The sequence below is a fragment of the Anomaloglossus baeobatrachus genome, chromosome 4, assembly GCF_048569485.1.
Source record: "Anomaloglossus baeobatrachus isolate aAnoBae1 chromosome 4, aAnoBae1.hap1, whole genome shotgun sequence".
NCBI classification, from domain to species: domain Eukaryota; kingdom Metazoa; phylum Chordata; class Amphibia; order Anura; family Aromobatidae; genus Anomaloglossus; species Anomaloglossus baeobatrachus.
This window is the reverse complement of record NC_134356.1, coordinates 464,348,317-464,417,664: the sequence shown is the minus strand read 5'-3', so window position 1 is coordinate 464,417,664 and position 69,348 is coordinate 464,348,317. Positions and strand designations below refer to the sequence as shown.

The window sequence follows — 69,348 nt, the reverse complement described above, 5'->3', positions numbered from 1 at the left end:
AAATCTGGTGACCAATCTGCTTTATGTATGCCCTAGTCTATGAAAACCAGTGAGGACAAAAAAGAGAATTTTGTTTACTTACCGTAAATTCTTTTTCTTATAGTTCCGACATGGGAGACCCAGACCATGGGTGTATAGCTTCTGCCTCCGGAGGACACACAAAGTACTACACTAAAAAGTGTAGCTCCTCCCTCCGAGCATATACACCCCCTGGATGACCACATCTAGCCAGTTTAGTGCAAAAGCTGAAGGAGGACATCCACCCACAAGTAGAGATAGAGTAAAACCCGGAATAACCGGAACCTCTGTCTACAACAACAGCCGGTGAAAACACACGGAACAAGAACTGCCAACAGGCAACAGGGAGGGTGCTGGGTCTCCCATGTCGGAACTATAAGAAAAAGAATTTACGGTAAGTAAACAAAATTCTCTTTTTCTTTATCGTTCCTTATGGGAGACTCAGACCATGGGACATCTCAAAGCAGTCCATGGGTGGGAAATAAACAGAAAACTGAGAAGTAGGCAAAACCTAACTTCACAAATGGGCGACAGCCGCCTGAAGGATGCGTCTGCCCAAGCTCGCATCTGCCGAAGCATGAGCATGCACTTGGTAGTGCTTCGAAAAGGTGTGCAGACTAGACCAAGTGGCAGCCTGACAGACCTGCTGAGCCGTAGCCTGGTGCCTGAAAGCCCAAGAGGCACCGACAGCTCTGGTCGAGTGCGCCTTAATCCCCGGCGGGGGAGGCACCTGAGAACATTGGTAGGCATCGGATATGGCCGACCTAATCCAACGAGCTAGGGTCGGTTTAGAAGCCGAGAGATCCTTGCGCTGACCTGTGGTCAGCACAAAAAGAGAGGTGCACCGCCTAAGAGCAGCGGTGCGTGACACATAGATCCGGAGCGCCCGCACCAAATCTAAAGTATGCAACGCTTTCTCAAAGCGATGCACAGGGGCCGGACAAAGGGAAGGCAATGAAATGTCCTGGTTAAGGTGGAAAGGAGACACCACCTTAGGGAGAAAGTCCGGAGTCGGACGGAGAACCACCTTGTCTTGGTGAAAAACCAAAAAGGGTGACTCCGAAGAGAGCGCAGCCAAATCAGAGACTCTCCTGAGAGAAGTTATGGCCACCAGAAAGACCACTTTCTGTGAAAGTTTTGTGATTGCTTCTAATCCGCTTTTTTTTTTAGGCAGAATCAAGAAGAAACAGCAATTCAGGCACTGTCCCTAACTGTGACACCTGGAGTTCATCTACAAGTTACGCCTAGCTCCAGATAGGAATTGTTCATGCAAAGTCACTGTGCCCACATGATCGCAATGATGTAAATTTACTAGAACCCCTTCCCGACCATGATGTAAACTTACGTCAAAGGTTATGAAGGAGTTAAAGAGAATCTGTCACCAGATTTTTTCCACTTAATTTAAGATAAGCAGAGACAGAGACCCTGATTCCAGTGATGTTTCACTTAAGGCCACGTCTCACTAGGCGACATCGCTAGCAACATTGCTGCTGAGTCACGGTTTTTGTGACGCAACAGCGATCTTGCTAGTGATGTCGCTGTGTGTGACATCCAGCAGCGACAGGCCCCTGCTGTGAGGTCGCCGGTTGTTGCTGAATGTCCTGGACCATTTTTTGGTTGTTGCTCTCCCGCTGTGAAGCACACATCGATGTGTTTGACAGCGAGACAGCAACGATCTGAATGTGCAGGGAGCCGGCTTCTGCGGACGCTGGTAACCAAGGTACACCTCGGGTAACCAAGCAAAGGCTTTGCTTGGTTACCCGATATTTACCTTGGATACCACCGTCCGCAGTTTCTAGAAGCCGGCTCCCTGCACACGTAGCCAAGGTACACATTGGGTAACTATAAGCAAAGCGCTTTGCTTAGTAACCCGATATGTACCATGGTTATGAAGCACAGCGTCGTTACACTGGTGGCTGATCGCTGTGGAGATCTGCCTGTTTGACAGCTCACCAGTGACCATGTAGCGACACTCCAGCGATCTCTGCCAGGTCAGATCGCTGGAGCGTCGCTAAGTGTGACGGTACCTTTACTGGGCTGCTTGCTGTAGTTTAGATAGAAACACTGTATTATCAGCATGAGATTATCACTAGACGACTAGTAAACCTGCTGTCATATACTGATCCATATTAATGAATTCTATATAACCCTGCCTTCCACCATTAATTGGCAGCTTTCTGCCTATGCATCGTATATTCAGCTATCAAATCAGTGGTATGGGTGGGGTCAGCTTTCAGAGAACTAATAGATCAGCAGCAGATAAAACAGAGATTTTATAAAAAAAATAAAACAAAAAAAAAAAGCATGCAACCCAGTAAATGAGACATTGCTGAAGTCAGGGTCTTAGCCCCAACATCAGAGGTCTCAAACACGCGGCGCCTCAGGCTGCTTCATGTGGCCCACAGGCCCGTGCCCCTGTTGACTATCGCGGCCGGTAAAGGGGCCGCAACCACTGTCTGCGCTTTATGTCAGATGGATGTTTTGCCGCCGCTGCGCGCTCAAGAGTCCAGCACTCTGTGCACAACTATTCTTCCAATGGAAACTGCCTGACCTCAGCTGCTTAGCTCTGATTGGTGGACGGCTATGGCTGCATTGGAAACATTGTGCACAGAGAGCTCGATTCTGCGCAGCGCTGGCAAAACAATCTGACAAAGCGCTGACGGGCTGCGGCCCCTGCACCGGCCGTGATAGTCAATGGGGGCACGGGCCAGCAGACAGCAAGAAGCAGAGATGCGGCAGCTGAGAGAACGCGGGACAGGTGAGAAGTATGGTGTGTGTGTGTGTGTGTGTGTGTGTGAAGGACGGCACATTAACCCCTTGGCGACATATGATGTACTGGGTATGTCATGGCTCCCTGGTACTTAAGGACCCATGCGGCCCCGGAGCCTGCGATTGCTTTGCAAATACTGTACCTTAGATTCGGGGAGGAGGGAACCTCTGCCTGACCTCAGGAGGGGTGGTGTCTCCTCCCTGAACTTACGGAGGCCGTGTTTGGCTGACGAACGCCGCTCAGACAATCCAGCCATGATCAGTGCAGCTATAGCACCGATCATTGGCTGGAGCTGGGTGACTTCTGCTTCACCCGCCCCCAGCTCTGATTGGAGAGACCGGCCTTGTGACCGATCTCTCCAATCACTGTGGATCTGGGGCCGGAGACCGCTCCCCTCAGCTTCACTCCGGCGTCTGTGGAAGCTGAGGAGAGCGATCGGTAAGTTATAGCCACTGCCCCCATTTAGCCGCCGCCACATTACTATAGGATGGGGACAAGGTGGGCACATTACTATGGGATGGGGATAAGGCTGAGGACATTACTATTGGATTGGGACATTAGGATGGGGACATTACAAGGATGGGCACAATACCATTGGATGGGGACAAGGTTGGCACATTACTATAGGATGGGCACATTACTATAGGACGGGACAGTACTATAGGATAGGGACATTGCTACAAGGGGACAAGGATGGGGAACATTACTATAAGATAGGGACCAGAATGAACACATTATTACAGGATGGCCACGATAAGATGGGGACAAGGATGAGCACATTAATGTGGGATGGGGGCTAGGATGGGGCTCAATACTACAAGGGGACAAGGAAGGGCACGTTACAACAATATGGGGAACATTACTAAAAGATGTTGGTCAAAAATTCTATATAGTGCCAATTGTAAGACTATTAGTTACAAGAAAGGAGTAAAATGTAAAAAAAACCCCTCAAAATAAGGTATGACTTTATCAAATTTTTTTTTTTATATTTAAACAAAGAATGTGCAAATTTGCTATAATAAACAAGTAAAAAATGTGTGTGTGTATATATATATATATATAAATATATATATACTAGAAGGTGGCCCGATTCTACGCATCGGGTATTCTAGAATTTACGTATTGTGTAGTTAATGTATGATTTTTGTTTATATATATATATATATATATATATATATATAGATGTTGTTGTGTGTAGTTACCAAGTGTTTGTGTAGGGCGCTGTACATGTTCTGGGTGTTGTCTGGGTGTGGCGGGGGGTGAGAGCGGTGTTGTTTGTGTGTTGCGTTGTGTGTGTTGCGTGTGTTGCATTGTTTGTGGAGCGCTGTGTCTGTAGCATTGTGTGTGTGTTGCGTGGTTTGTGTGTGTTTTGGGGGGAGGTATGTTTTGTGCAGTGTGTGTTGCGCGGTATGTGCGTATATTTATGTATGCCGCGGTGTTTGTGTGTTGGGTGTTGTGTGTGTGCAGCGTTGTCTGTGTGTGTGGGTGTCTGTGTAGGGCGGTGTTTGTGTTTCCCAGTGTGTGTGTGTTGTGCAGTGCGCGTGTGTGTGTGTTGGGGGGAGGTGTGCACCTCCCATCGTGCTCCATCCCCCATGCTGCGCACCCCCCATCGTGCTCCATCCCCCATGCTGCGCACCCCCCATCGTGCTCCATCCCCCAAGCTGCGCACCCCCCATCGTGCTCCATCCCCTAAGCTGCGCACCCCCCATCGTGCTCCATCCCCCATGCTGCGCACCCCCCATCGTGCTCCATCCCCCATCATGCTCCATCCCCCATGCTGCGCATTCCCCATCGTGCTCCATCCCCTATGCTGCGCATTCCCCATCGTGCTCCATCTCCCATGCTGCGCACTCCCAAACGTGCTCCATCCGCCATGCTGCGCACTCCCAAACGTGGTCCATCCGCCATGCTGCGCACTCCCAAACGTGCTCCATCCGCCATGCTGCGCACTCCCCATCGTGCTCCATCCCCCATGCTGCGCACCCCCCATAGTGCTCCATCCCCCATGCTGGCCGCAGCATCAGCCTCTGTGCCCGCAGCATCAGCCTCTCTGCCCGCAGCATCAGCCTCTGTGCCCGCAGCATCAGCCTCTCTGCCCGCAGCATCAGCCTCTCTGCCCGCAGCATCAACCTCTCTCCTCCCAGCCTACCCCAGCCTCAGCCTCCCCCAACATCAGCCTCTCTTTTCTCAGCCTCCCCCCTCCCAGCCTTCCCCAGGATCAGCCTCTCTCCTCCCAGCCTCCTCCAGCACGCCGTGCTCCTCTGCCGACACTCACAGATCCGATCGTATACACTCACACCCACCCACCCGATCGCATACACTCACACCCACCCACCCGATCGCATACACTCACACCCACCCGATCGCATACACTCACGCACACACACATTGACGATATTACACATAGGCGCTCATACTCACAACATCCGGAGACACCACATGCTTCCGGCCATGTGATCCTCCGGCAGGTCCTGAAAGCTCACAGCACAGTATCGCCGCCGAGAAGCAAGCGATATCCCAGGATGTTGTGAGTGTGTGGATGTGATGTGTGTGTGAGGTGTGTGTGAGAGTGAGTGTGATCTGATGTGTGTGTGTGTGTGTGTACTCACCTGGGGCTCCGTGTCAGTTGGTGGAATGCGTGCGGGGGGCGGGGCCAGAGCGAGCGTGCATTGCGTGAGGGGGGCGGGGCCTGCAGAGAGCCGGGGCGAGAGGCCAATCCGTGTGGGGGGGCGGGGCCATGGCGAGCCCAGCGGCCAATCAGCTTTGTGTCACCGTAAGGACACAATTTTGGAGCATGACAGACAGACAGACAGAATAAGGCAATTATATATATAGATATATATATATATATATATATATATATATTATATAAAAAATATGGTACCAATAAAAATGTCACTTTGTCCTGCAAAGAATGCGGCCCCCAAATTGTTTTTTTTTCCTCTGTGCGTCCCATACACCCAGCCGAGTTTGAGACCCCCGTCCTACATCATGCTGCTCTCAGATTACATAGCAATAATTTGGTGACATTCATTTTAAAGGGAACCTGATAAGATTCCTGCAGCAGCAATCTGACACCATCTGCACTATTGTAGCCATTTAGGATTTGTTATGAAAAAAAAATCCTTTTAAAACTAGCTTGTTATCAGTCTGGCTAGAGATATGGCTGCAAAAGTCTTATTTTAAGAAAACTTTCAAGAAGGATTGTTTAGCAATTAAGTAATGGAATTTTAATGTACACCAGTCTCATCTGTACTAAGATCTATTATATTGTATTAGTTTTGTCCTGTGAAATCTGGTGACCAATCTGCTTTATGTATGCCCTAGTCTATGAAAACCAGTGAGGACAAAAAAGAGAATTTTGTTTACTTACCGTAAATTCTTTTTCTTATAGTTCCGACATGGGAGACCCAGACCATGGGTGTATAGCTTCTGCCTCCGGAGGACACACAAAGTACTACACTAAAAAGTGTAGCTCCTCCCTCCGAGCATATACACCCCCTGGATGACCACATCTAGCCAGTTTAGTGCAAAAGCTGAAGGAGGACATCCACCCACAAGTAGAGATAGAGTAAAACCCGGAATAACCGGAACCTCTGTCTACAACAACAGCCGGTGAAAACACACGGAACAAGAACTGCCAACAGGCAACAGGGAGGGTGCTGGGTCTCCCATGTCGGAACTATAAGAAAAAGAATTTACGGTAAGTAAACAAAATTCTCTTTTTCTTTATCGTTCCTTATGGGAGACTCAAACCATGGGACATCTCAAAGCAGTCCATGGGTGGGAAATAAACAGAAAACTGAGAAGTAGGCAAAACCTAACTTCACAAATGGGCGACAGCCGCCTGAAGGATGCGTCTGCCCAAGCTCGCATCTGCCGAAGCATGAGCATGCACTTGGTAGTGCTTCGAAAAGGTGTGCAGACTAGACCAAGTGGCAGCCTGACAGACCTGCTGAGCCGTAGCCTGGTGCCTGAAAGCCCAAGAGGCACCGACAGCTCTGGTCGAGTGCGCCTTAATCCCCGGCGGGGGAGGCACCTGAGAACATTGGTAGGCATCGGATATGGCCGACCTAATCCAACGAGCTAGGGTCGGTTTAGAAGCCGAGAGACCCTTGCGCTGACCTGTGGTCAGCACAAAAAGAGAGGTGCACCGCCTAAGAGCAGCGGTGCGTGACACATAGATCCGGAGCGCCCGCACCAAATCTAAAGTATGCAACGCTTTCTCAAAGCGATGCACAGGGGCCGGACAAAGGGAAGGCAATGAAATGTCCTGGTTAAGGTGGAAAGGAGACACCACCTTAGGGAGAAAGTCCGGAGTCGGACGGAGAACCACCTTGTCTTGGTGAAAAACCAAAAAGGGTGACTCCGAAGAGAGCGCAGCCAAATCAGAGACTCTCCTGAGAGAAGTTATGGCCACCAGAAAGACCACTTTCTGTGAAAGTCGAAACAAAGAAACCTCCCTAAGAGGCTCAAAGGGGGGTTTCTGTAGGCCGTGAGGACCAGATTAAGGTCCCAGGGATCCAGAGGCCGCCGGTAAGGCGGAATGATGTGAGATGCGCCCTGCATGAAGGTGCGCACCTGAGCCAGTCGGGCGATACGCCGCTGGAACAACACTGACAGAGCCGAGACCTGTCCCTTGAGGGAATTGAGGGATAGTCCTAGCTGCAGACCGGACTGTAGAAAGGACAGGATGGTCGGCAAGGAAAACGGCCAAGGAGCATGGCCGGAAGAGCGACACCAGGACAGGAAAATTCTCCAAGTCCTGTGGTAAATCCTGGCCGAGGAAGACTTCCGAGCCTGAGTCATAGTGGAGATGACCTCGGAAGGAATGCCTGAAGCCGTCAGGATCCAGGACTCAAGAGCCACGCCGTCAATCTGAGAGCCGCAGAATTCTGGCGGAAAAACGGACCTTGTGAGAGAAGGTCTGGGCGGTCCGGGAGATGCCACGGCACCTCTACGGACAGACGGAGCAGGTCTGGGTACCAAGCTCGCCTGGGCCAGTCTGGAGCAATGATTATGACCCGACGGCCCTCCATTTTGATCTTGCGCAGGACTCTGGGCAAGAGAGCTAGAGGGGGAAACACGTAGGCCAGACGGAACTGGGACCAATCCTGAACCAGCGCGTCCGCTGCCAAGGCCTGAGGATCGTGGGAGCGAGCCACGTAAACCGGGACCTTGTTGTTGTGCCGGGATGCCATTAGATCCACTTCCGGAGTGCCCCACTTGCGGCAGATTGACCGGAACACTGCCGGATGCAGGGCCCACTCGCCGCTGTCCACGGTTTGACGGCTGAGATAATCTGCCTCCCAGTTTTCTACGCCTGGGATGTGGACCACGGATATGGTGGACTTGGAGTCCTCCATCCACTGAAGGATACGTTGAACTTCCAACATTGCTAGGCGGCTGCGAGTCCCGCCCTGGTGATTGATGTAGGCAACCGCTGTCGCGTTGTCTGACTGGACTCGAATGTGCTTGCCCGCCAACAGGTGGTGAAAGGCTACGAGAGCTAGGAGCACAGCTCTGATTTCCAGCACATTGATCGAGAGGGCTGATTCGGACGGAGTCCAAGTGCCCTGTGCTCGGTGGTGGAGAAACACTGCTCCCCAGCCGGATAGACTGGCATCCGTGGTGAGAATCACCCAGGACGGGGCCAGAAAGGAGCGTCCCTGGGACAGAGAGAGGGGCCGAAGCCACCACTGAAGAGAGCTCCTGGTCTGTGGCGACAGAGCCACTAGCCTGTGCAAGGAAGAAGTCCGCTTGTCCCAACAGCGGAGAATGTCCAGCTGCAGAGGACGCAGATGGAACTGGGCAAAGGGAACCGCTTCCATTGACGCCACCATCTGACCCAGCACCTGCATGAGGTGCCTGATGGAATGACGGCGGGGCTTCAACAGAGAGCGCACCGCCAGATGAAGGGACTGCTGTTTGACTAAGGGCAGCTTCACAAGTGCCGGCAGAGTCTCGAATTGCATCCCTAGGTACGTAAGTTTCTGGGTCGGAGTCAGAGTGGACTTGGGCAGATTGACAAGCCACCCGAATTGAACAAGCGTGGCGAGAGTGAGCGAGACACTCCGCTGACAGTCTGCACTGGATGAAGCCTTGACTAGAAGGTCGTCCAGGTAAGGAATCACTGCCAACCCCTGGAGGTGCAGAACCGCAACCACTGCTGCCATGACCTTGGTGAATACACGAGGGGCCGTGGCTAACCCGAAGGGGAGAGCCACGAATTGGAAATGTTCCTCTCCGATTGCAAAACGTAGCCAAAGCTGGTGTGAAACTGCAATTGGCACATGCAGATAGGCATCTCTGATGTCGACGGATGCTAGAAAATCTCCTTGGGTCATTGAGGCAATGACCGATCGCAGAGATTCCATGCGAAAATGCCGCACCTGAACATGCTTGTTGAGAAGCTTGAGATCCAGGATGGGCCGGAAGGAACCGTCCTTCTTGGGGACTAGGAAGAGGTTTGAGTAGAAACCTCTGAACCGTTCCCGGGCGGGAACCGGTACAATTACTCCGTTGGCCTGCAAGGATGCCACGGCCTGAGAGAAGGCGGCGGCTTTGGAGCAGGGGGGAGTGGACAGAAAAAATCTGTTTGGCGGGCTGGAAGAAAATTCTATCCTGTAGCCGTGGGAGATGATATCCCGCACCCACTGATCGGAGACGTGTTGAAACCACACGTCGCCAAAGTGGGAGAGCCTGCCACCGACCAAGGACGTTGCTGGCGCAGCCAGATAGTCAAGAGGAGGCTGCCTTAGTGGCAGCGGCTCCTCCGCTCTTCTGAGGACGCGGCTTCGTGCGCCAGCTGGGTTTTCGATCCTTGGCTGAGTTAGTGGACGATGCTGAGGGCTTAGAGGATGACCAGTTAGAGGAACGAAAGGAACGAAACCTCGACTGGTTCCTGCCCTGGACAGGTTTCCTGGTTTTAGTTTGTGGCAAGGAAGTACTCTTCCCGCCAGTAGCTTCCTTAATAATTTCATCCAGTTGTTCACCGAACAGCCGGGACCCAGCAAAGGGGAGCCCAGCAAGGTACTTCTTGGAAGAAGCGTCTGCTTTCCACTCTCGAAGCCACAAGATCCTGCGGATCGCGAGGGAATTAGCGGAAGCCACCGCCGTGCAGTGAGAAGCCTCCAGAATGGCAGACATGGCATAGGATGAAAAAGCCGAAGCCTGGGAAGTTAAGGCAACCATTTCGGGCATAGAGTCCCTGGTGAGGGAATGTATCTCCGCCAGAGAAGCAGAGACGGTCTTAAGAGCCCACACTGCTGCAAAAGACGGGGAGAATGAGGCCCCTGCCGCCTCATATACAGATTTGGCCAGAAGGTCAACCTGGCGGTCAGTGGGATCCTTAAGTGAGGTGCCATCGGCCACAGATACAACTGTCCAGGCTGAGATTCTAGACACCGGAGGATCTACCTTTGGTGAATGAGCCCACTCCTTGACCACCTCTGGTGGAAAGGGAAAACGGTCATCAGAACTACGCTTTGGGAAGCGTTTGTCAGGACAGGCCCTGGGCTTGGTCACAGTGGCCTGAAAACTGGAGTGGTTAAAAAAAAACATACTCCTTGCTCTCTTAGGTGAGGTAAACTGGTGTTTTTATACCAGAGAGGCTTGTTCCTCTGACACTGGTGGATTGAGGTCCAGTACGGAATTAATGGACGCAATCAAGTCACTAACATCCGCATCACCTTCAGTTAGATCAATGGGGTACATAGAGGTAGCGTCCGAGCCCACAGTAAAGGCATCCTCCTCGCCCTGCAATTCAGCTCGTGAATCAGAGCCGTGGGACGAGGAAGGAGAAGAGTCCCTGCGTCTCCGTTTAGGAGGACGGGGTCCGGGAACAGATGAAAAATCCTCTGTGAGCTCTGCAGAGCGAGTCGGAGCAGCAGAGGCGCCCTGAGAAGGGGGCTGATGCATGGTCAGCAGAGTCCGGGACAGCTGTCCCATGGAGTCGGCAAAGGACTGGGAGATAGCTTTAGAAAACGATGCTACCCAAGCCGGGGGTTCAGCCACCGGGGCTGGAGCAGCCGGAGGGACCCCTGGGGAGACTCCAGGCTGAGGCACCACCATGTTAGAGCAGGCATCACAATGTGGATATGTGCTCGGTTCAGGCAGTATGAGCTTACATGCAGTGCATATAGAGTAATGCCTTGCAGCCTTGCTCCTAGTGAGAGACATGCTGCTGAGGTGGGGGCTCTGCAGTAAAGAACACACTCCTTCAGAATGACTCCCAGAGAGTGTACAAGAAAATCCACAACCAGAGGTTGTGGCTTACCAGACCGTTTTGTGTGCCCTCCGGATTCCACAGCTTGGACCCCCAGACAGATGTAGAGCTGCAGCAGCCAGCGCCGATCAGTGTGTAAATGCTGATAAAATGGCGCCGGAGTGAGGAGGGGGGGCGGGGTTTAGTCCAAGAGCGGGAACCGGAGGGCCAAGGAGAAATACAGGGGAGGGAAACATCTCCTCAGAGAGGAGTGTCCTCCCCTGAGCTGAACGGCCGGTGGGCGGCGCCGCACTGTCCCTCTGCATGACTGACATGCAGGGGCAGTGAAAACGAAACTAGGCCGCAGCCGAAGCCGGGGCCTAAATTTTCTCATGCGGCCGACGAGCAGGCACCCTCGGCGCGGTTCTCAGGAGAAAACCAGAGAACCGGCCGGAAATTACAGCACAGTGAAATAACACACTCTCCCCACAATAAATGCACAAGGGACCCTTCAATAACGTCTCAATACTTAGCTTATGAGACGCAGGGCCAGGTCCCTGAGGGGTGAGCGCTCCGTCCGGCAGGGTCCTGAAAGGGCTGCGGATGGAGACCGGTCTCCTGCAAAGCAGAGAGAACCGTGATGGCTCCCACTTCAAGCCAGAGCCCGAGGGATGGTGAAGGAGCGCGGCATGTAAGGCTCCAGCCTTGTAAAATCAACCTTAACAGCACCGCCGACACAGTGGGGTGAGAAGGGACATGCCGGGAGTCCAGCTTGGACCCGCTTTTCTTCCAACTCTTTGAAATCAAAAATCAGATGAGAATGCATGTGTGTGTGACCTCCTGAACACAAAGCATTGAACTGGCTAGATGTGGTCATCCAGGGGGTGTATATGCTCGGAGGGAGGAGCTACACTTTTTAGTGTAGTACTTTGTGTGTCCTCCGGAGGCAGAAGCTATACACCCATGGTCTGGGTCTCCCATAAGGAACGATGAAGAAAAAAAACCTGACGATTTTTTTTTTTTTTTTTTATGTTCATAGTGCAGATACAAATTTGATAATATAAAGGAGTTGTACCATTTTCAATTATCCTATATGCTCAGCAACATAAACTTGTATTCATCCTCACTGGGTCCTAAGCCGACTCTCTGTCTATTGATTGCCTGCAGCAGTGAAGTCACACAAACAGAGCTGTTAAAGGGGTGGTTCATCCATATATTGTCTAGTTCGATATTATATTGAGAAACTATGTTTCTCTCAAATACCTTGTGTTGGCAATAGTGCCTGTGAGAGGCGCTATTGCAGACCGCTGTTCCCCGCTCCGGTGACGTCACGTCAAGTTCCGCACACGTCACATCCGTGTGGCCAGCTGCACAGCGCGTCTCCTGCTTGCAGCGTTCTGCTGCGAGGGAGGAGGGAGCAGATGGGCTGTGACGAGCGGTGAAACGCCACCCACAACTCAGTGAGTCAGGAAGACTGCAGCCGGCTGCACGGATGTGATGTGTGCGGAACTTGACGTGACGCCACCGGAGCAGGGAACAGCGGTCTGCAATAGCTTCTCTCACAGGCACTATTGCCAACATAAGGTATTTGAGAGAAACATTGTTTCTCAATATAATATCGAACTAGATAATAAAAAATATGGGTGAACCACCCCTTTAAGCTCAGTGATTGGTTGCAGCACTGTTGATGTGATGTCAACAAAGCATGGAACAGAAGCGAAGAGGCAGTGCTGGACACAGGACTCGTAAGAGCTTAGATGCTTTTTTTTTTATACCCCTGAAACCATAAGCTAATAAATATTTGATATGGGATGACCAGTTTACTACCTCTTGGTCTAGACAAACTCTTGATGCTGCAGGATCCGTGCTGGCTGTGGATTGCAGTCCTGCTGCTCAGGATGGGCAGTGCCAGTACAGTAACAGTCCTGCCAGTGCCACACGATTCCATCATTGCTCCTACATTGGAAAATACTGGAATTTCGTTTATATGCTACACTTTGTGCTCCTTTACCTACTAAAGCCAGTTCTAGGCTTCTCCAGCTGTGTAAACACATTAATATATGCCCCTTTTTCATACACATTTATTAAATAAAAGTTTATTAGACATACTTCCAAAAATGAAAACAAAAAGGCAACTTCACATTTGTATTAAAAAAATGTTTGTATAGCAACTTCTGAGTACTAGAAGGTGAGACTACCAACATCTCTGCACTCCTGTATGAATGTGACAGCTCCTGGGCGTGATCATTGTCATAAATAAACAGTCTTGTCAATGGCTTCTTAGGAAGGCCACAAATCCACAGAAACCGGAGAGTCGTCCTGCGCCGCTCACTCTGCGGTGTTTGAGCCGGTATCTACAGGGGAGAAACATTGCAATGGTTACTCGGCCGGAGAGATCAGCTTCATTAATACGGATGATATGCACAGACATGAAACATAAACCAAGTGTTGGAATCAATGATATTCACCATCAACATGTTTTAACCTCGATCCATTAGGTCATAACTATTATCATTGAGGGCGTAGGTAATCTATTGTCCTGTTTAACCCCTTCAGCCCCCGGGCACTTTCTGTTTTTGTTTTTTGCTCCCCTTCTTCCAAGAACCGTAATTTTTTTATTTTTCCGTCAATCTTGCCATATGAGGGCTTGTTTTTTGCGGGACGAGTTGTACTTTTAAATTAAATCATAAGTTTTACCATATAGTGTACTGGAAAATGGCAAAAAAATTCCAAGTGCGGAAAAATTGCAAAAAAAAAAAAGTGTGATCGTACAATAGTTTTTGGGATATTTTATTCACAGTGTTCACTATATGGTAAAACTGATCTTTGTGATGCCTGAGGTCAGTGCGAGTTTGTAGACACCAAACATGAATAGGTTTACTTGTATTTAAGGGGTTAAAAAAATTCACAAGCTTGTCCAAAAAAATTGGCGCACGTTTTGCGCCATTTTCCAAAACCCGTAGTGTTCTCATTTTTCAGGATCTATGGTTCAGTGACTGCTTATTTGTTGCATCTCGAGCTGACGTTTCTAATGGTACCATTTTTGCGCAGATGCTACGTTTTGATCGCCTGTTATTGCATTTTGCGTAAAACTTGCGGCGACCAAAAAACGTAATTTTGGCGTTTGGAATTTTTGTTGCCACTACGCAGTTTACTGATCAAATTAATTGATTTTATATTTTGATAGATCGGGCATTTCTGAACGCGGCGATACCAAATATGTGTATTTATTTATTTTTTTTAACCCTTCAATTTTCAATGGGGTGAAAGGGGGGTGATTTGAACTTTTAGGTTTGGTTTTTTTTAATTTTTTAAAACTTTTTTTTACTTTTTTTTTATTTTACTAGTCCTGTTAGGGAGCTATAGCGATCAGCAATCCAATCGCTCTGATCTATCTGCTGATCACAGCTATACAGCTGTAAACAGCAGATACGGTCACTTCCTGCTTCACTGGCCTCCCGGCGGAGTTTCACGAAAGTGAAACGTCATAACTGCAGGCGTCATCACATGACCCTGTGCTACCATGGCAACCACCAAAAGTCACGTGATCACTCACGTGACTTCCGGTGGGGGCGGCGGTAGGTGAAAATCTTCACCGCGCATATATACATCTCGCTGCCAGACTTTGGCAGCGAGATGTAAGGGGTTAATGTTACGGGTGGAATGCGATTCCACTCGTAACATGCAGGCACACATGTCAGCTGTTGAAAACAGTTGATATGTGCGCCGATCGCCGCACCCTGCCCGCGGCAGGGCTTAACGGCACACGATCCATGACGGATAGATCCGTCAAAGGTTGTGAAGGGGTTAATTAGTAACTCTGGTTACTGATTTATTCCTGCCCCATGCTTTACACTGCAGCTCAATCTGTCAGAGAAACACTCAAGGAATTGTAATGGTGTTTTGTTCCAACAGTAAGATATCTTGTGAATAGTACATAGGGCCCTCGGATCTTTTACCAGTGCTCTATTCCGGATTTATGAGCCTTCTTTTGTTGCCCAGCCATTACAGTAAAGTTAAGTTCCCACAATGAGGTTTTGATGCTACATAAAGATCGCAGCATTTAACAGCTCCAGCAAAGTGGATGGGATTTATAGAAATCTGCGCACACTGTGCTTTTTTTTCCCCTTATGCTATGTAACCTGCGGTTATGGTTTGAAACCCACCACATCTACATTTCTCTTGGAGGTATACTGAGTTTTAGGCCTCATTCACACATCAGTATTTTCCAGCAGTGTTTGTATGCCAAAGCCAGGAGTGGAACTTAGAGAAAAAGACTATAATTGAAAGATTAATACTTGTGTTTTGGAGACACTCTTGATTTTGGCATAGAAATACGGATCAAAAATACTGATGTATGAATTAGGCCTCACGTACAGATTTTCTCCATAGAACTGCATTAAATGCGGAAAAGAAGGGAATTTTGTTTACTTACCGTAAATTCCTTTTCTTCTAGCTCCAATTGGGAGACCCAGACAATTGGGTGTATAGCTACTGCCTCCGGAGGCCACACAAAGCACTACACTTAAAAGTGTAAGGCCCCTCCCCTTCTGCCTATACACCCCCCGTGGGATCACGGGCTCCTCAGTTTTAGTGCAAAAGCAAGAAGGAGGAAAGCCAATAACTGGTTTAAAAACAAATTCAATCCGAAGAAACATCGGAGAACTGAACCATTCAACATGAACAACATGTGTACCCGAAAAAACAAAAATCCCTAAGAAAACAGGGCGGGTGCTGGGTCTCCCAATTGGAGCTAGAAGAAAAGGAATTTACGGTAAGTAAACAAAATTCCCTTCTTCTTTGTCGCTCCTAATTGGGAGACCCAGACAATTGGGACGTCCAAAAGCAGTCCCTGGGTGGGTAAAATAACACCTCGTGACAGGACCGTAAAATAGTCCTTTCCTACAGGTGGGCAACCGCCGCCTGAAGGACTTGTCTACCTAGGCTGGCGTCCGCCGAAGCGTAGTTATGCACCTGATAATGCTTGGTGAAAGTGTGCAGACTCGACCAGGTAGCCGCCTGGCACACCTGCTGAGCCGTAGCCTGGTGCCGTAATGCCCAGGACGCACCCACGGCTCTGGTAGAATGGGCCTTCAGCCCTGAGGGAACCGGAAGCCCAGCAGAACGGTAGGCTTCAAGAATTGGTTCCTTGATCCACCGAGCCAAGGTGGATTTGGAAGCTTGCAACCCTTTACGCTGACCAGCGACAAGGACAAAGAGTGCATCCGAGCGGCGCAGGGGCGCCGTGCGGGAAATGTAGATTCTGAGTGCTCTCACCAGATCCAACAAATGCAAATCCTTCTCACATTGATGAACTGGATGAGGACACAAAGAAGGTAAGGAGATATCCTGATTGAGATGAAAGGGGGATACCACCTTAGGGAGAAACTCCGGAATCGGGCGCAGAACCACCTTGTCCTGGTGAATCACCAGGAAGGGAGATTTGCATGAGAGCGCTGCTAGCTCGGACACTCTCCGAAGAGAGGTGACCGCTACTAGAAAAGTCACTTTCTGTGAAAGTCGAGAAAGGGAAACATCCCTCATAGGCTCGAAAGGCGGCTTCTGGAGAGCAACTAGAACCCTGTTCAGATCCCAGGGCTCTAACGGCCGCTTGTAAGGAGGGACGATATGACAAACCCCTTGCAGGAACGTGCGTACCTGAGGAAGCCGTGCTAGTCGCTTCTGAAAAAATACAGATAGCGCTGAGACTTGTCCTTTAAGGGAGCCGAGCGACAAACCTTTTTCCAAACCGGATTGTAGAAAGGAAAGAAAAGTAGGCAATGCAAATGGCCAGGGAGAAACTCCCTGAGCAGAACACCAAGATAAGAATATCTTCCACGTCCTGTGGTAGATCTTGGCGGAGGTTGGTTTTCTAGCTTGTCTCATGGTGGCAATGACCTCTTGAGATAATCCTGAATACGCTAGGATCCAGGACTCAATGGCCACACAGTCAGGTTCAGGGCAGCAGAATTCCGATGGAAAAACGGCCCTTGAGACAGCAAGTCTGGTCGGTCTGGTAGCGCCCACGGTTGGCCTACCGTGAGATGCCACAGATCCGGGTACCACGACCTCCTCGGCCAGTCTGGAGCGACGAGGATGGCGCGGCGGCAGTCGGACCTGATCTTGCGCAGCACTCTGGGCAACAGTGCCAGAGGTGGGAACACATAAGGGAGCCGGAACTGCGACCAATTTTGAACTAAGGCGTCTGCCGCCAGAGCTCGGTGATCGTGAGACCGCGCCATGAAAACTGGGACCTTGTTGTTGTGTCGGGACGCCATTAGGTCGACGTCCGGCATCCCCCAGCGGCGACAGATCTCCTGAAACACGTCCGGGTGAAGAGACCATTCCCCTGCGTCCATACCCTGGCGACTGAGAAAATCTGCTTCCCAGTTGTCCACGCCTGGGATGTGAACTGCGGATATGGTGGATGCCGTGTCTTCCACCCACGTCAGAATCCGCCGGACTTCCTGGAAGGCTTGCCGACTGCGTGTTCCTCCTTGGTGGTTGATGTATGCCACCGCTGTGGAGTTGTCCGACTGAATTCGGATCTGCTTCCCTTCCAGCCACTGCTGGAAGGCTTGTAGGGCAAGATACACTGCTCTGATTTCCAGAACATTGATCTGAAGGGTGGACTCTTGCTGAGTCCACGTACCCTGAGCCCTGTGGTGGAGAAAAACCGCTCCCCACCCTGACAGACTCGCGTCCGTCGTGACCACCGCCCAGGATGGGGGTAGGAAGGACTTTCCCTTTGACAATGAGGTGGGAAGAAGCCACCACTGAAGAGATTCCTTGGCCGCCTGAGAAAGGGAGACGTTCCTGTCGAGGGACGTCGACTTTCCGTCCCATTGGCGTAGAATGTCCCACTGTAGTGGACGCAGATGAAACTGCGCGAAAGGGACTGCCTCCATTGCTGCTACCATCTTCCCTAGGAAGTGCATGAGGCGTCTCAAGGGGTGTGACTGGTCTTGAAGGAGGGATCGCACCCCTGTCTGTAGTGAACGCTGTTTGTCCAGCGGAAGCTTCACTATCGCTGAGAGAGTATGAAACTCCATGCCAAGATATGTTAGCGATTGGGTCGGGGTCAGATTTGACTTGGAAAAGTTGATGATCCACCCGAAACTCTGGAGAGTCTCCAGTGCAACGTTCAGGCTGTGTTGGCATGCCTCTTGAGAGGGAGCCTTGACAAGCAGATCGTCTAAGTAAGGGATCACAGAGTGTCCCTGAGAGTGCAGGACTGCTACTACTGCTGCCATGACCTTGGTGAAGGCCCGTGGGGCTGTCGCCAGACCGAAAGGCAGAGCTACGAACTGAAGGTGTTCGTCTCCTATAACGAACCGTAGAAAACGCTGTTGCTCTGGAGCAATCGGCACGTGGAGATAAGCATCCTTGATGTCTATTGATGCTAGGAAATCTCCTTGAGACATTGAGGCGATGACGGAGCGGAGGGATTCCATCCGGAACCGTCTGGTTTTTACGTACTTGTTGAGAAGTTTTAGGTCCAGAACGGGACGGAAGGATCCGTCCTTTTTTGGCACCACAAACAAATTGGAGTAAAAACCGTGACCTTGCTCCTGAAGAGGAACAGGGATCACCACACCTTCTGCCTTTAGAGTGCACACCGCCTGCAGAAGAGCATCGGCTCGGTCGGGAGGCGGAGACGTTCTGAAGAATCGAGTTGGAGGACGAGAACTGAACTCTATCCTGTACCCGTGAGACAGAATGTCTCTCACCCAACGGTCTTGGACCTGTGGCAGCCAAATGTCGCCAAAGCGGGAGAGCCTGCCACCGACCGAGGATGCGGAGAGAGGAGGCCGAAAGTCATGAGGAAGCCGCCTTGGTAGCGGGTCTTCCGGCTGTCTTTTTAGGGCGTGACTGAGCCCGCCAAGAATCTGAGTTCCTCTGATCCTTTTGAGTCCTTTTGGACGAGGAGAATTGGGACCTGCCCGAGCCTCGAAAGGACCGAAACCCCGACTGTCCCCTCCTCTGCTGGGGTTTGGTTTGTCTGGGCTGAGGTAAGGATGAATCCTTACCCTTGGACTGTTTAATGATCTCATCCAACCGCTCACCAAATAGTCGGTCACCAGAGAATGGCAAACTGGTTAAGCACTTTTTGGAAGCAGAATCTGCCTTCCATTCCCTTAACCACAAGGCTCTGCGTAAAACCACGGAGTTGGCGGACGCCACTGCCGTACGGCTCGTAGAGTCCAGAACAGCATTAATCGCGTAAGACGCAAATGCAGACATTTGAGAGGTTAAGGATGCCACCTGCGGCACAGATGTACGTGTGACCGTGTCAACCTGTGTAAGACCAGCTGAAATAGCTTGGAGTGCCCATACGGCAGCGAATGCTGGAGCAAACGACGCGCCGATAGCTTCATAGATGGATTTCAACCAGAGCTCCATCTGTCTGTCAGTGGCATCTTTAAGTGCAGCCCCATCCTCCACTGCAACTATGGATCTAGCCGCAAGCCTGGAGATTGGGGGATCCACCTTGGGACACTGGGTCCAGCCTTTGACCACGTCAGGAGGAAAGGGATAACGTGTGTCCTTAAGCCGTTTGGAGAAACGCTTGTCTGGATAAGCGTGGTGTTTCTGGACTGCCTCTCTAAAGTCAGAGTGGTCCAGAAAAGAACTCAATTTACGCTTGGGATATCTGAAATGGAATTTCTCCTGCTGTGAAGCTGATTCCTCCACCGGAGGAGCTGGGGGAGAAATATCCAACATTCTATTGATGGACGCTATCAGATCATTCACTATGGCGTCCCCATCAGGTGTATCCAAGTTGAGAGCGGTCTCAGGATCAGAATCCTGATCAGCTACCTCTGCCTCATCACACAGAGAGCCTTCCTGCTGGGACCCTGACCAGTGTGATGAAGTCGAGGGCCGCTCATAGCGAGCTCGCTTAGGCTGTCTGGGACTGTCGTCCGTGTCCGAGCCGTCACCCTGGGATGCATGGGACACCCCCGGAGCCCGGAGCTGTTCCAACTGAGGGGGACCAGGGAGCAATGATTGAACAGTGCCCATGGTCTGAGTTACTGGTCTAGACTGCAACGTTTCTAGAATTCTAGTCATAGTCACAGACAATCTATCAGCGAAAACTGCAAACTCTGTCCCCGTCACCTGGACAGTATTCACAGGTTATTCTTCCTGGGTCACCTCTAGCAGAGGCCCCGGCCGAGCAGTTGCCACAGGGGCCGAGCACTGCACACAGTGGGGGTCAGTGGAACCTGCCGGTAGAGAAGCCTCACATGCGGTGCAAGCAGCATAGAAAGCCTGTGCCTTGGCACCCTTGCTTTTTGCGGATGACATGCTGTTGTCTCCTCTGAGCAATCTAGGAGGGTATATAGCCAAGAATCACCAGCGACCGTACAGTGCAATGTATAGTATGCAAGCATAAAAATACAAATGTACACTTCGGCACTAGTGGGTTCAGCACCAGAGGTGCCGCTTACCGCCCGCTCAAACGCGGGTGTGTGGTCGCCAGAATCCCGTGTCTGGGTCTCCCAGAACTTGTCTCCCCTCTCCAGCTCAGACTGCACACAGGAATGGCTGCCGGCGTTCTGCGAAGAGGGGCGGACCGTGGGCGTGCCTCAGACAAAGTGCGGGAAACTGGCGTCCCACTGTGCCCAGTGTGAGGGCTGGAGTATGTAAAATAGACTCCAGCCCTCTGCGCTGACATTCTGTACAGCGTCCCGCCCTTCCCCTGACTGGCAGGCCTGGGGGCGGGAACGAAACGAAACTAGGCCGCAAAAGCCGGGGACTCGAGTAATAAGCGCGGCCGTCATACATGCACGGCCAGCGCGGAAGTCCCCGGCGCACCACAAGTCCCAGCCGCGCCGCAGCAAACTGACAGCAGCGGCCGGCGCGGCAGTTCCCAATACATATACTCACTCAGCAGAGCTGTAGTGAACAGTGGCACAAGCGTGCGCGCTGTTGTCCCCGGCGCACTAACACACCCAGCAATGCTGCAGTGTGTCTGCGTCTGTATGGGGACACAGAGTACCTTGATGAAGCAGGGTCCTGTCCCTGACGATACTCAGCTCCATATCCAGCAGATTCCTTTCAGGGGCTGTGGATGGAGCACGGTCTCAGTGCCTGGAGACCGGTAAAATCCCACTTCACCCAGAGCCCTAAGGGGGATGGGGAAGGATGCAGCATGTGGGCTCCAGCCTCCGTACCCGCAATGGGTACCTCAACCTTAACAAACACCGCCGACAAAAGTGGGGTGAGAAGGGAGCATGCTGGGGGCCCTATATGGGCCCTCTTTTCTTCCATCCGACATAGTCAGCAGCTGCTGCTGACTAAACAGTGGAGCTATGCGTGGATGTCTGACCTCCTTCGCACAAAGCATGAAAACTGAGGAGCCCGTGATCCCACGGGGGGTGTATAGGCAGAAGGGGAGGGGCCTTACACTTTTAAGTGTAGTGCTTTGTGTGGCCTCCGGAGGCAGTAGCTATACACCCAATTGTCTGGGTCTCCCAATTAGGAGCGACAAAGAAAATGAAGGTAGAGAATGCATGTAATCTGCACATGACTGTACCAAAGTTTTGGTAATGGGAATCTGAGAAGGTTTTTGTCATCTCATCTGAGAGCAGCATAATGTAGGAAAAGAGACCCTGATTCCAGCGATGTATCACTTCGTTTACTGGCTGCAGTGGTTGTGACATAATCTGAGTTTTTAGATGTTGTACCTAGGAGAGTGCAGAAATCTAACCCAGATCACACCACAGCTCTCTGTATACACTGTCTATCGACAATGATCTACTTATTGGAGAAGGAAGCATGGCCGGACAACTGCTCAGAGCCCTATAGTTAAGGTATTGATAATCACTTGGTGATAAAACCTTTACTGTAAGTAAACAGCACACAGTCTAATAAGCCACATTCTAACATTCTAAAATTCATTGTTTTAACCTCTACATGATGCGGTCCTCAGATTACATTAAAAAGAATCTGTCAGCAGGTTTTTGTTAAGTCAAATACCAAGAGGTATCAAAAAGAAAGTTTTACTTAAAACATGCCATACCAAACTGCAGGCCCAAAAACATTTAAAAAAAAACAAGTGTCCTAATTTTGTTAGTATGTGCAAAAATGCAGCAGAAAATCTGTAATATCAAAAACACATTGTGGGAATGTAGCCTAAGGCCCCATTCATATATTGCGTTTTTGCAGCGTTTTTTTATGCAAATTAAAAGCTCCTTGTTACAGTACTAACAAAGTCTGTGAGCTCGGAAATCTCCTGCACACACTTCTCAATTGAACTGGAAAATTTCAGTTTTTTTTCAGCGTCTTCTGATAGCGGCTGCAGCCGGGCAGTGCACATCCACCCCTATTAATTTGAATGGGAGGCGGATGTGCAGTACCCGGTAGTGGCCACTATTATTGGACGGGCAGCTCCAGAACTGAGCATTTCCATCCGCCTGCTGCCACTGAGTACAGCTGATCGGTGGGGATGCATGTTGTCATTCCCCGGTGGATCAGACATTGATGACCTATCCTAAAGGGGGCTTTACACACTGCGATATCGTTAGTGAATTATCGTCGGGGTCACTGTGTTTGTGACGCACATCCGGCGTCATTAACGAAATCGCAGTGTGTGACAAGTACGAGCGACCTTAAACAATCGCAAAAGCAGTCAAAATCGTTTGCCGCGGAGAAGTCGTCCTGAAACCAAAAATCATTCTCTGCTTATTAGCGATGTTGTTCGTCGCTCCTGCGGCAGCACACATCGCTATGTGTGACACCGCAGGAGCGACGAACATCTCCTTACCTGCCTCCACCGGCAATGCGGAAGGAAGGAGGTGGGTGGGATGTTACGTCACACTCATCTCCGCCCCTCCGCTTCTATTGGACGCCTGCCGTGTGACGTTGCACAAACCACCCCCTTAGAAAGGAGGCGGCTCGCCGGCCAGAGCGACGTCGCAGGGCAGGTAAGTCCGTGTGACGGGTTTAAGCGAGGTTGTGCGCCACAAGCAACGATTTGCCCGTGTCGCACAACCGACGGCGACGAGTACGATCGCTTGCGATCTCGCTAGCGAGCTCGCAGCGTGTAAAGTACCCTTAAGGATACCCCATCAATATTAAAGTTGTGGACAAGCTCTTAAGTTTTTGGGTGTAGCGTGAAATGGTGTGGGAAAAGTTCACCTTACTATCAAACCAGAAAGTAAAAAATGACCCGGATGCATCTTTACGGCTATCGCCCATCTACACCACTAGGCCCCCATCGGTCCTTAGAACGAGGCTCTGAAGTGTGCATCTCTAGTCACTGGTTAGACCAGTGGTTCCCAAACTCCGGTCCTCATGGCCCCCAACAGGTCATGTTTTCAAGATTTCCTTAGTATTGCACAGGAGATGCCTTGATAATGATTAAATCACCCTTTCAATGTTAATGAAACCCTGAAAACATGACCTATTGGAGGCCATGAGGACTGGAGTTTGGGAACCAATGGGTTAGAAGGATGGAGGTACAAGAAAAGCAAATGACTATCTTTAGCAATGTCACAATAATGAATGGAGCCCCATTTCTGGGATCAGTGGGGGTCCCAGTTATGGAAACATCAGCAATCAACATGTGATCACCTATCCTGTGGTAAGTAATAACTTGCTAACTTGGAACAATATCTGCTGGATCCATAGCTGCTAACATGACAAGTTCAGCAGAAAGTCAGAATATGGAGAACTAATTCTATTACCATACAAATAGACATCAATTAGAAAAATTCACAAGGATTAGAAAAACATTGCTGCTTTCGCTCAGAAACAGTGCCACCCCTGATCACAGGTGGTGTCCAGTACTGTAACCCCATTGTAGTGACTGAAGCTGAGCGGCTATAGCTCATAACCGATGGTCAACGTGGTATGCAGTTTCTGAAAGAAAGCAGCAATGTTTTCCTAATCCTGGAAAACTGCTTAAGGCTATGTGCGCACTTACCGGATTTTGCCGCGGATTTTTTGCGGATTTGCTGCATGTTTCGCTGCAGAAAATGTTCATAACATCTCTGCAGTGAATCACCAGCAAAACCTATGAGCAAAAAAAAATGCTGTGCGCACTGGGCGGAATTTGACAGCTGTATGTTTTGCTGCGGGATTCCCGCAGCAAAAACAATTGCATGTCAATTCTTTTCCGCACATCGCTGCGGGATTTCACTACATTGACTCCAATGTAATCGTGAAATCCCGCAGGGAATAACGCAGGCAGCAAATTCTGTGCGGTTTACTGCGTTTTCCTGCGTTATTCCCTGCGGTATTTCGCAGTTTACCTCCGGTAATGTACATCGCTTGCTTGCGGTTTTGCAGGGAAGTGATGTCATTACAGGAAGAGGAAGCCGTGCAGAGAGTAAACACACACAGATCACACACACATCACAGACATAGAACACAGACACATAGACAGCAGAGGTAATTACCGGTCATTTCCCACGACGGTAATGTGAACTCACTGTCGACCATGGGAAATGTAGCGATCTGTCCTCTATCTATCCCTCTGTCTGTCTATCTATCCCTCTATCTATTCTTCTATCTATCTACTATCTCAGAATTAAATTACCGTATTTTTCGCTTTATAAGACGCACTTTTCCTCCCCAAATTTTGTAGCGGGGGGGGGGGGGGGGGTCCTGTCTGAGGCGATCGGGCGGGTGCCTGTGGCTGCATGCAAGCGACCGGGTACCTGTACTTGCATGCAGCGGCAGCCGGGTACCCGTGGCTGTGTGCGGGCGGCAGCGGGTGCTGTGTGGGGTCGGCAGCCAGGTACCTGTGCTTGCATGCGGTGGCAGACGGGTACCCATGGCTGTGTGCGGGCGGCAGCCGGGTGCTGTGTGCGAGCGGCAGTCGGGTGCCCGTGCAGGTACCCGGCTGCCGCCCTCACACAGTCACTCATCTGCCGCCCGCACACAGCCATGGGTACCCGGCTGCCACCGCACGCAAGCACAGGTACCCGGCGGCTTGTACGCAGAGTGGGCGGGCAGCCTGCTGGCTGCCACTCTGTGCATGCGGGGCGGGCGGCTGTGCAGCTTACCAGTTGTCCGCGGTCCCACTTTCAAATGATGGCGCCGGTGGAGCTCTTGGATGAGAGCTCCATCTGCGCACGCGCTGCTCCGGGAGTCAGCGCGTGCACAGATGGAGCCCTTGGATGAGAGCTCCATCTGCACATGCGTCGCTCCGGGCGCCATTACTTGAATCGGGATCGCGGACACACTCCACCACTGAGCCGTCGCCGCCGCTCCCACCACTGAGCCGCCGCCGCTGCCACCACTGAACCGGGACCGCGGACACACGCCACCACTGAGCAGTCCCTGCCGCTGCCACCACTGAGCAGTTGCCGCCGCTGCCACCACTGAGCCGCCGCCGCTGCCACCACTGAACCGGGACCGCGGACACACGCCACCACTGAGCAGTACCTGCCGCTGCCACCACTGAGCCGCCGCCGCCACCACTGAACCGGGACCGCGGACACACGCCACCACTGAGCAGTCCCTGCCGCTGCCACCACTGAGCAGTTACCGCCGCTCCCACCACTGAGCCGTCGCCGCCACTCCCACCACTGAGCAGTCGCCGCCGCCACCACTGAACCGGGACCGCTGACACTCACTGCACCGGCCTGCTGCACGGCTCACACGCCACGGCTGCTGCCGCCACCACGGACCCCACGGATCCTGCCACCGCGGACGCCACCGCGCCTGCAACCACGGACGCCACAGCACCTGCAACCACGGACCCCGCTGCCACTGACCTGCCGCGCCTGCCAGCACAACCTGTGCCTCCTGTGACCCCGCTTCACCACCACTGCTGCCCCCCTCCGGTAAGAGAACACCGGAGTATAAGACGGACCCCATTTTTCTTTTTTTTACCTTTTTTTATGTCTAAGTTTGGGGTGCGTCTTATATTCCGGTGCGTCTTATAAAGCGAAAAATACGGTACTTATTTTTTTTTTTTTCAATGTGCTTTATTGCATTGAATGCAATAAAGCACATCCCAACCCGCACGCGGCAAAACCGCGGCAATACCGCGAACAATACCGCGGTGAAACCGCGGCAAACCGCATGCGGTTTTCGGGTGCGGTTTGCCGCGTTTTTTTACCGCGTGTGCGGTAATCTTTGAGAGCATGCGGAATTTTCTCAAGAAAATTCCATTTCCGAGTGCGCACATAGCCTTAACCACAAGGAAGAATAAGATTATATAGCATCTCTCAGTAAGATAAATGTGATATTCAGGGGAGAGTCAGTGCCGAGCGGTCACAGCGCAGGTTAATGGCAGGATCTTACTTTTTCCATCACAGGCTACAATTTTTACTTTGTCCACCTTCACCAGATCCGTCACTTCTCTGAACTCCACATCATTTAGAACGAAAGTCCACACGTTATCACAGAATCTGTAGGTATTTAACGATCCCTGAAACACAAATATGGCAGATTAGATACCAGCTGTAGGGCACTCGTTCAGGAGATAAACATGTGGCAAATACTGGAGATTTGGCAGAAAAACAAAAGCAGCGTATAATAGAGTGTTTCATGTATTTGTAACATTTGATTGAGTGAAAAAATACTTGGAAAACCGGTGAAATAATTGACAAGCTGCGACTGGAAACGGCTTCACATCTGCAAGGAAAATAATAAGCAGCGTGTGCACGAGACTTCAGAAATGTCACTCCTTTTGTTGGTACTGTAAAATGCTGCTTTTTTGTTTCTGGGGACTGTGAGCCAGTGCACGAGTCTGGGGGTCCCGTCCGTCCATTACAGGCATGGCCATTAATGTTTCAATGGGATCAGGATTAGAAACAGAGATTTACTCTGGCGGGCAAGAGGAGCCATGATCTACAGGACTCCAGAACTGAGCACAATCAGCGGAAGCTATATGACACTGTTGAATACAGTTGGCTGCTCATGAAGTTTCCACGCCATTCTGTAACAATTTCTAGAAGACACTTGGCACTCCAATATCTAGAGCAAAAGAGATTTTTATTATGAGGTCCAGAAAATTGTGATGTTTTGATCTTAATCCTGGGTCTTCATCAGACACAGACTGCTGCAGAGGAGAATTAATACTGATTGGCGCGGTGCGAGCACTCAAACCCACGAATGCACGTTATTTCACAGCGCCAATCAGTATTTATTCTTCTCTGCAGCAGTCTGTGTCTGATGAGACCCAGGTGTTCAGGGTCACAACATCACAATATTTTGGGACTGCCGCATAATAAAAATCTCTTTTGCGCTACATATTGGAGTGCCAAGTGTCTTGTACAAATAGTTCTGCATACAAGCCAGTGGCACCTTGCAGCTAGACAGGAGGCCTGTGAATCTCGTACCTTCCGGCATCCCCAGTGCGGCTTTTGATTAGCCAAGTCAGGTGTGACGTCTCTATACATTACGTGGCACAGATAATGACGTGCCAGCCCAGACAAATCAAACACTGCACCAGGGATGCCAGAAGGTGCGAGATTTACAGGCTTCACATCTCCACCTCGATTCTGGACTGGAGTCCCAAAAATCAAATCACTCATTTCTGATGCATTTTTTTTTATTAACATTTAGGTTATGTTTTCTGATTATTCTTTATTTTTGCACAATGTGCCCCCCATCAGGTCTTAAAAGACATTTGGGGGAATTTTAACATAGTAATACATTTTTTTTTTAATTGCTGATTTCCCTGTAACTGGTACTGGTATATTTGCCCTAGTTACTCAGGAAATTTAGCTTCTCGACTGCAAAGAAAAGCTAAATAGTTCCCCTAGGATCCAACAGCTCCTGTTCCCTCACTATACTCAGTGATCACATGCCTGCAGAGTTAGGGTACCTTCACACTTTAGCGATGCAGCAGCGATCCGACCAGCGATCTGACCTGGTCAGGATCGCTGCTGCATCGCTACATGGTCGCTGGTGAGCTGTCAAACAGGCAGATCTCACCAGCGACCAGTGACCATCCCCCAGCCAGCAGCGACGTGCAAGCGACGCTGCGCTTGCACGGAGCCGGTGTCTGGAAGCTGCGGACACTGGTAACAAAGGTAAACATCGGGTATGGTTACCCGATGTTTACATTAGTTACCAGCGCACACCGCTTAGCTTTGTGTGTGCAGGGAGCAGGAGCTGGCACTAGCAGCGTGAGAGCTGCGGAGGCTGGTAACGAAGGTAAATATCGGGTAACCACCTTGGTTACCCGATGTTTACCTTAGTTACAGCTTACCGCAGGCTGTCAGACGCCGGCTCCTGCTCCCTGCACATTCAGGATTGTTGCTCTCTCGCTGTCACGCACAGCGATGTGTGCTTATCAGCGGGAGAGCAACAATAAAAAAACGAACCAGGGCTGTGTGTAACGAGCAGCGATCTCACAGCAGGGGCCAGATCACTGCTCAGTGTCACACACAGCGAGATCGCTAATGAGGTCACAAACAACGTGACTCAGCAGCGATCTCAGTAGCGATCTCGCTGTGTGTGAAGCACCCCTTAGGTGGGGTAAGCACTATCTCCCTAATCTAAATAAACCAGTGGTTCAGCACTGTGTATATAGACTGTTTATTACCATAAAATCTCCTGCAATCAGCTTACACTACACTAAAGGCAATGTCTCACCAAGTGACATCGCTAGCAACATCGCTGCTGAGTCACGGTTGTTGTGACGCAACAGCGATGTTGCTAGCAATGTTGCTGTGTGTGACATACAGCAACGACCTGGCCCCTTCTGTGAGGTCGCCGGTTGTTGCTGAATGTCCTGGACCATTTTTTAGTTGTTGCTCTCCCACTGTGAAACACACATCGCTGTGTGTGACAGCGACAGAGCAACAACTGAATGTGCAGTGAGCAGGGAGCCGGCTTCTGACAGCCTGCGGTAAGCTGTAACCAAGGTAAATATCGGGTAACCAAGCGAAGCGCTTTGCTTGGTTACCCGATATTTACCCTGGTTACTAGCGTCCGCCGCTCTCAGGCTGTCAGTGCCTGCTCCCTGCACTCGTAGCCAGAGTACACATCGGGTAAGTATAAGCAAAGCGGTTTGCTTATACTTACCCGATGTGTACTCTGGCTAGGAGTGCAAGGAGCCAGCGTTAAGCGGTGTGCGCTGGTAACCAAGGTAAATATCGGGTAACCAAGCGCTTGGTTACCCGATATTTACCTTAGTTACCAAGTGCAGCATCGCTTCCACGCGTCACTGGTGGCTGGTCACTGGTGAGATCTGCCTGTTTGACAGCTCACCAGCGACCATGTAGCGACGCTCCAGCAATCCCCGCCAGGTCAGATCGCTGGTGGGATCGCTGGAGCGTTGCTTAGTGTGACGGTACCTTTATACAGAGTGGTCCAAAAGTAGGTGGACAGTATGTGTAATAGGGTTATTAAACATGATGTAAAGTGAAACCCAGTTGCCCTTAGCAACCAATCAGGTTCCACCTCTCATTTTTCAAAGAGTCTGTGAAGAATGAAAAGTGGAATCTGATTAGTTGCTAAGGGCATCAGAGTCAGTTTCACTTTACACCATGTTTGATAACCCTATTAGGCTACTTTCACACTTGCGTTGAACGACATCCGTTGCTATCCGTCTCATTGAGGAATTACGGTAACCAATGCAGGAAACAGTTTTATTCCTCATAGACTTCTATTAGCTACGGATGGCCTTGCATTGCATACTTCAGCCGACGCAGCGTTGCAACTGCCTGGCAGATGGAACGCTGCATTTAGCATTTTTCTGCGCTTGGCGGACTGTCAAAAAACCACAACCTGCAGGATTCCGTCGGCGTCTGTTTTTATAATGGACGCCTATGATGGCGGATTCCGTTAGAATCCATCATTTGATTGATTCCGTTAACGCAACCGACTTTACACAACTGCGCATGCCCAGATGTGTAAAGTCAAGAAATAAAAACTATAACGGACTGCGTTATTTTGTATGATCCGATGTGCCACTATATGCAACGCATCCCTTGCATTCGTCACACAACGCAATGCAACGGATGCCGTTCAACGCAAGTGTGAAAGTAGCCTTACACATACTGTCCACCCTGTATTTTAGATTATCAATGCAGTGTAAAGCGTGGAGTACCCGGATATATAAAATCTATGGGCCGTCCAGAAGTAGTTTAAGAAATTTTTCCATTAGTTTAAAAAAAATACTGTGACCACTTTCCCAGAATGGCAATGAAGCTCCCGACATAACACGTGCATGTGTGGAGTAACCCTATGGTGTTGATCTATGCATGTTTATTGTAAATATGAACCTTTCCGGAAGTCTTTGTACACAACATCAGCCATGACGATCTGTACAATGAGGCGGAAAGGAGGAAATACAAGCCGCAGACTGGACGACACGAGAAGTACAGGGGAGAGCATTACATGAGCAAAAGCACAATAAAAAAAAAATGCATTTTTTTTTTACAGTAAATAAGTGTAAAACAGAGGAAGGCTCCAGTACTCCGTCACGTGACGGTGGTTAATCAGGCCTTATTCTACAATATAATGTGTGCCGAGTGCTGCACCTCATCTCCGTCCAATACAATTGCATGCACTGCTTAGTGGAGAGGGGGACGAGGAATGAAGAGGTACTAGAGCCTGAATGCACGCAGGAGAACTCATTCCATGACCGCAAAGAAATACCTAAATGTTTTTTTCATAGTCCCTCATTATACTTGACCACTAGATGGGCAGAATTACTTCATAGGCTCAGGAGTGAACCATCCACGCTCGTTGGAGCTGGATTATTGCAAATTAAGGTTGGTTTAACAAATCCAAATCCCTCCGAGGGTCTTACCCGGAAGTTGACTCGATTTCTGACCCGGTGAGCCAGCGCGGAGTTGATTGCCTTGTCAAACTGTAGCAGGACTTGTAGAGCGAGCTGTGGGTTGATTTGTTGAGACTGGAATATAAGAAGAGATAAATCAGATACATATATGGGCGACCTCGTCCGGCATGGCTTGGCCCAGTTTGGGGCTCCAGGATTCCTGACTATGAGTCTGTATAATACAAATGCTGTCTGGTAAAGTAGGTTTCATAGTGACAAACAGCGGCCATGGGCTCTTTCATGCGCTAAACACAGAGATTCTGGCTTTGAACCTCTTGTAGCACAGAGGGAAGCATGGAGGAAGTTCTACATTAGTAGCAAGCTGTGTAGCTGGGAATCCAGCCCTGGGATACAGATTCTCTGCTCCTCTCTCCATAGAGTAGAATAGGAGGTGCATCCTGACATCTCGTGAAGAATTTGAAAAGAGGAGCGCATGTGAAGGATCCACGGGATAATGTTAAGGATAGTGTTAGAATGTGCTCACCTGATATGGTTTTGCAGCCCTGCACCACCACGGTGTAGAACGAGGGTTTAATGCGCTGCCAGGGAGTCGGCCCGTAGTGACCGTCCAGGGGAACGGAATCCTAAGAAGCCGGTCATGTGACAGGTCACTGGGGAAGGTGGACGTCTCTGGAGCGGATTGAAATCTGGCCTCCAGCCAAGCTGCTCATGCCGTGAGTCCCACAACGGGGAAGGAATCCAGGGAATGCAAAAGAACACGGTCTTGAAAGCGCTAAGGAGGCCACGGTGATATATTAGTTCTGTAGATTAAATGTTTACAGCCACAACGCGTTTCAATATCTTCATCAGGTGGATATCCACCTGATGAAGATATTATGATATCGAAACGCGTTGTGGCTGTAAACATTTAATCTACAGAACTAATATATCACCGTGGCCTCCTTAGCGCTTTCAAGACAGTGTTCTTTTGCATATCCTGACATCCGATCCGACTAATAACTAGGAACCAAGTGTCCATGACACGGTGCGCTCCCAGCTATCGCCCCCTGTGAACACCAGCCCGCTGAGGGGCAAGCGCCTGTGACCCTGCTGCTGTGGAGGAGCAGAGGGACGGTGCTAATGATCATCCTCCTTTCCACTTTGGTTGTCCTATGTGAACAGGACCATAGCTGACACTGACCAGCTAGTATACAGTCCACTGGGCCACAATCCGCCATTAGTTATAACAGAGTCATCATATATAAAGGGACGAGAAGGCGACCCCCGCTGCTAGCACCAGCTCTGCCATAACCCGGAGTGTGACCCTGACAGCAGCATTAATAGGGCACAATCCAGACGGGGCCGGACATTACACGGGATACACAGCATTCCTGTATAGGGGAGTGGGGGAGGGGCGGACTCACCTGGATGAGCTCGTCCAGGCTCTCCTGCAGACTGTTGCCCAGAGTGGTATTCCTATACAGCTGATAGGCCATGACGTAGTGCTCAGACCGCCGTTCACCAGCCGCTCTCCGCTGCCAGCGGTCCGGGGGCTGCTCGCGGTCCCCTACGAACAAATGATCCTGGCAACAGGTAACGGCTAAGAATCCCGGCACTTCCTGCAAAACACAACACCGGAAGGTCTGGGACACTCAGCATGCAGCAGTGCGCATGTGTCAGGCTCTCTCGCATTAACTGTGCGAAGCAGGTCCCATTTCTGGCGCATGCGCGATTGGCTACCGTCGTGGGTAACTTCCTGACGTCCTCACTGAGCAGCGAATCAGCGGCCACTATTGGTCACGTGTGTAGCGTACTCTAACGTATACTTGAGGTTTAATGACGTCACGTACGAAAGTTATAAAGGCATTGCCGGGGAGCCGCTGTATGTTTCCTGTTTGTGCCGCCCCAGGGGCATAGCGTAGTATATTTCTACCAGTCGTCATGGTGATCGGCGCTTTGCTGCTATTCTCCAGTAATGCCGCCTCATTTCCTCTCATAATACTTGAGTTGGTCTAAAGCTGCTTTTTTAAAGTTTATAGTGTCTCAAATCCTTAAAGGGGTGGTCCACCTCTGGGGTCAATATATACAGGGCATCTTAATAATTTTGAATAGCATCAAAAAGTTCATTTATTTCAGAAATTCAATTCAAAAAGAGAAATGCATATATTATATTGAAATTGTCTCTCCAGTAAAGGAGACAAACTCTAGCACAGCGCCACCTCCTTGGAAGTAGCGATCCTAAAAGTCACAAGTGGATTTTCAACAATCCTTTGCAATATGACTCAGGATATATAAGCCAGATCAGAATCCCAATTTGCAGACACGGTGTTTCGGGGTGCTTGCCCCTCGTCAGTGCAAAGTATGGGGGTGTCTGATCTGGCTCATGAGAAAGCTATGTGGGGACCACGGGGGAACACTATTCTCCTTAAGGAGACTTTGCAAGCCAGTCTGGCTGCCAGGTAAGGGGACTTATAGCTGCCACAACCCCTCTAAGAAATATTCAAATTGTCTCTCAAGTAAAGGAGACAAACTCTAGCACAGCGCCACCTTATATTATATTGAGTCATTAAACAGAGAAGGATCAATTTCATGTGTTTATTTCTGTTAATGTTGATGATTATGGCTTACAGCCAATGAAAACCCAAAAGTCATTATCTCAGATAATTAGAATAATTGCAACAAAACACCTGCAAAGGCTTCCTAATCATCTAAAATGATCCCTTAGTCTGGTTCAGTAGGCTACACAATCATGGGGAAGACTGCTGACTTGACAGATGTCCAGAAGGCAGTCATTGACGCACTCCACAAGGAGGGTAAGCCACAAAAGGTCATTGCTAAAGAAGCTGCCTGTTCCCAGAGTGCTGTATCCAAGCATATTAATGGAAGGTTGAGTGGAAGGAAAAAGTGTGGTAGAAAAAGGCGCATAAGCAACCGGGATAATCGCAGCCCTGATAGGATTGTTAAGGAAAGGCCATTCAAAAATTTGGGGGAGATTTACCAGGAGTGGACTGCAGCTGTCAGTGCTTCAAGAGCCACCACACACAGACGTATCCAGGACATCGGCTACAACTGTCGCATCCTGTGACAAGCCACTCATGACCAATAGACAACACCAGAAGCGTCTTCCCTGGGCCAAGGAGAAAAAGAGCTGGACTGTTGCTCAGTGGTCCAAGGTGTTGTTTTCAGAAGAAAGTACATTTTGCATTTCATTTGGAAATCAAGGTCCCAGAGTCTGGAGGAAGAGTGGAGAGGCCACAATCCAAGCTGCTGAGTTCTAGTGTGAGGTTTGCACAGTCAGTGATGGTTTGGAGAGCCATGTCATCTGCTGGTGTAGGTCCACTGTGTGTTATCAAGACCAAAGTCTGCACAACTGCTATCAGGAAATGTTAGAGCACTGCTTCCCTCTGCTGACAAGCTTTTTGGAGATGGAAATTTCATTTTCCATCAGGACTTGGCACCTGTCCACACTGCCAAAAGTACCAATACCCGGTGTAATAACCACAATATCACTGTGCTTGATTGGCCAGCAAACTCACCTGACCTAAACCCCATAGAGAATCTATGGAGTATTGTCAAGAGGAAGATGAGAGACACCAGACCCAACAATGCAGATGAGCTGAAGGCTGCTATCAAAGCAACATGGGCTTCCATAACACCTCAGCAGTGCCACAGGCTGATCACCTCCATGCCACACCACATTGATGCAGTAATTCATGCAAAAGGAACCCCGGCCAAGTATTGAGGCATTTACTGTACACACTTTTCAGTAGGCGCCAACATTTCTGAGTGTAAAATCATTTTTTCTGTTGGTCTTATATAATATTCTAATTTTCTGAGACTTTTGGGTTTTCATTGACTGTAATCCATAATCATCAACATTACCAGAAATAAACTCTTGAAATAGATCCCTCTGTGTGTAATGACTCTATATAATGTTTCCCTTTTTGTATTGAATTACTGAAATACATTAACTTTTTAAGGATGTTCTAATTTTTTGAAACGTATATATATTTACTTCAAGAAATCGATTTTGCACTGACAATGAATCTGCACTTAAAGGGTTTATCCAGTCTAAAACAAAAAGTCTTCCTGTCACTTTGTGACTGCAGACTTGTGAATCCTCACATCATACACCCTGCACTCTGTGCGGATTCTCGAGTATCAGAGCCGGGAACGGCAGTCACATGGCTACAAGTCTGCAATATACAGAGTCCTGGCCAGAATTCGACTAGTGGGTACAGGCTTGAATGAGGCTGGAAACAGGCTAGTCCAGAGCCGGGCAAAGTGTGGCCCGACAGAGCCAAGGGACTGAAAACAATGGGCTGCACCGTACCCTCCGCTGCCTGATGCGAGCGTGTTGATAACACTGCTGTCTGCTTCTCAGGGTGCCATAGCAGTTACTACATTTTGATGGAGGATGGAGCCATCAGTTCCTCCCTTCACCAATTATCGTGCTCAAGTGAGACAGCAGATGTGACGTCATTGAATCTGATGTGCCAGGAGACTGAAGTAGAGCACAGCATCGTGAACCGGGAGGAAGGTATATGGGGGTTTTCTAAGTATGTGAGATATGTGACTGTACATATAAGGGCTATGTGGGCTCTACTAATGTATATAGGGGCTATGTGGGGACCCGTACTGTATATAGGAAGCTATGTGGTGGCTTATGCTGTATAGAGTAGGTAGGCTATGTGGGGGTTCATACTGTATATAGGAGGCTATGTGGTGGCTTATGCTGTATAAAGTAGGTAGGCTATGTGGGGGTTCATACTGTATATAGGAGGCTATGTGGTGGCTTATGCTGTATAGAGTAGGCTATGTGGGGACTCATACTGTATAGAGTAGGCTATGTGGGGGTTCATACTGTATATAGGAGGCTATGTGGTGGTTCATACTGTATATAGGAGGCTATGTGGTGGCTTATGCTGTATAGAGTAGGTAGGCTATGTGGTGGTTCATACTGTATATAGGAGGCTATGTGGTGGCTTATGCTGTATAAAGTAGGCTATGTGGTGGTTCATACTGTATAGAGTAGGCTATGTGGTGGTTCATACTGTATAGAGTAGGCTATGTGGTGGTTCATACTGTATAGAGTAGGCTATGTGGTGGTTCATACTGTATATAGGAGGCTATGTGGTGGCTTATGCTGTATAGAGTAGGTAGGCTATGTGGTGGTTCATACTGTATATAGGAGGCTATGTGGTGGCTTATGCTGTATAAAGTAGGCTATGTGGTGGTTCATACTGTATAGAGTAGGCTATGTGGTGGTTCATACTGTATAGAGTAGGCTATGTGGTGGTTCATACTGTATAGAGTAGGCTATGTGGTGGTTCATACTGTATATAGAAAGCTATGTGGTGGCTTATGCTGTATAAAGTAGGCTATGTGGTGATTCATACTGTATATAGGAGGCTATGTGGTGGCTTATGCTGTATAAAGTAGGCTATGTGGTGGTTCATACTGTATATAGGAGGCTATGTGGTGGCTTATGCTGTATAAAGTAGGCTATGTGGTGGTTCATACTGTATATAGGAGGCTATGTGGTGGCTTATGCTGTATAAAGTAGGCTATGTGGTGGTTCATACTGTATATAGGAGGCTATGTAGTGGTTTATGCTGTATAGATTAGGCTATGTGGGGGTTCATACTGTATATAGGAGGCTATGTGGTGGCTTATGCTGTATAGAGTAGGCTATGTGGGGACTCGTACTGTATATAGGAGGCTATGTGGGGGTTCATACTGTATATAGAAAGCTATGTGGTGGCTTATGCTGTATAGAGTAGGCTATGTAGTGGTTTATGCTGTATAGATTAGGCTATGTGGGGACTCGTACTGTATATAGGAGGCTATGTGGGGGTTCATACTGTATATAGGAGGCTATGTAGTGGTTTATGCTGTATAGAGTAGGCTATGTGGGGACTCGTACTGTATATAGGAGGCTATGTGGGGGTTCATACTGTATATAGGAGGCTATGTAGTGGTTTATGCTGTATAGATTAGGCTATGTGGGGACTCGTACTGTATATAGGAGGCCATGTGGTGGCTTATGCTGTATAGAGTAGGCTATGTGGGGGTTCATACTGTATATAGGAGGCTATGTGGTGGCTTATGCTGTATAGAGTAGGCTATGTGGGGACTCGTACTGTATAGAGTAGGCTATGTGGGGGTTCATACTGTATATAGGAGGCTATGTGGTGGCTTATGCTGTATAGAGTAGGCTATGTGGGGACTCGTACTGTATATAGGAGGCTATGTGGGGGTTCATACTGTATATAGAAAGCTATGTGGTGGCTTATGCTGTATAGAGTAGGCTATCTGGGGGTTCATACTGTATATAGGAGGCTATGTAGTGGTTTATGCTGTATAGATTAGGCTATGTGGGGACTTGTACTGTATATAGGAGGCTATGTGGTGGCTTATGCTGTATAGAGTAGGCTATCTGGGGGTTCATACTGTATATAGGAGGCTATGTAGTGGTTTATGCTGTATAGATTAGGCTATGTGGGGACTCGTACTGTATATAGGAGGCTATGTGGGGACTCGTACTGTATATAGGAGGCTATGTGGGGGTTCATACTGTATATAGGAGGCTATGTGGTGGCTTATGCTGTATAGAGTAGGCTATGTGGGGACTCGTACTGTATATAGGAGGCTATGTGGGGGTTCATACTGTATATAGAAAGCTATGTGGTGGCTTATGCTGTATAGAGTAGGCTATCTGGGGGTTCATACTGTATATAGGAGGCTATGTAGTGGTTTATGCTGTATAGATTAGGCTATGTGGGGACTCGTACTGTATATAGGAGGCTATGTGGTGGCTTATGCTGTATAGAGTAGGCTATGTGGGGGTTCATACTGTATATAGGGGGCTATGTAGTGGCTTATGCTGTATAGATTAGGCTATGTGGGGACTTGTACTGTATATAGGAGGCTATGTGGGGCTCATACTTTATATAGGAGGCTATGCGGTGGCTCATATATACAGTTAGGTCCAGAAATATTTGGACAGTGACACAAGTTTTGTTATTTTAGCTGTTTACAAAAACATGTTCAGAAATACAATTATATATATAATATGGGCTGAAAGTGCACACTCCCAGCTGCAATATGTGAATTTTCACATCCAAATCGGAGAAAGGGTTTAGGAATCATAGCTCTGTAATGCATAGCCTCCTCTTTTTCAAGGGACCAAAAGTAATTGGACAAGGGACTCTAAGGGCTGCAATTAATTCTGAAGGCGTCTCCCTCGTTAACCTGTAATCAATGAAGTAGTTAAAAGGTCTGGGGTTGATTACAGGTGTGTGGTTTTGCATTTGGAAGCTGTTGCTGTGACCAGACAACATGCGGTCTAAGGAACTCTCAATTGAGGTGAAGCAGAACATCCTGAGGCTGAAAAAAAAGAAAAAATCCATCAGAGAGATAGCAGACATGCTTGGAGTAGCAAAATCAACAGTCGGGTACATTCTGAGAAAAAAGGAATTGACTGGTAAGCTTGGGAACTCAAAAAGGCCTGGGCGTCCACGGATGACAACAGTGGTGGATGATCGCCGCATACTTTCTTTGGTGAAGAAGAACCCATTCACAACATCAACTGAAGTCCAGAACACTCTCAGTGAAGTAGGTGTATCTGTCTCTAAGTCAACAGTAAAGAGAAGACTCCATGAAAGTAAATACAAAGGGTTCACATCTAGATGCAAACCATTCATCAATTCCAAAAATAGACAGGCCAGAGTTAAATTTGCTGAAAAACACCTCATGAAGCCAGCTCAGTTCTGGAAAAGTATTCTATGGACAGATGAGACAAAGATCAACCTGTACCAGAATGATGGGAAGAAAAAAGTTTGGAGAAAAAAGGGAACGGCACATGATCCAAGGCACACCACATCCTCTGTAAAACATGATGGAGGCAACGTGATGGCATGGGCATGCATGGCTTTCAATGGCACTGGGTCACTTGTGTTTATTGATGACATAACAGCAGACAAGAGTAGCCGGATGAATTCTGAAGTGTACCGGGATATACTTTCAGCCCAGATTCAGCCAAATGCCGCAAAGTTGATCGGACGGCGCTTCATAGTACAGATGGACAATGACCCCAAGCATACAGCCAAAGCTACCCAGGAGTTCATGAGTGCAAAAAAGTGGAACATTCTGCAATGGCCAAGTCAATCACCAGATCTTAACCCAATTGAGCATGCATTTCACTTGCTCAAATCCAGACTTAAGACGGAAAGACCCACAAACAAGCAAGACCTGAAGGCTGCGGCTGTAAAGGCCTGGCAAAGCATTAAGAAGGAGGAAACCCAGCGTTTGGTGATGTCAATGGGTTCCAGACTTAAGGCAGTGATTGCCTCCAAAGGATTCGCAACAAAATATTGAAAATAAAAATATTTTGTTTGGGTTTGGTTTATTTGTCCAATTACTTTTGACCTCCTAAAATGTGGAGTGTTTGTAAAGAAATGTGTACAATTCCTACAATTTCTATCAGATATTTTTGTTCAAACCTTCAAATTAAACGTTACAATCTGCACTTGAATTCTGTTGTAGAGGTTTCATTTCAAATCCAATGTGGTGGCATGCAGAGCCCAACTCGCGAAAATTGTGTCACTGTCCAAATATTTCTGGACCTAACTCTATATTGGGGGATTGGTGGAGGCTCTTGTTGTATATAGGAGGCTGTGTTTGGGCTCATACTGTATATCTGTGGACCACAACTAGCCATCACAACGATATTGATGGGTGGTGACAGCTACGATAATGAAGCAAGGAGGCAGCACTATCTTACGAGCAGCTCAGAGCCTGGAAGACCTGTTACATAGTGATAAAAGCTGATTTTTGCACATCTGATATAAAGCATACAGGTAGGACACTCTTCAGCACTCTATAACCTGCATGCCCATATTAATAGATCAAATGTGGAGACAGATTCCCTTTAGGGTGGATTCTCACTTGCGAGTTTCTCGCAGTAGAGCAATGCGAGAAACTCGCATTGGAATCGGACACGTTAGTGAATGATTCAGCTCGCATTTGTGATTTTTTTCTCAGTCCAAATCGGACTGAGAAAAAAATCGCAGCATGTTGCTTTTTTGCGAGTTTCTCGGCGAGTCTCTCCAATGCAAGTCTATGGGAGCGTGTAAAACATCGGATGTCACGGGACGGCACTCACACCATCCTAGTGACATCCGATTTTCTAAATACATTTCTCGCATGTTTCCTAAAACACTGGAAACGAGTGATGTGTCACAATGTCTGTCAATCACTATTCTCTGTCAGTCGGTCTCTCCCTCTCGGTCTCTATTCTCTCTCTGTCGGTCGGTCACTATCTCTGTCCCTCTCTCTGTCCATGTCGGTCTATCCCTCTCCCCCCATCTCTCATACTCACCGATCCCCGATCCCCGGCGCTGCACGGCGTTCACACTGCTCTGGCGGCTTCTCTTTTGAGAAAGCCGGCCGCTTATTATTCAATCTCGTTTTCCCTGCTTTCCACGCCCACCGGCGCCTATGAGACAGTCAGACACGCCCCCACGATGAGTGACAGCTGTCTCACTGCAACCAATCACAGCAGCCAGTGGGCGTGTCTATGCTGTGCATTTAAAGAAAATAAATTAAAAAAACGGCGTGCGGTCCCCCCCAATTTTAATACCAGCCAAATAAAGCCATACGGCTGAAGGCTGGTATTCTCAGCATGGGGAGCTCCACGTGATGGGGAGCCCCCCAGCCTAACTATCAGCCAGCAGCCATATAGAATTGCCGCATCCATTAGATGCGACTGTTCTGAGACAGTACCCGGCTCATCCCAATTTGCCCTGGTGCGTTGGCAAACAGGGCAATAAGGAGTTAATGGCAGCTCATAGCTGCCAATAAGTCCTAGATTAATCATTGCAGGCGTCTATGAGACACCCGCAATGATTAACCTGTAAATTAAAGTTAATAAACACACAGAGTTAAAAAAAATCCTTTATTTGAAATAATAAAATAAAACAAAGACCCTCGTTCACCACTTTATTAAGTCCCCAAATACCCATCTATGTCCAACGTAATCCACGGAGGTCCCGCGACGCTCTCAGCTCTGCTACATGAAGGTGACAGGAGCTGCAGAAGACACCGCTGCTCCTGTCAGCTCAACGCAGCAACTGAGGTGAGTATCGCGATCAGCTGATGATGTCACTCAGGTTACTCGCGGCCACCGCTGGATCCTCCAACAGTGACAGCAACTTGCCCGAGTGACAGCGATGAAGTCACATGTGAGTTGCGGTCACGGGGGGAGAATACAGCTAGCCGCGTGTAACCTGAGTGACAGCAGCGCTAATCGCGCTGCTCAATTCAGTCACTCAGGGGATTAGCGGTCACCGTTGAGTCCATCACGGGTGACCTCTAATCAGGATGCGACACAGACAGAGCCGCGGCATGACAATGAAGTTGGGTGAAGTTCACCGGAGTTCATTCTGATCGTGCGGCTCTGTGTCTGCTGCCGTCTGCCATTCAGCTCTGCTACATGGCTGTCTGTGTCTGCTGTCAGCGGCCATGTAGCAGAGCTGAATGGCAGATGACATAGTAAAAACGGATCCCCTATGCATTACACACGCTAGGCAAGTCAGTAAACTAAAAAAAAAAAAAAAGCATCGCACTTGCGTTACACTTGGACCTAACGTGAACTAAAATCAGCAGAGTTTTTTTCAGCCCAGTCGGACCGATTTTACTCGCACAGATGTGTTTCCAGCCTTAAATGCAGTTCTGTGACATGGAAGCTTCATTCTTCAGGTCAGTGCGATTATGGCCATACCAAACTGTAAAGTGCTTTTATATTTTGTCAGCAGAAAATATTTTTGGTTTGTGTCGCCATGTTCTGAGACCTGTAATTTCTTTTTGGCAGTAAACCTGTGTATGGGCTTGTTACTTGTGCGGGGAATTGTGGTTATTACAGTACTGGTACATCTTTGAATACTTGACCCGGTTTTATTGTATTTGAGGGCTGTACAGTGACTGACAAAGGCAACTTTTTTTTTCTTATTACACTTAATTTTCGATTTTTATACTCCTTTTTCAGAGGCTCCTGACAATGACCTTGCCCCTCTTTCCTTCTCACTTTCTTATTCCTTAAATAATATCAACTTATTTATTGACCTAGTTTAATACGCCGAATCTCCACCACCGATTTCACCTCTTAATATTTGTCTCTTATGTCTCAAATATTCTACACAATTCTTTTATTTTCCACTCTTTATTAGAAAACACTTAGTGATTCTGTGAGCAGGTTTTTGCTATGTAATCTGAGATCAGCATGATTTAGGGGCAGAAAGCCTTATTTTAGTGAGGTGTCACTTACTGGACTGTTTGTTGCAATTTCAATAAAATCAGTTTCAATAGCAGAAGATTATCACTAGATGACAAGATGTCTTGTACTATGTGATTCTCCTGCTTGTGTAACCCCCTCACACACCACTGATTACAGTCAAAAGCTGCCAATCAGTGGTGGGTGAGGTGTTATACAGGGCTCATCCTTTAGAGAACTGCTCGATATAAAGCAGAGAAAACAGTCTCCGCTTACATAGCAAAAACCTGCGGACAGACTCCCTTTAGGCCCGTTTCATATGTCAGTGAAAAACACAGACGTTCTTCACTGACTTGCAAAACACGCACATGTCCCTCAGTGTTCCGTGATTCACGGTACACGTGGGTTGTCCATGTGCAATCCGTGATACGTGATCCATTATCCGTGATTGCACATGGACATTACTCACCTGTCACGTTCCTGCTGTCCATGGTGCTGACGTCTCCAGCTCTGTAGCGTCCGCCCAGTTCTCTGCAGCTACTTCCGGGTCGTCTCTGGCTGTATTCATGAATGTGCATGAACCGGCCAGGAAGCTGCAGAGAGCACGGGCTGCAGAGAGCGTCGCTGGAGAAGAAGAGTTGAAAATGTTTATTATTTTAAATGTCCGTGTTTTTCTGATACGTGTTACATGGATCACACCACTGCGTGGTCCGTGGGACATTAGTGATGCCAGAAAAAAACGGCCATGTCTCCGTGCGGCAATCACAGACACCGGTGTACACCACACGGAGACACGGTCAGTGAAAAATCACTGATGTGTGCGCAGACCCATTCATTATAATTGGTCTGAATATGTCCGTGATTCTGGTACATAAAATAAAAAAAAAAAAGCACAAACGTACCAGAATCACTCACGTCTGAAACAGGCCTTAAAAGGTTTGTCTGGCACTGCTCATTTCCACATTGAGATACCTATGCAAATGGTAAAGAGCAGGTGCACAGTACCTGCAAACTGTACAAGCGTCACTGCCAGGATGTATAGACCCGGTCATCAGCTCCATTTTTCTTCCTATGCTCAAGAGAAGAGAGAAAACAAAAACACTTTGGACATTGCCTAAGCTTCTATCAGTTAGTGATGAATCTGTAAGCACACAGGTTGCAGTGGAGTGAGGGTCGTTTTTGTGGGGGGGTTTCCACAGACCATAGACTTTTATTGGTGCATTTGATCTGTGATTTGGATGAAAATTGGATGTCACCAGGATTTACTAGTGACCACTTCGTTAGCAAAAAATACAAAAATGTGAACATATACATATAGGGCGGCACTGTGGCTCAGTGGTTAGCACTGCAGTCTTGCAGCGCCGGGGTCCTGGGTTCAATTCCCACCAAGGACACCTTCTGCAAGGAGTTTGTATGTTCTCCCAGTGTTTGCGTGGGTTTCCTCGGGGTTCTCCGGTTTCCTCCCACACTCCAAAGACATACAGACAGGGACTAGATTGTGAGCCCCAATGGGGACAGTGTTACCAATGTATGTAAAGCGCTGTGGAATTAATAGCGCTATATAAATGAATACAATTATTATTATATACTGACAGGTACAAGTTCTGTGAAGAACACAGATAGAAGTGTAAACAAGCCCTACAAAGTGTACAGTGTGTGCAAATACAAACCTGTCTTACCCCGGTATAAATAATGACGAGAGGCTGCAGGGGTTGCACAAGCATCCCAGCTCCTTCGAGATGATCGGCACCGAGTGAGACCCCCAGAAATTAATGTCATATTCTAAAACTTTTTAAAGCCTTGTTAACCTCACTTGATCTGCATATACCAGAAACATTCAAGAGAATATAGAAACAAGTAACTGTTATTAGGGCACAGATAAAACCACACAGAGGAGATAAAACAGTCAGAGACAAAGCAAGATGGGACAGCCTGGATTACCGTACATAGATACTGCAGTGCAGTGTACAGCCACAAGGGGGCAGCAGCGTTTAATATGACAAGTACAGATGGGGTGAATGTGAACCCACAGAATTAGATTGTGTCACCAACCAGAGCTGACTGAGGAAAATGTAAGCTTAGGGGTGTCCAATTAATGACTAAATCCCCCAAATAATAGCCTTCCAATGAGTCACCACACAACGGGTAAACAAAAGTCCTGCCCTTCCTACTGACCCACACCAACAAACCCCTCCAAACGTAGATGAAAGGCGGGGGCTCCAGGCACCGGGGCTGTCTCTTCTACATCAGGAGGAGTTTGATGGCGCGCAGTAAGCCATGCTGTCCCTCTCGTTGAGTCATTGTGGCGGTTTTCTCTCTGTGCTGCATGCCAGGACTGGAGGCTTGGTCTCTAGAGTGGGTTTTTCATATGTAGTTGGCATGTTGGACATCTTTGTAAATCTGATAGTATGTGAGCTGCAACATGTGCAGAAGAAAACATACCAGACAAATGTAAAACTTGAGAATGAAGTCTACAGCTGCAAAGAAGCATCAACACCAGATCAGGGCCCTGCAATTCATTTTGCTCAATGCTATTGTTTACCCATAGAACAACCTAAGGGCAATATAAGAATGATTGGCAACAGTAAACAATTAAGCATGATGGAAGTCTTGTACCGTTTTTTTTTCTTCTTTTAGCACTGTATACTATGTATACTGTATATTATGATTGATGGGGTTAGTGCTCCTCTGGAAACACGTTTTCTTTTCCTCTTAAATGCATGTATTTGGGACTAAAGTCTTTTTTTTTTTTTTTAACTGGGGTCCATTCACAATTTTGCATGGTTTGCTTTTCTAGGCAATTGCTTCACTTCACGTTGAGATTGATTTGTACTGTGGCCATAAGTCAGCTAAGCTCAGAAAGAGGCAGAAGTGAGTTACACACTGTCAGACCGGCAGTGCAGCTATAGATGGATTCTGACATATCTATTGCTGCCTGCAGAATGAACTAATGCAACACACAGGATATAGATACAGGTTTAATAAAGCCCAAATGCAAAAATTATACTTTGGGGATTCCATTTGCACACATTTAAGGAAAAAAAATCAAAAATGTCCCCAAATATCGATAACCCCTGTAATTCAAGTCGTGTTACATTTTTTCATTTTTGGTTTACCATTAGGTTTTGTTTTTGGGTTGGTGGAAGGCAAGGTTTTCTATATTATTTACACAAGCTTTACACGAAGTTCACACATCACAAATTTGTTATGCACTAAAACCTCCATACAATTTAGTTGAGTGGGCTTGAAAACACTATTCACTTCTGGCATATAAGTGCTACAGCATACCCAGTGGTGTAATCCTGAAACTCATGGACCCCAACGCAAAAGCTTCAATGGGCAACCAATTATTACATGTCTTTAGTAGCATTGGTCTGTTTATATAGGCCAAAAATACTTTGGGCCCCTGGACTCCAGGGTCTGGGTGCGATTACAACCCCTGCACCTTGTAGTTAGGCCCCTGAGCATGCCCCATCTGTTGTAGATCTGCCTATTCATTTCATTCAATGCAATAGGTAAAATCCATGGATAAGTCAGCATTAGAGATGAGTGGACCCATTAAAGTTCAGATTTGGTGGGTACAGTCAGACTTTAACTAAAAAAATCACATCTATTATAGAATAAATTCAAATATTTTTATTATGACATTTTTATTCAAACAGAAACCACACCACAAAAGGAGATCATATTACATCCAAAGATGCCTCAGGTTCAAGAAAGTTCGAAAATAAACAGTCCTTATGAATAATTTCATTAATTGTATAACTTTCACTTTTATATCATTTTTATATCCTTTCATATGGTCAAACAAAGCTCATCATAGTATCCTAAATATACCAATTTGCAAAATACCAAATGCTATAAATATCAGACAAATGTATATATATACCAATGTAATAGATAGTATTCAACATCGGATATTTGATTTTTTACATCGAATATTTCGGTGTCTCACCACCTTATTTGTTCTTTTAAATATGTGGAAAAAGAAGGGAATTTTGTTACTTACCGTAAATTCCTTTTCTTCTAGCTCCTATTGGGAGACCCAGACGATTGGGTGTATAGCTACTGCCTCCGGAGGCCACACAAAGCATTACACTAAAAAGTGTAAGGCCCCTCCCCTTCTGGCTATACACCCCCAGTGGGATCACTGGCTCACCAGTTTTAGTGCAAAAGCAAGAAGGAGGAAAGCCAATAACTTGGTTAAACAAATTCACTCCGAGTAACATCGGAGAACTGAAAAACCGTTCAACATGAACATGTGTACCCGAAAAAACCCAAAAATCCCGAAGGACAACAGGGCGGGTGCTGGGTCTCCCAATAGGAGCTAGAAGAAAAGGAATTTACGGTAAGTAACAAAATTCCCTTCTTCTTCGGCGCTCCATTGGGAGACCCAGACGATTGGGACGTCCAAAAGCTGTCCCTGGGTGGGTAAAGAAATACCTTATGTCAGAGCTGCGAAGACAGCCCTCCCCTACGGGGAGGCAACTGCCGCCTGCAGGACTCTTCTACCTAGGCTGGCGTCCGCCGAAGCATAGGTATGCACCTGATAATGTTTGGTGAAAGTGTACAGACTCGACCAGGTAGCTGCCTGGCACACCTGTTGAGCCGTAGCCTGGTGTCGCAATGCCCAGGACGCACCCACGGCTCTGGTAGAATGGGCCTTCAGCCCTGATGGAACCGGAAGCCCAGCAGAACGGTAGGCTTCAAGAATTGGTTCTTTGATCCATCGAGCCAGGGTGGCTTTGGAAGCCTGCGACCCTTTGCGCTTACCAGCGACAAGGACAAAGAGTGCATCGGAGCGGCGCAGGGGCGCCGTGCGGGAAATGTAGATTCTGAGTGCTCTCACCAGATCTAACAAATGTAAATTCTTCTCATACCGATGAACTGCATGAGGACAAAAAGAAGGCAAAGAGATATCCTGATTAAGATGAAAAGAGGATACCACCTTCGGGAGAAACTCCTGAATGGGGCGCAGCACTACCTTGTCCTGGTGGAAGACCAGGAAAGGAGCCTTGGATGACAGCGCTGCTAGCTCAGACACTCTCCGAAGAGATGTGATCGCTACCAGAAAAGCCACTTTCTGTGATAGTCTAGAAAGTGAAACCTCCCTCAGAGGCTCGAAGGGCGGCTTCTGGAGGGCAACTAGTACCCTGTTCAGATCCCATGGATCTAACGGCCGCTTGTACGGGGGTACAATATGACAAACCCCCTGCAGGAACGTGCGCACCTTAGGAAGTCGTGCTAGATGCTTTTGAAAAAAGACGGATAGCGCCGAGACTTGCCCTTTAAGGGAGCCGAGCGACAAACCTTTTTCTAACCCAGATTGCAGGAAAGAAAGAAAGGTAGGCAATGCAAAAGGCCAGGGAGACACTCCCTGAGCAGAGCACCAGGATAAGAATATCCTCCACGTTCTGTGGTAGATCTTAGCGGACGTGGGCTTCCTAGCCTGTCTCATGGTGGCAACGACCCCTTGGGATAATCCTGAAGACCCTAGGATCCAGGACTCAATGGCCACACAGTCAGGTTCAAGGCCGCAGAATTCCGATGGAAAAACGGCCCTTGGGACAGTAAGTCTGGTCGGTCTGGTAGTGCCGACGGTTGGCCGACCGTGAGATGCCACAGATCCGGATACCACGCCCTCCTTGGCCAGTCTGGGGCGACGAGTATGACGCGGCTGCAGTCGGATCTGATCTTGCGTAGCACTCTGGGCAAGAGTGCCAGAGGTGGAAACACATAAGGGAGCCGGAACTGCGACCAATCTTGCACTAAGGCGTCTGCCGCCAGAGCTCTGTGATCGCGAGACCGTGCTATGAAGGTTGGGACCTTGTTGTTGTGCCTGGACGCCATTAGGTCGACGTCCGGCCTTCCCCAGCGGCTACAGATTTCCTGAAACACGTCCGGGTGAAGGGACCATTCCCCTGCGTCCATGCCCTGGCGGCTGAGGAAGTCTGCTTCCCAGTTTTCTACGCCGGGGATGTGAACTGCGGATACGGTGGAGGCCGTGGCTTCCACCCGCATCAGAATCCGCCGGACTTCCTGGAAGGCTTGCCGACTGCGTGTCCCTCCTTGGTGATTGATGTATGCCACCGCTGTGGAGTTGTCCGACTGAATTCGGATCTGCTTTCCTTCCAGCCACTGCTGGAAGGCTAGTAGGGCAAGATACACTGCTCTGATTTCCAGAACATGGATCTGAAGGGTGGACTCCTGCTGAGTCCACGTACCCTGAGCCCTGTGGTGGAGAAAAACTGCTCCCCACCCTGACAGACTCGCGTCTGTCGTGACTACCGCCCAAGACGGTGGTAGGAAGGATCTTCCCTGTGATAATGAGGTGGGAAGAAGCCACCATTGCAGAGAGTCCTTCTGTGAAAAGGATACTTTCCTGTTCAGGGATGTTGACTTCCCGTCCCATTGGCGGAGAATGTCCCAATAAGAGGACGCAGATGAAACTGCGCAAACGGAACCGCCTCCATTGCCGCCACCAACTTCCCGAGGAAGTGCATGAGGCGTCTTAAGGAGTGCGACTGACCTTGACGGAGAGTCTGCACCCCAGTCTGTAGTGACCGCTGCTTGTCCAGCGGAAGCTTCACTAGCGCTGAGAGGGTATGAAACACCATGCCAAGATACGTTAGTGATTGGGTCGGTGACAGGTTTGACTTTGAGAAGTCGATGATCCACCCGAACGTCTGGAGAGTCTCCAGCGCAACATTCAGGCTGAGTTGGCATGCCTCTTGAGAGGGTGCCTTGACAAGTAGATCGTCCAAGTAAGGGATCACAGAGCGTCCCTGTGAGTGCAAGACTGCTACCACTGCCGCCATGACCTTGGTGAACACCCGTGGGGCTGTCGCCAGACCGAATGGCAGAGCTACGAACTGAAGATGGTCGTCTCCCATCACGAAACGTAGAAAACATTGGTGCTCTGTAGCAATCGGCACGTGGAGATAAGCATCTTTGATGTCTATTGATGCTAGGAAATATCCTTGAGACATTGAGGCAATGACGGAGCGGAGGGTTTCATCCGGAACCGCCTGGCCTCCACGTGCTTGTTGAGCAGTTTTAGGTCCAGAACGGAACGGAAAGAGCCATCCTTTTTTTGGCACCACAACCAGATTGGAGGAAAACCGTGTCTTGTTCCTGAAGAGGAACAGGGATTACCACTCCTTCTGCCTGCAGAAGAGCATCGGCTCGGTGGGGAGGTGGGGACGTTCTGAAGAATCGAGTCGGAGGACGAGAACAGAACCCTGTCCTGTGCACGTGGGCACAATGTCCCTCACCCACCGGTCTGTGACCTGTGGCAGCTAAATGTCGCAAAGGCGAGCGAGTCTGCCATCAACCGCGGATGCGGAGAGATGAGAGAGCTGAGAGTCATGAGGAGACCGCCTTGGTAGCGGTTCCTCCGGCTGCCTTCCTTGGGCGTGATTGAGCCCCCGGAAACTGAGCCCCTCTGAGGCTTTTCAGCTCTTTTGGACGAGGACAATTGGGACCTGCCCGAGCTTGGGAAGGACCGAAACCTCGACTGTCCTTCCAGGACAGCATTAATAGGGTAAGTCGCAATGCAGACATTGCGAGGTTACGGACGCCCCTGCGGCACAAATGTACATATGCTCAAGACCAGCTGTGCAAGAACAGCTGAAAAGCTTAGGGTGCCCATACGGCTGTAAATGCCGGAGCAACCGACACGCCGATAGCCTCATAGACAGATTTCAACCAGCGTCCATCTGTCTGGCATCTTTAAGTGAAGTCCCATCTCCACTGCAACTATAGCTCTAGCCGCAAGCCTGGAGATTGGAGAATCCACCTTTGGACCCTGGGTCCCACGCTTGACCACGTCAGGGGGAAAAGGATAACGTGTATCCTTAATACGTTTGGAGAAAACGCTTATCTGGTAAGCGTGGTGTTCCTGGACTGCTTCTCTAAAGTCAGCGTGGCCAGAAAAATACTCAATCTACGTTTGAGCTACTGAAATGGGACTTCTGCTGTGAAGCTGACTCCTCCGCAGGGGGAGCTGAGGGAGAAAGATCCAACATTCCATTGATGGACGCTATAGGATCATTCCTTATGGCGTCACCATCCGGTGTATCCGGATTGAGAGCGTTGTCAGGATCAAAGTCCTGATCAGCTACGTCTGCCTCATCATACAGAGAGCCTCCTGGGACCCCCCCCGGAGCACCGATTTTATTCCCAATGAGGGTGGCCAGGGAGCAATGATCCAGATTGCCCATGGCCTGTCCGGACTGCAAGTCTCTATCCCATTGCAACTCCATCCCTGTCCTTGGACAGGGTTGACAGGTGGTTCCTTTGGCCACGTCTAGTAGAGACCCCGGCTGACCAAGTGCTCCAGGGGAGCATTGCACACAATGGGGTTCAGTGCCGTGGAACAGTATCACATGCAGTAAAAACAGCATCGAAAGCCTGAGTTGCTTATATGCTGCTGCCGACTAGCCATCTAGGACATAGCCAAGAATGGCGACCGTACAATGCAATGTATAGCATACAAGCATAAAGTACAATGAACACTGCAGCACATGCAATACAAGCAGCATAGAAAGCCTGTGCCTTGGCACCCCTGCTTTTCTGCTGCTGTAGACTAGCCATCTAGGGGAATATAGCCCAGAATATCGACCATACAGTGCAATGTATAGCATACAAGCATAAGTACAAATGAACACTGCAACCCCTGCAATACAAGCAGCATAGAAAAAACCTGTGCCTCAGCACCCCTGCTTTTCTGCTGCTGTAGTCTAGTCATTCTAGGCGAAAATAGCCCAGACTAGCGACCGTACAGTGCAGTGTATAGCATACAAGCATAAATACACATGAACACTTCAGTACATGCAATACAAGCAGCATAGAAAGCCTGTGCCTTAGCACCCCTGCTTTCCTGCTGCTGATGTGTCGCCATCTAAGAGGGCATATAGCCAAAAATAGCGACCTATGCAGTGTAAGCATAAAAATACAAATGGACAACTGCAGTATTTAGTGGGGTCAGCACTTCAGGTGCCGCTTACCGCCCGCCTATAAGCGGGTGTGTGGTCGCCCTAGTCCTGTGCCTGGTCGCCCAGAGTCCGATCTCTCAGCTCGGACTGCAGGAATGGCTGCCGGCGTCCTTCTCCCGCTCGTGTGAGTAGGGGCGGGCCGTGGGCGTGCCCCCAAGTCAGAGCGGGAAACCGGCGTCCCACAGTGTCCAGTGAGAGGGCTGGAGCATGTAAATAAGGCTCCAGCCCTCGGCGCTGCTGATTGTACAGCGTCTCTCCCCTACCCTGATTGACAGGGTGGGGGCGGGAACGAAGCGGAGCTAGGCCGCAAAAGCCGGGGACTGGATTTATAAGCGCCGCCGCCGTAAAAGCGCGGTCGGCGCTAAGTCCCCGGCGCACTACAAGTCCCAGCCGCGCCGCCGCTCCCGGAGCGTCCGGCGCGGTAGTTCCCCATACATAAAGTCACTCAGCTAGGCTGTAGTGACTGTAACCCTTTACTGTCCCCGGCGCACTAGCACACCCAGCAAGTCTGGAGTGTGCTGTGCCTGTGTGTACGGGGACACAGAGTACCTGAATGGTGCAGGGCCATGTCCCTGAACGGTACCCAGCTCCGTATCCAGCAGGTTCAATGGGTCTGTGGATGGAGCCCGGCCTCAGGGCTTTGGGGCCGGTAAGATCCCACTTCCTCAGAGCCCCTCAGGGGGATGTGGAAGGAAAACAGCATGTGGGCTCCAGCCGCCGTACCAGCAATAGGTACCTCAACCTTACAAACCACAAGTGGGGTGAGAAGGGAGCATGCTGGGGGCCCTATATGGGCCCTCTTTTCTTCCATCCGATATAGTCAGCAGCTACTGCTGACTAAACAGTGGAGCTATGCGTGGATGTCTGACCTCCTTCGCACAAAGCAGAAAACTGGTGAGCCAGTGATCCCACTGGGGGTGTATAGCCAGAAGGGGAGGGGCCTTACACTTTTTAGTGTAATGCTTTGTGTGGCCTCCGGAGGCAGTAGCTATACACCCAATCGTCTGGGTCTCCCAATGGAGCGCCGAAGAAAAATCAGAAAAAAAACAAAAAACAGAAAAAAAGGGTACTAATATAAGCAAATGATATTAATCCCATCAGCCAATAGACAAGCAGAATCCCCTAATTTTTCACCTGAAATAAGGCATATTATGGATAAAACAGGTATCTACCCGTCAATCGGCTGATAAATCCTTAAACAGCTGAGATTCACCTGCAAGGCAGTGAATATGAACGTGAGGCATAAACATCTATATTCCGGATATATGTCTGGCAATAACCCGCACCGTTGCGAAATCTAATGTTCAACACCGCACCAATAAGAGATGTACCAGTATTATAATACTGGACACTTTCTGAACATCAATAAGTATTGATAGCTGATAGACAGGCAGAGTCCATAATTTTTCACCTAATATAAGGCATATTGAAGATAAAGCATGCATCTACCAGTCGATCGGCTGATAAGTCCATAAACAGCTGAAAATCACCTGTAAGGCAGTGAATATGAACATAAGGTATGGACATCTATATTCCGGATATACGACCGCCAATAACCCGCATCATTGCAAAGTCAAATGTTCAACACCGCACCAATGAGAAATGTAACAATATTATAATACTGGACATTTTCCGAACATCAATAAATACCTGAGCAGTGGATGACTCTCTCTTTTCCCCGACGTACGTTTCGCGCCAGCTTTTTCAAGAGGGGCATGTGCATGCGGTGTTGAACATTAGATTTCGCAACGGTGCGGGTTATTGCCAGACATATATCCGGAATATAGATGTTTATACCTCACGTTCATATTCACTGCCTTGCAGGTGATTCTCAGCTGTTTAACCCCTTAACGACCCATGACGTACTGGGTACGTCATGGATCGTGTGCCGGTAAGCCCCGCCCCCTGCAGCGATCCGCGCACATATCAGCTGTTACCAACAGCTGACATGTGTGCCTGCTAGCCGCGGGTGGAATCGCGTCCACCCGCGGCCATTAAGCCCTTACATTTCGCTGCCAAAATCTGGCAGCGATATGTATATGGGCGCCGTCATGACAGTGACTTACCCCGCCCCCACCGGAAGTCACGTGACATGATCAAGTGACTTTCGGCGGTTGCCATGGTAGCACAGGGTCATGTGATGACGCCTGTAGCTAACATGACTCACTTCCTCTCAATGCCGGAATACAGCCGGCATTGAAAGTGAAGCAGCAAATCTGCAGTTCTCAGCTCTGTAGCTGAGATCTGCAGATAGTGCAAAGCGATCGGATTACTGATTGCTATAGCCCCCTAGGGGGACTAGTAAAATAAAAAAATAAAAAAAAAAGTAAAAAAAAAGTTTTAAAAAATTAAAAAACCTAAAAAGTTCAAATCACCCCCCTTTCACCCCATTGAAAATTAAAGGGTTAAAAAAATAAATATACACATATTTGGTATCGCCACGTTCAGAAATGCCCGATCAAAATATAAAATCAATGAATCTCATCAGTAAACGGCATAGCGGCAAAAAAATTCCAAACGCCAAAATTACGTTTTTTTGGTCGCCGCAAATTTTGCGCAAAATGCAATAACAGGCGATCAAAATGTAGCATCTGCGCAAAAATGGTACCGTTAAAAACGTCAGGTCGAGACGCAAAAAATAAGCCATCACTGAGCCTCAGATCCTGAAAAATGAGAACGCTACAGGTTTTGGAAAATGGCGCAAAACGTGCACCACGTTTTTTGGACAAGCTTGTGAATTTTTTTTAACCCCTTAGATACAAGTAAACCTATACATGTTTGGTGTCTACAAACGCGCACCGACCTGAGGCATCACATAGATACCTCAGTTTTACCATATAGTGAACATAGTGAATAAAATATCCCAAAAACTATTGTACGATCACACTTTTTTTGCAATTTTTCCGCACTTGGAATTTTTTTGCCGTTTTCCAGTACACTATATGGTAAAACTCATGGTTTCATTTAAAAGTACAACTCGTCCCGCAAAAAACAAGCCCTCATATGGCAAGATTGATGGAAAAATAAAAAGGTTACGCCTCTCGGAAGAAGGAGAGCAAAAAACAAAAACGCAAAAACTGAAAGTGCCCGGGGGCTGAAGGGGTTAAGGATTTATCAGCCGATCGACGGGTAGATACCTGTTTTATCCATAATATGCCTTATTTCAAGTGAAAAATTAGGGGATTCTGCTTGTCTATTGGCTGATGGGATTAATATCATTTGCTTTGCTTATATTAGTACCCTTTTTTCTGGTTTTTGTTTTTTTTCTGATTTTTTCCACATTAAAAAGAACAAATAAGGTGGTGAGACACCGAAATATTCGATGTAAAAAAATCAAATATCCGATGTTGAATACTATCTATTACATTGGTATATACATATAAATACATTTGTCTGATATTTATAGCATTTGGTATTTTGCAAATTGGTATATTTAGGATACTATGATGAGCTTTGTTTGACCGTATGAAAGGATATAAAAATGATATAAAAGTGAAAGTTATACAATTAATTAAAATTATTCATTAGGACTGTTTATTTTCGAACTTTCTTGAACCTGAGGCATCTTTGCATGTAATATGATCTCCTTTGTGGTGTGGTTTCTGTTTGAATAAAAATATTTGAATTTATTTATTATTATTTATAGTTGTGATTTTTTAGCGTTGCTTCAAAACACCCAGGTAGTTTACCTTAGGGTACCTTTTGTAATCCAGTTGCTTCTTTGAAGGCTATTAGACTAGTTTTGGACTTTATGTGTTTCTAAGACTTTAGCTAAAGTTCGGTTCGAGATCTGGACTTGGCCTGAATCCTTTTGGAAGTCACTGATTTGGGCAGTTCAAGGCTCTTCTCCCACAGGTAGCCATAAACAGCACTTCCAGGGGAGGGAGTTTGTTTTTTTTTAAACATTACATCCGATAACGCTGTTTTCACCCCCAGTGTGAGCCGTTCAAACACTGCGTCTTCCACTGGGCTGAATAATGAGTGCACAGCGATGCTCGTCTGAGTCATCAGCAAACATAAAAGCACCTGAACTCAAACACTGATTTTTTTTTTTATTTTTTTTTTAAAGTCTGTGTTGGGTACCCGAACAGGGAATGCATAGTGTGACTGCTGCTCCATTTATTCCCTATGGGCCAAATGTATGCTGCGCTCGGCTTTTTCCAGACAGCCCCACAGAGAATGACTGGCGAGGCAGCCGGGCGTCCATCCTGTTGTATCATTTTGTAAGAGCGATAGGCAGATCAAACGCTTTATCTGTCCAACTTGTTTTCAGTGAACACATGTAAACACCACACTGTACCAATCTTGCGCGTTTCCTCCCAGCATTACAAATTCTGATGTTGCCAGTATCACTCAGTGAGATCGCTCTATTTTTAAGATGTCAAATTCCTACCAAATCTTGGAAAAATAAAGCATAAACTAAAGGGGTGGTTCACCCATATTCATTATTGGCCACAATGATATGTTGAGAAACAAAGTTTCTCTCAAATACCTTGTGTTGGCAATAGTGCCTGTGAGCGGCTCTATTGTAGACCACTCATCCCCATCACCTGACCCCTGTGACTCTGTGATCTCGGGGATCTGGTGATGCCACATCAACTTCCTGTTCGCCTGACATCCCTGCAGCTGGCCCTGATCTCAGTGAGTGACTGGGCTGTGGGCGATGTTTCACCGCTCATCACAGCTCAGCATCCCTCCTGCTTGCGCGCTCTGCAGTGAAGGAGGCGGGAGCAGGGAGGTACTGTGCGGTGAAACTCCGCCCACAGCCCAGTCACTCACAGAGACTTGGGCCGGCCACGGTGATGTCAGGCGAACAGGAAGTTGACATGACGTTACTGGATCCCCGAGGTCACAGAGCCCGGCGGTCAGGTGATGGGGAAGAGCGGACCACGATAGCACCACTCATAGGCACTATTTGCAACACAAGGTATTTAAGAGAAACCTTGTTTCTTAACATAATATCGTCGTGGCCAATAATAAATATGGGTGAACCACTTAAAGGCTGCTTTACACGCAGTTTGTGCGTCACGGGCAAATTACTGCCCGTGGCACACAATATCGCTAGGACGCATAACACGTACTTACCTTCCTAGCAACGTCGTTGTCGGCGGTGAACAACCTCTTTTTTAAGGGGGAGGTTCGTGCGCCGTCACACAGTGGCCCGCGGAGGGGCGGAGACCAGCCGCATTAACAACACGCCCACCTTGGTGCCAGAGGATGCAGGAACGCTGTTGTTAGTCGTTCCCAGGGTGTCACACATAGCGATGTGTGCCGTCTCAGGAACGACGAACAACCTGCGTCCAGCACCAGCACCGATTTTTTTGAAAATTTTTTGAACGACATTAGGTGAGTATTTTTGATAGTTAACACTCGCTCATAGGTGTCACACGCAACGACGTCGCTAACGACGCTGGATGTGTGTCACAAATTTCGTGACTCCAACGACACATCGTTAGATATCGTTGCGTGTAAAGCCCCCTTTACGATTGTCATAAATTCGATATTAGGAGAAATGGATGAGATATAGGAGATTCTCTTCAGCTAGAACATCTTGAAGAGTGACCCATCCCACAAAATGGCAGCACCAACAGTACCAGGAACATTCACTCTATGACGAGGTCTTGTGAAAAAGATTAAATATTTCCTAACAGAATTTTATTATTTTTAATAAAAACAAAAAATTAAATGAGCCAAACTGTTATATTTTGCCTGCCCAGTATAAAGGGATAATAAATGAGCAATTTCACAATTTTGCAGATAATGCACATTTGTAAGAACAGCAACATTTTCTGATCACACCCGCGTGTACAACACAGCTAGGTAGGGATTGAGGGACACTTACCTGGGAGCAGCGAGTACATTAGAAAATATTGTTCACAAAAATGTCATAAAAATATATATTAGCTCTGTCCTTTTCTCTTTATGAATATAAATATTTCAATAAAGAACATGCATCCTCCAGGTAAAAGTTGCAGAGTGCATTCTATGTACATAAGAGCAAAGAAGAACAGGTTTTGCCATTTTACATGATAAAATATAAAACAATACAATATTAAAAAGGTAAACACATAAAATAACAGTTTCTTTGAAAGCATCTAACATCCAGAGTAACTAGTGAGAAGCTTCAGAGATGCAACTTTACTTTCCAATATCTTTGGGATCTAGGCTCCAAGGGTTAACATCCCTTATAACCAGTCATTTCCCTGTAGCATACTGTGGAATCACCAGTGGTTTGCTATGGTGATAAGATCCAGATATAGGGTTGTCATGAAGACACCCATGACCCATCAAATCCTTTACATTGATAGAAGGGTTCACAATTTGGAACACCTCTCTAATTCCAGAGGTACTCTGTATTGCAAAATTTCCCCTGTAACAGAAAAAACGGGGTTAATGGTCACTTTTTCTATCAGTCATTTCACCAAAAGGACCATTAAAACAAAAATGTGGTTCCACCAGACAATTCCTTAATATTAGCCGGCTCTTCTGAACATTTGTAGGGCGTAACACCTACTTGTTTTTAGAGTTCATAGCACAAGACCCAATGGCCAATAATGTCCTGAACACACTTGTCAGTGCCTAGGGGTAAGTAATGTTGAAGGAAAAAAAAAATACCTACAGATTTTATAATAGCCTGTGCATAGTAATTAGGCAAAACATGAAGGTGAAACATAAGGTAAGATATAAAGAGCCGGGATCACAGAGAGGGTCACCAGTATCACCAGCCATGGTCACAGCACTAGCCAGTGACACCTAAAACCCCTCCTAAACCACTGCTGTATATAACGTGGGCTGGAAACTCGGACACTGTAGTAATAGAAAGACTGCATGTGTGCATACACTATATAGACTATTACCGCGGATTCAGAAACACACCATGATTGCAGCAGTGTAGGTTTCAGAAGAGCGTATATCATAGTCCATGTATGGACTTCAATGTCCGTATATATATAGTCTAATATGGGTCAGTGAGGTTGTAAATTCGGATCAGATTATACAATGTGCTGATCTGTACCAGCCTTTGCCATGGGTATAAGAGAAAACATACTTTATATATCTGGATGAGGCTAGGATGACTGGTCACAGGCTGCTCTTTCCCGACTGATGACTCTTTCCTATGTGAATATATAGAGAGAGGGGAGCGGGACAAGCCACAGGGGCCAGCGCTTGGATTGCTCATCATCACCAACTGACTTAAAATGACAGTATGTTCTCTATGATACACTAGAGCTTTTCAGAGCAAATAAAGCCGGTCTCCATCGAGTTCAGGTTCCCTTTAATATGCAAATGCCAACTACACGCTCCGGCATAAACTTTAATAAAGCTATGTCATGTCAGAGCTGCAAAGTCTTGTAGGTGTCTAGTACAGTCCTCAGATCTACCCTATAGTGGCCAAAGTCCCTCATCACTGCACATTACAAGCAGCATCACATGTAAGATGGCTTTAATGCTCATTAAAGGCATGTGTGTACGTGGTCTGTAAACATTTCATTGTATTAATGATGAGTGAGCACTATCATGCTCGGATACTCGTTAAGAGCAGTTGATGCTCGGATGGGCGCGACTCAAGTACACAAATATAATGGAAGTCAATAGGGAACTCTTATGGAAAATGCTTGAGTTTCGCATTGATTTCCATTAGGCCGCTTTCACATTGCATTTTTACCTACGTTCATTGGTCTCTTCGCGACTTCCGTCCGAACCCCTCCTCCCTCCCTCGCAAAACGTGTTTCGGACGCATGCGTCGACGGGGCCATTGACTATAATGGAGCAGACAGAGTCAGCGTGTGCTCTGTCTTGCACCATTTTCGGGCATATATGTTTTCTGCAGGCGGACACCCGAACGTAGTCTGCTACATTATGTCAATGGCCCCGTCAGCGCATGCGTCCGAAACACATTTTGTGAAAAGAAGAGAGGGGGGTTCGGACCGCTGCCCCAACAGGACCAGTGAATGTAGGTAGAAACGCAATGTGAAAGCGGTCTTATACTCGGGTACTTGGGCGGCGGCAATCCGAGCATCCAACTACTCTTAACGAGTACCCCAGCAGGATAGTCCTCGCTCATCACTAGTTTGTATAAGTTTCCATATTATTACAATGTTCATAAGTCACAAAGCTAAATAAGAGTACTGTTAAAAAAAATAAAATCCCTTGAAGGAAACCAAAAGGAGCAGTTTTCATGGCACCATAAGTAGTATAGGATCTAAGAACAAAGATGAGAGAAACAGAACAACAACTTGTTATTCAATCAATGCGTGAGAAAATATAGGAATTGATGAAAAAAAAAAAGGGGAAATATCAAAGCAGTAACAAATAATTAGATTAATTTCTTCTATTGCAATTAGTGGAATCCTTCCACTTCACAATGAAAGCCTCCAATAATACAGATAGTGCAGACCACAAGAGTAGACCGCAAGAGTCTATCACAGCTGCTGGCTGGTCAATAAACACTAAAGGGCTATAAAGCGGCCTGTGTCTGCAGTAAGCGATGGACAACATGAAATCCCACGCAGCGTAGCCTGTGTCTGACCAATATGGGTACTATGTAGTCTGGGGAAAGCCCCTTGTGTATATGGCAGAGGGGTCCACGTTCTGGTTACTTTATCAGATATGCTGTAAATAGCATTATGTGCAACTTCAAGTGAAAAGGTTTCAGTCACCCAAACCCAAACCAGTCTCTTCTTTGGGGTGGTCCACCATTTAACCTCAGACTGCAGTTTCTTTTTTTCCACAATGAGAGACTTGGCTACTATTTGCCTATTCACTGGCATATATCGGCACCTTCAGTCTAAGATCCAAGTCATGAGCTTAGGATGGAGGGCTCGAGCCCACCTGCAGTGCCCATGGATTGAAGGGACATTTGTATCCATAATGATCCATGTCAATGAGGAGGTATGCGGAAAACGGATTCCTATGGACTTTACACCCTCTGTAGGGACCTTGGGTGAATTTATTTACTGCCTATTTTACTACTACAAAAGTTGGCACTAGAAAACAACAGGAAAGCAGATATTTGATATGCTTGAAATAATGCAGCAATTAAGTGAAATGCAAGCTACCAAACAATGGGCTAATCTCCTACCTAGCCGAACACTGGGTCAGAAACCCCTAACTCTTCCTACACGTCAAAAAAAGCTTTTCTTACGTCAACATTCAGATTTTCTTCTCAATGACAAAGCACAAAGTACGTGTCCCCTAATATAATCCAACGGACATGCAATGTACGGTATATCACCAAGAGATGTATCATACGAGTTAAATATGACAAAAACCGTTATAGAAAAAGTGCAGCTCAACAACCCAAACCACAACGTCTGAACACTTACTCACAGGCCTAAAACCATCTATACACAATGACGTGTGGTGTCTACTTCGGTGCCATCTCTGGTATAACCACCTGGTGTGGGCACATTCACTGTCACTATCACAGACATGAACTATTCAAAGGTAGGGCACCAGCAGTGGGTTAACAGTCAATATATTGCAACATGTCCAGTGCCTTAGTATATTTGTAACAGTATGAAGAAAGGTCAAGAGTCGTTTCCAAAGAAAACCCATAGTCACATCTGAAAGGCACATTTCAGAGCAGGAAAACTTTGACAACAGTATACTGCAAACAGAAGGATCGGTCGGACACGTATCCCCATGTTGATGGACGTTCTACAGGCTCATAGGACGTCCTCTACAATCTTATTGCTCGTTGGTTTGGTCTTCCGTCTTCTTGTGAAGTTCTTTATCAACGCTGGATAAGAAAAGTAAGAATGAAAAAAAATAAATCACAGTTTGTTAAAGAAAAATGTAAAATGACTCAGTCTAAAGTAACTGCAGGTTCAGGAAATTTTTGTCAAGTTATTTTCTAAAACAGAGGGACAGAAGTGCTCAGCTGGAAGCTGCTCTCCGGCGAGACTGAAGACCTAGACTGGAGAGGCTCAGTACAGACAGCAGCGCTCTGCTGGACGCTTCTGCCCACCCCATTTAGTGATCACACAAGGTCTCAGTACTCAGTCTCAGTACTCAGACCCATGCAGATTAGAGCTGCCATAGTAGTGATGAGCAAGAATTACCTCGGTACTCATTAAGAGCAATTTGATGCTCGGAGAGGCGCGATTAAGTAGCCAAGTATAATGGAAGTCAATGGGGGAACTTTACGGGAAATCTTGCGGAAATAATGCTCCAGTGCTCCATTTACTTCCATTACACTCGATGCAAAAGTCGTGCCCATCCAAGCACTCATCAGCTTTTTATGAGCACCTGAGCATGGTGGTGCTCGCTCATCACTACCCATTACGAGCACCCAAGCATGGTCGTTCTCACTTATCACTGGTTGCGAGCTTTCAAGCCATGTCCTTTAGAACTTTCAGTACGGTACTAATTTTTTTTTGTTTTAACAAAAGATGAATTTACAACCCTCTTTCCAACAAGAGAAGCTGAATTTTCACCACCTGGTTTGTGGTACTTTTTAGCTGTTTAGAATGCAAGACCACATTTTCTATTTCCACAGAAAGATAAGTAATACAGCACACTGTGCACACAGATTGTCATTGTTCTCGGCAGCACGTCTCATTACACAGCACAACGTGCTGCCAAGAATGAGGACTTTCATGCAAGCTTAAAAATCCTTTCACCTGACGAGTGAGCATTTTGTTCTCTCTTCGGGTAATTGGCAACCTGTTTTCACTGGAAGATTATCGTACAATGGGTGATGGTAGTTAGGCTTATTCAAGATAATTGTCCAGTGTAAATCCAGATAGTGTGAGCATTTAGACCCCCAACAAGACATAACCGGCCACAGCAGCAGTTTGTTTTTTTTATGGAGGAGCAATTGACCAAATTTTACAAGCTTGAACAAAAAAACCCCATCTTTTTCTCTAAACTGCTTAGGCCCCTTTCACACATCAGTTTTTTGCCATCAGTCACAATCCGTTGGCTTGACGAATCCATCGCAGATTGTGGAAAAACTGATGCGACGGATAAACTGAAAAAACGGACCCGTCGCATCAGTTCTTTCAGCCCAACAGTGTTTTTTTACACCCCATCTGAGCATGCTCAGTTAAAAAAAAACAGAATCTGTCACCAGATTACATCATTTGATAGATTCTGCGCCCATGGGCTTTCATTTTACCAAACGACGGATGGCAGCAGATCCGTCGCTGTCCATTTTTTCGACGTAGACAAAAAACGTTACTATGTCCGTTGTCTCCATCTGATAGACAAACAATTTTCAACGGATCCGTCAAACGACGAATGAAACGTGAGGCTATCCGTCGAAACCTGTTGCGAATACAAGTCTATGAGAAAAAAAAAGGATCCAGCGGCATCAGTGGCCGGATCCGTTTTTTTTTTCAAAATTCAACGGATTGTGACTGATGGCAAAAAAACTGATGTGTGAAAGGGGTCTTAGTGTAATAACTGCCCAAGACAGCACGAGGCTACAATGTTTAGATACCTCGATGACTACCGCTTACAGCTAGGCGGTTTCAGCACAGGTAACATACTGCAATACAACGCCGCATGGTATGTCCTGACATATGAGTCCGGCAATCACTTCCAATAAAGCTTTTTTATGAAATCCCTTTTGGGGTTTGGTCATTGGGATGATCTTGTACATTTCAGTGCAACTTTGTGTCATATCAATGTAAGCCAATTTCATGTGGAGACTGGTTTATCAAACATTCATTAGGCGTGTCATTGTGCCAGTATCATGGTGTGGTAGCTGAAATACCGAAATGGAATACCTACTGTAGGGTCTTACAGAGTGGCCGAAAACCACAATATGCTGTATGGCATGGTTTTCAAATTGCAAAGTCATGCAGCCACTAAGTGTCCCTTCATTGTACACCTGGTGGCCGCCAGTCAGTGTGTGGTCAGAAAACGACCCAATATATAAATCAGGTTTTGTGTTGAATGTATTTTCTTAAAAGCAATGGCATTTTTTTATATCAATTTTTTTAATAAAAAAAAAAAAAATAAAAAATAAGTTATCTTGCAATTTTCACAGTGGTCATAATTCCTTTCCTTTCAGGAAGCGTTTCCATCAAAACTCCAAATCAGCAGGTAAATTATAAGGACAGGTAAAATCTCTATACGCAGCTGATAAAACAGGATCCACCAATCACAATAGGTGATGTCACACCCGATTTTGCTCCCCTCCATCCACAACCTTTGACCTTTGCACACGTGCATTAGATGGTTCAATACAAAAGATAGGGTCAGAGTGTGTTCATTGTGGCCATGTACATGTGTTGTTTCCTGAAACTACAGGAAGTATAACTCGATTGCTACATGATCACTCAGCTTTTTGAAGAGATGAAAATCCATACATTTTTCAAGTAGAAACATTTCAAGAAAGATTCTTTTTTTATAGAGACTGTGCATATGATGTCTCTTTATGCAGAAACTGCAAAAGTGAACATAATGCACAGCGATGTAATAACGACATTGCTGTGTACATGTTCCATCATGTTCCGTAATATGCCAATTCAATTAACTGATCAGGGTTCAAAGACCATGAAACGGTTAAAACTGACAAGCTTATTCTTTAGGTGGCTTCTTCTAAGGCTGCTTTCACACATCTGGTTTTTGCTGTGCGGCACAATCCAGCTCTTTGCAGAAAAAACGCAACCGTTTTTTTTTTGCCGCCGGTTGCGTTTTTTCCGCATAGACTTTCATTAGTGCCGGATTGTGCCGCATGACCTTGCGTTCGGTCCGTTTTTTGCCGGATGCAGCATATTTAAGCCCATGCGGCGGCCGGATGGAACTTTGCCTGGCACGTTTTTTCGTCCGGCGAAAAAAAAACGCATTGCACCGCATCCAGCTGATACGGCGCTTTTTCCAATGCATGCCTATGGACGCCGGATGCAGCACGATGCGTCAAAAACCGCATCCGGCCGCCGCATGCGGTTTTTTGCACTGCGCATGCTCAGTGTGCCACAACCGGCAAAAAACGGACAGGCCGCATGTAAAAACTTATGCAAAGGATGTGTTTTTTTCGCCGCATCCGTTACATAGGTTTTAGAGCCGGATTTAGCCACACTGCTAAAACCGGAGGTGTGAAAGCAGCCTAAGACGTTGGTTGCTAATTATAGTATAATATCATAGGAAAATTTAAAAAACATCAAAAAATGGCTGCAAAAAAATGCCAGCCAAGCAACTTAAAGACCACCGGCTGTGCCTAGGAAAGCACTGGTGGGTGCATAGTTATGTAAAAAGATTTGGGGGAGGGGGGGTGGTCCTTTTCAAATGGTCCTGAAGTGGTTTTGTAAATTTTGGAACAGTTTTGCAAGGTTTCTTTCCTGAAGTATTCTTAGAAGGAGTTTGAATGGACAGTGCCCTGTTTGTGGCGCTTTCTATCAGGATTGATGGATCCACATAAAAAAAAGTGACATGCACTCTCGTTTTTTTTCCCACCAAGTATTATGCATATGAACAACGTGGACTTCCCATAGAACTTTAATAGAAAAGTTTTCTAAGAGTTTTTGAAGCAGTTTTAGAAGTGGATTTTGGTGAGAATCTACTAATAGACAAACAAAAAAAAAATGAGTTCAAACATTCCCTAAAAAAGCCTTAATGACCAGTGTGAAAATGTTACAATTTCTAATTTTAATTTTTCAAACATCTTGAGATATTGAAGAAAAAAAAAAAAAAAAAAAAAAAAAAAAAAAATGGCAAAAATGTAAAAAAGTACATTTGACACAAAATTCAGAATTACGCAAGGTCATTCACGGATGACACTTTTCCTTACAATCTACCCATCATTGTTTTATGATGTCAGATACCTAGTTAGTTTATCAATGTAAACTCCTCAGCTCCCTATGTGGCAGTAAATTATAAATTAAAGGGGTTATCTAGGGCTTAGGGTTTTCTACTAGGCGTTAAGAACTTACTGGCAAGTAGTTTCTAACTACAGTACCTGCCTGTTGTGCCCTGACATGTCTCCCAGCTCAGGCGGCAATTCTGCTGCTTTGATTTGGCCTCATGGCATCGGAGCAGCTCTTCCTTTTCTCCGCTGCTGTGTCGACAGTTAGTCAGTGGGATCTGGCTGTCAGTTATCATAACATTAGGAGTGACACCCTGTCGACAGAGCAGAAGAGAAGGGAGCTGCTCTGACAGCTGGATGAAGGCAAATCGCTGACAGGAGCGGTCTTTGAACATTCTGGACCAGAACAGATTGTTGCAGCACAGGACAGGCAGGTAGATAGCAACTACCCACTTGTAAACTGTTAGCCCAATATCAGGAAAAAAAACCCTTAAAGTGTAACTGTTTTAATTTTTATTTAATAAATCAATAGTAGAAATACAAATAAGCAACTTTGCTATATTTCTTATTACACAAATCTGCTTCTTTCTCTGCAAGAATTTATCAGACATTATCAAACTTCTCATTTCTGAGGTAAAATCTGTATTCAGTGAAGACTTTCCCATTACTGAGATAGGAAATGGCAGTCATTACTGATGAAACTCTGAGGAGGGAAGAGCTAGAGGGAGGAGCTAGAGGCAGAGGGAGGAGCTAGAGGCAGAGGGAGGAGCTAGAGGCAGAGGGAGGAGCTAGAGGCAGAGGGAAGAGCTAGAGGCAGAGGGAAGAGCTAGAGGCAGAGGGAAGAGCTAGAGGCAGAGGGAAGAGCTAGAGGCACAGGGAAGAGCTAGAGGCACAGGGAAGAGCTAGAGGCACAGGGAAGAGCTAGAGGCACAGGGAAGAGCTAGAGGCACAGGGAAGAGCTAGAGGCACAGGGAAGAGCTAGAGGCACAGGGAAGAGCTAGAGGCACAGGGAGGAGCTAGAGGCAGAGGGAGGAGCTAGAGGCAGAGGGAAGAGCTAGAGGCAGAGGGAAGAGCTAGAGGCAGAGGGAAGAGCTAGAGGCAGAGGGAGGAGCTAGAGGCAGAGGGAAGAGCTAGAGGCAGAGGGAAGAGCTAGAGGCAGAGGGAAGAGCTAGAGGCAGAGGGAAGAGCTAGAGGCAGAGGGAAGAGCTAGAGGCAGAGGGAGGAGCTAGAGGCAGAGGGAAGAGCTAGAGGCAGAGGGAGGAGCTAGAGGCAGAGGGAAGAGCTAGAGGCAGAGGGAAGAGCTAGAGGCAGAGGGAAGAGCTAGAGGCAGAGGGAAGAGCTAGAGGCAGAGGGAAGAGCTAGAGGCAGAGGGAAGAGCTAGAGGCAGAGGGAGGAGCTAGAGGCAGAGGGAGGAGCTAGAGGCAGAGGGAAGAGCTAGAGGCAGAGGGAGGAGCTAGAGGCAGAGGGAAGAGCTAGAGGCAGAGGGAAGAGCTAGAGGCAGAGGGAGGAGCTAGAGGCAGAGGGAAGAGCTAGAGGCAGAGGGAGGAGCTAGAGGCAGAGGGAAGAGCTAGCGGCAGAGGGAGGAGCTAGAGGCAGAGGGAAGAGCTAGCGGCAGAGGGAAGAGCTAGAGGCAGAGGGAAGAGCTAGAGGCAGAGGGAGGAGCTAGAGGCAGAGGGAAGAGCTAGAGGCAGAGGAAAGAGCTAGAGGCAGAGGGAGGAGCTAGAGGCAGAGGGAAGAGCTAGAGGCAGAGGAAAGAGCTAGAGGCAGAGGGAGGAGCTAGAGGCAGAGCTCATCCCCTCCTCCCTCTGCTATCTAATACAGATTTTACCTGAGAATTGAAAAGTTTGATTATGACTGATCAATTCTGCCAGAGAAAGAAGCAGATTGCTCTGATAATATATATTACAAAGTTGCTTATTTTCAGGTGTAGTATTGATTTATTAGCTAAAAATTAAAACGATAGTTACACTTAAGTCCCAAATAACTACTTTAAGGATGTTTCTACCATTTGGGGTGAACATTAAAGTGTTTATAAAGGGGTGCTCTGGTGAAAGAAAAAGGATTAACTAAAGAAAATATCATTACAAGTACATTCTGAAATACTCATTAGCCAATCATGCTGATTTTGTCTCGGAAGGTAATCATAATAGAATTATAATGGCTGCGGTCTTTTTACCCTGACAGAAACCTGACCTAGAAGTTTAGATGCCGTGGGTGGCGGAAAATTCTACCACAAGTTTCTGGCATTGTAACAAGGCGATGGCTATTTCAATTCTACAGCAATTAGCTCTTGGCACAAAACTTGAGATTTGCTAATTAGATTTCTAATAATTATTAGTGTTTAGGACTGTATTTATACTGACAGTTTATTTAGTTTTTTTTTTCTATTCCTGGAGAATCCCTTTAAGAAGCCTGTAACATGTGCTGTGCTGCCCCTAGTGGTGATTGTGTTCTGCACAAATTAACAGATGGATAAAAGGTAACACTTTAATAACTATTGTATGGCTCTACAAATGCATATAAAAAGTGGTGAGTAAATGGAACAATGAAATTATCTTAAAAGCACTTGAGATGAATCGTTTATGTAAAGTAAAGTGGAACTGATTGCGCTTCCAATTAAATGATGCACCGATATTTCATTAATATAATGGACTCATGCAAGCTGGGGGAATTTGGTAACAGCATGTCAATTACAGGCAGGAGAACATAATGCAGATTGGAAAGTCTCCGCCGAACGGCTGCATGAAAGCTGGGAGAGAAGTGAAGGGATCAGGAGCATACCCTGCTCTGGTGTACGGGTTAGCCTGAACAGTCCGGCACGGCAAATACAAACATTGCACTGGTTATATACTGTATATATACATTGTTATCATGTGTGCCCACGAGCATTCATAGGACAGCAAAGAATAGGCCATGCAATATATATGGGCATGCTGATATATGGGCAGACGTTCCTTTAGGCTAGTCTCCATCACACCGAATAGCTATTGGGACCATAAGTGAGCAGAATTTATTGACATAGTTTAGAAGTTGGATGGCAGAAAAAGACCACAGGGTCCATCTTGTTACTAGATATACATTTATCCCAGGCACTATTATGTACAATGTAAGGTTACGTATAAGGTGCATGTTTGTATTCGCTAATGCTATACTGTATTCTCCAAGCCGACCAAGAAGGGAAGGGTTAGTTTGTGCAGAGCAGATGGACTTGTCTTGGTGCAACCCACAGAAGGTGTGCAGATACCTTTTGTGTTTCTTTTTACTTTTTGCGTCGTCATACCTTAGTAGGAGAAAGTCGGAATTCAGTTAACAGAAACAAAGGCTACATAACGCATATGACAGAGAAATAATCAGCACAATAATCAAAACCATAAAGTTAGGTGCTTCCATATTTCCTACATTTTATGCTAGAAGGACATATCACCTGCAGTCTAGAGTTCTTTCTACATGGACCAACGATGAACTGGCAGTACGTCAATCAGACAGTGATGGGGTGTCTGCATGACACTATAAAGTGTCACCGAAATAACACATGACCCACACGTTATAAAAGAGCCTGCGTGTAGATGGTGTGTGCGGAAGCGATCTACTGACCAGGCACGGTCACAATCGAGAGTGAAAGACACAGGCCATCATCGATTTTAGTGTAGTAAGATGCATAAGTAAAGAGGTTAGCTAATCCAAACTTTCACTAGAGAATACTAGAAAAAGGCATTAAGTGCAGTTCTAGGGAGGGGGGCAAACAAGACACTGCTAAAATAAGATTAAGTGCTACTATCACTGCACTTAAAGGGAACCTGCCTGTAGATTCATGCTGCCCCAACAACAGGGATCAGATGCCGACTGCGCTATTACAGCCATGTATGTTTCGCTCAACCTCTGCGCATGTCAAAGAAAACTTACTCTTAAAGGCTAGTTGGGGACTGTGACTTGGATGACTAGTCCAATGCAGGACCATGGCTGGTTCTCTGAACCAGCTCTTTATAACAAACAGATAGGTGACTGCGGTGGACAACCTTGGACTATTCACCAGAGACACACAGTCCCTGTCCGGCTTCTCTAAAGCTGGTGTCACACATAACGACGACGACGACAACGACGTCGCTGCTACGTCACCATTTTCTGTGACGTTGCAGCGACGTCCCGTCGCTGTCGCTGTGTGTGACATCCAGCAACGACCTGGCCCCTGCTGTGAGGTCGCCGGTCGTTGCTGAATGTCCAGCTTCATTTTTTGGTCGTCACTCTCCCGCTGTGACACACACATCGCTGTGTGTGACAGCGAGAGAGCGACGAAATGAAGCGATCAGGAGCCGGCACTGGCAGCTGCGGTAAGCTGTAATCAGCGTAAACATCGGGTAACCAAGGGAAGACCTTTCCCTAGTTACCCGATGTTTACGCTGGTTACCGGCCTCCGCTCTTGCTGCCAGTGCCGGCTCCTGCACTGTGACATGTGGCTGCAGTATGCATCGGGTAATTAACCCGATGTATACTGTAGCAAGGAGAGCAAGGAGCCAGCGCTAAGCAGTGTGCACGGCTCCTTGCTCTCTGCACTGTGACATGTAGCTGCAGCACACATCGGGTTAATTAACCCGATGTGTACTGTACCTAGGAGAGCAAGGAGCCAGCGCTAAGCG

At 47.5% G+C, this 69,348-nt stretch overlaps 2 protein-coding genes across 2 annotated transcripts in view; both read right to left on the bottom strand.

Moving 5' to 3' along the window:
- Nucleotides 1-13,061: 13,061 nt before the first annotated feature.
- Nucleotides 13,062-32,394, bottom strand: GTF2A2 (general transcription factor IIA subunit 2). The gene is made up of 4 exons (XM_075342714.1): nucleotides 32,115-32,394; nucleotides 30,721-30,825; nucleotides 26,256-26,382; nucleotides 13,062-13,348 (listed from the first exon to the last, which is right to left on the bottom strand). The coding sequence occupies exons 1-4, from the start codon at nucleotides 32,184-32,186 to the stop codon at nucleotides 13,323-13,325; spliced, it is 330 nt and encodes a 109-aa protein (XP_075198829.1). The 5' UTR covers nucleotides 32,187-32,394; the 3' UTR covers nucleotides 13,062-13,322.
- A 24,197-nt stretch (nucleotides 32,395-56,591) lies between these two features.
- BNIP2 (BCL2 interacting protein 2) overlaps nucleotides 56,592-69,348 on the bottom strand; it is a 61,709-nt gene continuing 48,952 nt past the window's right edge. Inside the window, exons 10-11 of the mRNA XM_075343642.1 lie at nucleotides 67,959-67,994; nucleotides 56,592-60,700 (exon numbers count right to left, since the gene is read on the bottom strand). Coding sequence (XP_075199757.1) covers nucleotides 60,649-60,700; nucleotides 67,959-67,994 — 88 coding nt within the window. The 3' untranslated portion in view covers nucleotides 56,592-60,648. The remainder of the gene's footprint in view (nucleotides 60,701-67,958; nucleotides 67,995-69,348) is intronic.

What these genes read in the sequence shown, in the direction of transcription:
- GTF2A2 (XM_075342714.1), bottom strand. Translation starts at nt 32,186, where the DNA reads ATGGCCTATCAGCTGTATAGGAATACCACTCTGGGCAACAGTCTGCAG. An exon ending in GCCTGGACGAGCTCATCCAG is followed by an intron (nt 30,826 to 32,114) that starts GTGAGTCCGCCC and finishes CTTATATTCCAG; the next exon opens with TCTCAACAAATCAACCCACA. An exon ending in TGTAGCCTGTGATGGAAAAA is followed by an intron (nt 13,349 to 26,255) that starts GTAAGATCCTGC and finishes TCTCCCCTGTAG; the next exon opens with ATACCGGCTCAAACACCGCA.